General features: G+C 49.2%; 3 protein-coding genes across 6 annotated transcripts; 1 reads left to right on the forward strand and 2 right to left on the reverse strand.

Moving 5' to 3' along the window:
* Positions 1-418: 418 nt before the first annotated feature.
* Positions 419-7350, reverse strand: ISCU (iron-sulfur cluster assembly enzyme). The gene is made up of 5 exons (XM_008520952.2): positions 7022-7350; positions 5338-5451; positions 4343-4453; positions 2479-2557; positions 419-935 (listed from the first exon to the last, which is right to left on the reverse strand). The coding sequence occupies exons 1-5, from the start codon at positions 7133-7135 to the stop codon at positions 850-852; spliced, it is 504 nt and encodes a 167-aa protein (XP_008519174.2). The 5' UTR covers positions 7136-7350; the 3' UTR covers positions 419-849.
* On the forward strand, positions 7341-43462 carry SART3 (spliceosome associated factor 3, U4/U6 recycling protein). 2 transcript variants are annotated; one of them, XM_008520954.2, is made up of 19 exons: positions 7341-8935; positions 17948-18074; positions 19448-19552; positions 22590-22774; positions 23956-24007; positions 25296-25420; positions 29292-29447; positions 30415-30553; positions 31052-31159; positions 31839-31916; positions 32030-32088; positions 33036-33145; positions 36310-36422; positions 37361-37437; positions 38006-38174; positions 39604-40058; positions 40595-40747; positions 41562-41752; positions 42404-43462. In XM_008520954.2, exons 1-19 carry the CDS (start codon positions 8621-8623, stop codon positions 42573-42575), a joined length of 2889 nt encoding a protein of 962 aa, XP_008519176.2. In that variant the 5' UTR covers positions 7341-8620; the 3' UTR covers positions 42576-43462. The 2 variants fall into 2 exon arrangements, with proteins under 2 accessions (XP_008519176.2, XP_008519175.2); XM_008520953.2 differs by having other exon boundaries at positions 8295-8935; positions 23902-24007.
* A 1363-nt stretch (positions 43463-44825) lies between these two features.
* FICD (FIC domain protein adenylyltransferase) lies at positions 44826-50634 on the reverse strand. 3 transcript variants are annotated; one of them, XM_070627062.1, is made up of 4 exons: positions 50551-50634; positions 50122-50233; positions 48727-49085; positions 44826-47674 (listed from the first exon to the last, which is right to left on the reverse strand). In XM_070627062.1, the coding sequence occupies exons 3-4, from the start codon at positions 49025-49027 to the stop codon at positions 46599-46601; spliced, it is 1377 nt and encodes a 458-aa protein (XP_070483163.1). In that variant the 5' UTR covers positions 49028-49085; positions 50122-50233; positions 50551-50634; the 3' UTR covers positions 44826-46598. The 3 variants fall into 3 exon arrangements, with proteins under 3 accessions (XP_070483163.1, XP_070483164.1, XP_070483165.1); XM_070627063.1 differs by having other exon boundaries at positions 48727-49118; XM_070627064.1 differs by lacking the exon at positions 50122-50233 and having other exon boundaries at positions 50551-50627.
* Positions 50635-68965: the final 18331 nt, after the last annotated feature.

A 68965-nucleotide genomic window follows, 5' to 3' on the forward strand; every position in this document is an offset into this window, starting at 1 on the left:
CAGGGGCATTGGAATCAGCTGCCCGACCCAAAGCGGAGCCCGGGGTCTGGAAATCTCCTTTACACTCGTTCCCCAGGTGTGCTTTACATGGCCAGGCCACAGCTTCAGGGTACCGTCTGACCAGCCTTTCTCAGATTCCAGGGTTTCACAAACCAGTGAAATTACTTGTGAGCTGTCAATCTGTTATCTTGCAAAGAGCAACAAACAGTGATGGCTATCTGCTTCTCCTTCCCCTTGTTTCCTAAGACATCGCGGATGTTTGGCTTTGTAGAAGTCTCCAGACACGGTCTTTACCGCCCCGTTTGCTTGGGAAGGGGCGTACGCCATCATGGTCTGGCATCTGGGAAGCCCAAGGGGCTCTGGCAGCACGCTGGGGTGAGGGAGGGGTCCAAGAGACAAGGCTTACCAGAGAAAAACATTGTCTTGTATGCTTTTATTTACTGTATATATGCAGATCTGTCTTATGTACAATACTCTATTACTCTATCAAGTAATCATACCAAGGCATTCTCTTGATAATCTTCCCAAAATAGATTCAGGTAAAATAGGTATCTGTGCACTTCATGGACTAGCAAAACTTGAGACTTCATTGATTCCAGTTTGGAGGCCATATACACAATTCAAAATATACATACACTGGGTTAAGGCTGTAAGAGTGGGTTGAAAGAAACCACAGGATCCGGAACAGTTAAACTGTGTATTTCGCTTGCGTCAGAGCCACAACGCGAACGCAAATGCTGTGCGCATCTCACAGCTGTCTGCTGTAGTGCAGGGCCTTCTGAACAGACACGGAGGCTGCCCGGGCTGCGCAGACAGCCGACACGACTCGTCGGAGGCTGCGCCGAGGGCTCATTTCTTCTCCGCCTCGCCTTTCTTGGGTTCTTGTTTCAGCTTGTAATCAGCCAGGGCAGCCTTGATTGCATCTTCAGCCAGCACTGGAAGTAAGGGAAGAAAGAGAGCCTAAGTTCTAGAATCTAAAGTCTTTGGAACAGAATCTTTAAGAGCTGGAGCGCAGCAGCTGGGGAGGGCTTCACCGAGTCGCCGAGCCAGGATGGGGGCGTGAGGAGTAGGCCGGAAAGCCAGCCTGCTGGTCCTGAGCACGCCACTCCTGCCTGCTGCCTCTGGAGACAGGCTGGGGGTAGATCCCTGGGATTCTTGGTTCGTTCCTTAGCCTCCTGGAATCTACTTTCTCTTCTGTAAAACTGGGACAACGTGTGAGGACTTACAGAGTGGGTCTGACACACAGTAGGGCTACAACTGTTAGTTCTCATGTGCCCACATGGCAGTCTGGAATAAATCCAGGAGATGCTGGTTAAGATAGCCGGCACAATTTAGGTAGAAGGGATGGCGTCTGCCACATTGCTCTCTAGTGATCGTGAGTTTGAAAACTTTTATTTAGGAGTTGATATGAAAAGTGAGGCTCTGAGGGAAAATATAAATGGAGAGAGCTGGAATGCCAGGAGAAAGCAAGCAAACAGCAGAGAGCCTTAGCTACGGGCCTCAGTCCCCGAGGAGGCCCAAGGAGGAGGCTGGGGCTTTCCTGAAGCCGTGTGGAAATGTTTACAAACTGCAGCCTTTACTCAAGGGTCCTTGAAATTCCAGTCAAGGGGCAAGAACTCGGGGCTGAGCAGACTTCCTGAAGACTGCGGCAGCGTGTCTCCGCCCCGGCACTCAGCTCTCCTCCTGAGTCTTACCCCAGCAAGGGGCCTGGCTCTCGGCTCATTTTTAACTAATTTGGTCAGTAAACCTCCATCACTAAGTTAAGCCTGCTGTTTCTCATTTCTTCCCTTCCCAAGAAGGTTGAGAGAAGATGGAAAAACCTTTCGATTTAAGACAGAGCCGGAAGTGGAGAGCCAAGTGCCGGTCTTCCGGCATCTGAGCTCGCCCTTAGGACAGCGGAGGGGACACAGCACAACCCGGCTTAGTCATTCCACACGCGCAGATGCACTCCGACAGACCAGCATCTAGCCAGGAAGGGATGCAGTGCACACCGAATGGGATTACGGCCAAAGCTGTTTTCTCCTCTGCTGACCCTAACTTTACCACCGTGACGTGGGAACAGCACGGACTTTGGAATCAAAGATTGGGGCTTAGGTTCCGGCTCTCCCACTGAGGAGCCGTGTGACTGGGGTGCTTCCACCCGAGTCCCCGTCTCCTCGTGTGTGAGAGGGGGAGGTAATGACACCTTCTGTGGCCCGGAGGCATCTTGGAGGTTTACAAATGATGCTATGAAGTGCTCAGCAAGGCGCCTGGCACACACTGCCTCCTGGAAAACTGTCCTGGAGACGGCTGAGACCATGGGGCTCAACGCTCTGACAGTCACAAAGACGGACTCTGCAAGCTCTGACCCTGCAGGGTTATAAAGACGGGTGCCATGACATAAAAGGACCTGTCATCACTGTCAGAAGTCCAGCTTGATGCCATTACAAAAGGACTCCCAACTCTCCCAGCTCCTGGCATTCCGGGGGGCAGACTTACTGGAGCAGTGCAGTTTCACAGGAGGAAGGCAGAGTTCCTTGGCGATGTCCGTGTTTTTGATGGTCAAGGCTTCCTCCACCTGGGAGGCATACAGGAAAGACGAGTGGCTTTAGTGAGGCTCTATGCGGAGGGACAGACAGTAAGAAAGGAAGGCCAAGGAGGCCCCAGCACGGGGTTGGGGATGGTTTCCACTGAGTAAGCCCAAACAAAGGACCCGTGCCTGTACAGCAGGGCTGCAGCTGGGACTCTCAGGTGTGAAGACACACTGGCACCGCGTGGCTGGGGCGAGCAGGGCCAGCAAAGCCACCTCTGTAAGCCAGAGTGGACTGTGAGGATCTCTTAGGGCTCTGCTAGAGGCCAGCAACATGAGTCTTTTTTTTAAAAAAGGCAGTGATTTCCGTGCTGATTGTGTGACCCTCAGCTTCCCTGATGCCCTTGTACCAAACTTTTCTGAGATGAGCTGAGTGGTGTCGGGGATGGGAGAGGTGGCACCCCAGCACTGTGGCGGAGGCACAAGCAGGCCCTGGGAGGAGAGCTCAGGCTCCTGCTCCACCTGAAGGAGAATGTGTGTCCTCCAGACGGACTGAATGGGATGTCTGGGGTCGGGTCGAGAGCCCGAGGGCACAAGGTGAGGCAGGTGGTTCCCTGCTCAGGGGGAAGAGCCCCACTGCCATAAGGAAAGCCAGATGTCCCCGTCTGCCCCCCGTTTCCCGGTTCCGCTAACTCCACTGAATGATGCTTCAAATCCCGGAAACTCAGATGGGAGGATCTCACGGTCAAAAAAGGCCCTCTTCCCCACCTTCTGATCACAGCTCACAGTGCCCTAAGGGCCGGGTCCTGGGAGCACACGTGCCTTGTCCCCTCATCTCCCTTTCCCTGAGGATGGTTCTGGACAAATCCCTGCAGAGCCACCTCCTGCCAGAACAGGACAGGTCCGTGCTGCCTTGGCCCCGAGGAGCTCGCCAGGCAGAAGGTCCTGAGCCGCAGGCGGCAGGCGGCACGTGGCCTGGCACAGCACTCTGCTGCAGAGCTGCCCGGCCCCAAGCATGCCGCTCCGTGACTCAGCTTCCTACACTCGGTGCCGTGGGGCTACAGAGACGAGACTGTGCCATCCGGCTTTCCGGAGAGGTGTCAGTGACGACCAGCCTTTAGAAAGTCCAGCTCTTCACTGGCTTTGGGGCCTTCTACCTCTGCAGCGGCTGGGGAGGGGTTCTGGCAGAGAAAAGGATGGAAAGCATGTTCCAGCCTTTCTTATCTCCCCTCAGAGGCTGCCCACCAGCTGCGGCATCACTGCTCTGATTTATTTGCTCACTCCGCCCCTCCCACCCCTCACTGTGTTTTTCATTCTCCAACCCTGTTTAGCACAAGCTAGTTTGTTATTTCATGAATCCTTGTGAGCCACCTGCAATCCTTCTTGCAACAAGATGGGAGGAAATAAACAAGAAAACAAACCACTAAACCATACCCTCCCCGCTCTGACCTTCGGCTCCTAAACAATTCTAACATCAGGAACGTTGGAGAAAGCCAAAGATTTCTTTTCAGTTCTATTTTGTCAGAGGGAGAGCTGAGGATCTTTTTTTCTATCTAATTAAAAACAAAACACCACGCAGATCCCTGAACAAATAAAAATGACCACCACCAACAAAACCCCCCAAAACTAAAAAACACTTAACAAAATTATCCCTCATTCCCAATGTGGAGAAGAATTTAATCAAAATCCGGGCAGGAGAAATTAAAAAAAAATTCTTAGAACGCTATTTTGAAAAACTCATAGTTCCTTTTTTTCACTCACTAAACCCTTTAACTGCAAGCCAGGTGTGCGCAGAATGCGGTTTAATTCTGTCCAATTTGCAAGCGACCTTACCGTCTTCCCTTTGACCCACTCGGTGGCTAACGAGCTGGAGGCAATGGCAGAACCACAGCCAAACGTTTTAAACCGGGCGTCCACGATCTTCCCCTTTTCGTCCACTTGAATCTAGAAAGGAGACGGGAGTCAGGCAGTGATCCCGGTGCTGCCTTGCAGAGCCTGTCCCCACGGAGGGGCCCTGGGGCTCTCCCCAAGAGCTTTGGTCTTGCTTTCCACACCTTAAGTTTTGGCACTAATTACTGAGCTGGCTTAGTTTCAAAGAGCTCAGGGAGGAAAAGCTAAACATAGGAACAACTACACAGAATTATCCAGGCCTCGCTGGTAAAGATCAGCTGAAAAATATGCCCCCTCCCCAGTTTTGGTTTTCTTTGTAGCCTGCTTTCTGGCTACGCAGTTCTCTTCACAGTTGCTGGATAAACCCGCCTCTGTAAACGCTAGGAGAGCCTGCACTACAGGTCTCTGGTTGATGCTTTTTTCTTGGGCACCAAGTTGCATTTGCCTTGTTTCTGCTTTCCAAGACAGGCACGAAGACCTCTAGCAAGCTGCCCACCCACCATGATGAAGCAGATTGTGCATAAAGCTATGCTTTACCCAAGTGCCAGTCACTGCCTTCAGGGTGCCTCCAATTTGGGGGAGGTTTATTACATTTCTTATCTCACTGGGGACTGCTGGCTGAACGGTTGTGGTTTTCCTTTGATCAGTAAAATTCACAAAACCTTTTACTTTGCCGAAGTTGGAATTTAAGCTGACACAGGGACTAGAAAAGTGAGATCAGCTTCCTGTCTCAGAAAGGGTCAGCATAGGCTACTAGCGGGAGGACTAGCGTTCAGTCCCTGCTCTGACAGTTTACAACACTGACTCATCCCACCCCACAGGAATCAAGGTGCAGTACGCACGGAACGCTGCACGTGCACAGGCTTCGTAAACGATGAAGCAACCGTCTAAGCAGAGGGATTACTGTGATAACCATTAAAGACACAAACCAGTCCCACCTGTAGTTTCATCACATCGCCACATGCTGGAGCCCCCACCAATCCAGTTCCAACATTTTTAGACGTCTTGTCAAGGGACCCTACATTTCTAGGATTTTCATAATGATCAACAACCTGAAATGAGAGGAAAGGAATCATGACTCTTTTTGGCACTGATCTCCCCACTTGACTGGAGTGGAGGCAATAACTACATCCCAAATCCCCCTGGGTAGGAAGGCTCAAATTTCTGTCAATGAGGACCCTTTGGGACCCAAAGTCTTTCTGTATCTCCTCTCCAACCACCTTCAGAGAGTTAAGATACTGGAGAAAAATCAGCCAAATCATGTCTTAATTCCATAGAGTTTTAAACCACAGATAATTACTTAACCTTCACCCACCTAAGTCACCAGATTTGGGCTCAAACAAATTTTATTGATTTCCAAATAAAAGCCATTCTCAAAAGATAACGATTACTATTCAAAAATTCTAAAAATAAGTACGGTCTAGAGATTGAAGCCTTCCCCAGACCGTCAAGGAGACTGTTCCAGGAGGAACAATGCTACGGAACGTGTCCATTTGTGTATGATGATAAAATCAGTCCCCTTCCCATACTTCAGGGCCCTGAAACCACCCCGGCGCAGCAGCGCCCCCTGGTGGCTGAAAGGCTGCTGGCCCGAATTCATTCAGCGTGAAATGTCAACAAAACACTCCCAGGAGGGAAAGGGGCGAAGTCCTTGGCGAACGAGAAGTCCTTGGCGAACGAGAAGCCAGAACCGGCACACCGCGGGCTTTAATAACCTTGGGGTCCGTTTACCAGTTAGCCCGAAGTATCCCGATCTTCCAGTCTCCTTCCCTCCACCTATCCGACCACGGATTTTGACTCCAAGCCCCGGGACCTACAAGATCATATCCAATCTGGACTTTCTGCCCCATGCTGATTTCCAGCATTCTTTAGTTAGTTTCTGGAGTGAAAGAAATCTCACGTCTAGGGGACTTTACACCCCCATAAGGCCAGGGCTGTAAACTACGCACCTAGTCCTCTCCCCCTCCTCCCGCAAAAAACCCGAAACATAAATAAAAACATTATGACTGTCGGTTACGTGTCTGACTCCGCTCAGAGGCTCCTTCCTACAACGGTAACAGCAGCAGCACCGTAAATGGTCCTCACGTGGCAGGCATCAGGCCGAGGACTCCACGAGCATCATCTCGTGCAGGTCTAGGACTGCCAAGACCCCCCCCCCCCCAGTCCACAAACGGGGAACCAGGTTCGGCGAAGGGCAGTGTCTCGCCCAAGGTCACTTGGCCAGGGCCGCGCCGCTGTGCGTGTCTGTCCCTGCATCAGGCTGGCAGGGACAGGTGCCAACAGGCCCGCTGTCCCGCGCTGCTGGGAAGTGGAAAGGCTGGGACGCGCGACCTGGCAGCCGTCGGCGGGCCCTGGCCGTGGCTACCCCACGAGCGGTGGCCGTCACTTTCATTTCCGGCGGGGTCGGGCTCCCGCGCAGCGAGGGAGAGCGCGGAGGCACGGCGCGGCCCCTGCACCCCCAGCCGGGCGCCGCCCCTTCGCCGGGCCGCAGTGGGGCTCCCCGAGCCGCTCCTCCCTCGGCCCGGCCCCCGTCGGGCGCCGCTACGCCCGGGCCCCCTCGGCGGTCCTCGCACTCCCGCCCCCCGGCCGCTGCGGCCCCGCGCAAACCCCGCCGGCGCCTACCTTCTTGTGATAGAGCCGGGCCGGAGCTGACAGCTCCCGGGCTGGCAGGCGTGGGCTCCGCAGCAACAGGACCGACGCCGCCCGCCTCAGACGGCCCGCTCCAGCCGCCGCCATCTTGCGCGCTTGCGCCTGCGCAGGCGAGCGCGAGGCCGAGAGGCGTCGGCTCCTAGCTCGGAGCGCGCGCCCTCCTACGTCACCGCGACGTCGCGCCTGCGCCCTCTCGCTCCGTGCACGTGTCCGCGCGTTGGCCCCGCCTTGACCACGCCCCTCGGGGCGGGCGGGGCGCGGAGCTGGAAGGCGTTCAGTCCTGGGAGGGCGTGTCCTCGGTGCTGGGTTCTGGGTCTGCTGGGACCTCGGCCTCCTGGAGTGCTGGACCGAAGTTCACGTTCACAAAGGCCACCGCCGGAATGCGGCGCACAGGATCATCTAATCCACGTTTCTTAACTCTGTTTTGCAGCTTAGGAAGTTGAGGTTCAGAGCGGTTTGGTAACTGGTCTAAGGTTGCCCAGAGTTAGACTCAGTCGGGATTCAAACTCGAAAAATCCTGTTAGAATCCCGGTTCTGCTCCTTCCTGGCTGTGTGACCGTAGGCAAATGACGTCAGCTCTCTAAGCCTTGATTTTCTCTTTTGTACTAATTCAAGGACAGTTTTTTCAGTCATAGAGTCATGTGTTGAGTACCTATCATGTGTCAAGGCTCTATACTAGGCTTTGGGGTTCCAACGGAAAGAAAGACGCAGTTCCTGCCCCATTAAGCTTGCTAATGAAGGAGGAAAGCAATAAATAAACACACGAATACTTTCCTACCTCAAAAATGGGAAGCTTAATTAAGAAGGAAACAAACACTGTCATGATTTTTTTTTAAAGTGTATATATTTTTTAAAAAGTGTATATATTTGTCTATTTCAATATAAACCATCAAATTGTCACAATTTATATGACAATACCTGGCAAAGAAGAGTTTCTAAATAAATGGTTAGTCAAGTAACTTATTAATATTGGTCTGCAGAATATGATTTTATAAAACGAGAAATCTCACACGTATTTAACGCCTGCTAGTCACCAGGCATTACATAAAGGGGAGGAATCTCTTTGGGAAATGGGCTTTTCTCATAGATGGTGTAATCGATCCTTCCCCGAGTACTTGATGCTCAGTTGAAGCTTCCCCGCGTTTGAAGCTCAGTTGCTGGGGAGACTGAACCACGCGCCAGGTCACACTGGGTAGTAAGTTAGGCATTTATCCCAAGAATCATATTGACCTTCTCAAGATGGCGCCAAACCCTTGACCACAGTCATCACGCTCGCTCCATGACTTCCTCTAATGGCCTCCACTTCCTGTCCAAAGACCCAACGTCTGTCTGAAGTTGTGGCGGAACATATGCCATGTTGGCGGGTTTTTTCCTCTGACGAGAACCTTTACAAGTATGTAAGAATAATATGAACGGCGTGCGTCTCGAGGTTTTTCCGTCATCCGAGACTCACAGTTTCCCTCTGGGTGGCAAGAGCGCGGCGTTTTTGATCAGGCGCGCGCCGCGGGCAGCTTCTACTTCCGCGGGTCTTCGGCGGCCGTGTGAGGACCCGAGAGTCACTGGAAGCGCAAGATGGCGACGGCGGCTGCAACCTCGGCTTCGGAACCGGAGGCTGAGCCCAAGGCCGGGCCCAAGGCCGAGGGAGAGGAGGAGGAGGTGAAGGCGGCTAGGACGAGGAGGAAGGTGTTATCGCGGGCTGTGGCCGCTGCGACGTGCAAGACCATGGGGCCAGGGTGGGACCAGCAGGAGGAGGGCATGAGCGAGAGCGATGGAGACGAGGAGTACGCCATGGCTTCGTCGGCGGAGAGCTCCCCCGGGGAGTACGAGTGGGAGTACGACGAGGAGGAGGAGAAGAACCAGCTGGAGATCGAGCGGCTGGAGGAACAGGTGCGCCCAGGGGTGGGCGGCGGGCTCTTTCCCTGGGGCCGCCGGGCGCGGCCCGCCTCCCCGGTCCTGAGCGGGAAGAAAGCCGCGGAACCGCTCTTCCCGCAGCTGCCGGCATCGGAGCGCTTCCCGCCGGCCCCGTGCTGGGCAAGCCATATGCCATTGAATCCTCGCAACGACCCCGCCGAGGAAGGGGCGCATCCCCCGTTTTACGGGAGGAAACAGGCTCCTCGTGGAAGTAATTCTCTAGCTCGAGATGACGCTTCCTGCAAGTGGCGAGTCGGGTCTTGAACTTTAAACCGATTCCAGCGCTCCCACTCTTAACCACACCGTTAAACTCTGTCCAGCAGTGGAAATGTAATTCTGTCCTTAAGAGAAGGGTGTCTTCCTGAAGGAATGATGATAATAATGAAATAGGGCGTGATAGGAAAAATATTGATCGTGACGGCCATCATGGGGATAGAAAGGTAGAGATTTCGGCGTCTGGAGGCGAAGGCCCCAGTTCTAGCTCTTCCACACCTTTGTGTGCTTGGGCGCCTTTCCTCTTTGAGTCTCGGCTTCCTCATCTGTAAATTGGGAGCAGCAATTCTTGCATCATGTAATTGTCATAACGGTGATTATAGTTCATTGCGCGGCGCTTAGTAGTCATGTGACTTCTAGTCTCTAACCTTATGAGATATAGGTGGTGGATCGCCTGTGTAATCCAGGATCCTAGCAGGAGATAGGTGGTGCATTCAAATTAGGATAATTTGAGAAAAAGCCAATAAAGGGACTGCTGTGTTTAGAAAGGTGTGGCAGGGACATCAGGAGTGAAGATTTAGTATCTCAGGGCTAGTAGTAACAGCAGGACCTTGTGTTCACTTTTAGGGCTGAAGGGGTGAGGGGAGTGACCGATTTTCTGAATAGTTGTGTGAAGAGGGCACCTAAGAGAATCTAAGACTTTAGGGCAAAGGGTGCGGCCCCAGTTTCCCGTCAGAGATTGGGGTGAGGGAAGAAATACCCTAGCCTCCCTCTCCTCCTCTGTCCACACATCTGCTGGTGCCTCATTCCTGGCACACCCTGCTGGGAGCAAAAGAGCCATGAAGCCAGTTGATGTGGTCCACAGAGGGGGGCACAGGACAGGGAGGAGGGAGTGGAGTGGATTTGGAGGGGCAGATGGAAGAGATCAAGCACATTCTCAATTTACAGGTGAGGAAACAGGCTCAGAACAAATGATGAAATGATTTGTTTAAAGTCACTCATAAGGGGATTTGAACTTTTCGGGGTTGTCTGTGGACCAGATGCCCCCCCTGTATGTGAAATCACTTAGTGATGTGAAGATTACTTGCTTAACCTTGCTGGATGTGAGATTCCTTATAATGTCTTCTCTGGGAGTGATGTTTTTGTTAAGTTATGAAATAGTGATATCATCCATTGGTATAGCTTGTCCCACTTGTCATCACATTTGACTGTCAAAGGAACCACTTGGAGTAGGCAGGTGGTTACCATTTCTGCTTTTTATGAGTAACTATGCTGATGTTCATTCAGTCTTTTTACTCATTCAGCAAATACAATGTGATACAGAGTGCCTGACTGGCTGTGTCCCTGTCCTTATGGGCGTCTCTTCTTCACGCTTCTAGTCTTGGGCCTTTCAATGAGCCATAAGCTCACTTGGATCTTACTATTCTATGAGGTAGAGGAAATAGGATCATCTGTTTTAGTGGAAGGGGAGGCTTGGAAGCAGAGAGGTGAAGTCTTTGATGAGGGTGTCCAGCTTACTAGTCTAGGGGAGGAAGACAATTCCTCTACACTCCAGGTCCTTCTGGTTGGTCTAAGAATTAAATTGACATGAGGCAGAATAACAGGAGAAAAGCAAACAAAGCTTTATAACATATATACATGGGAGAGACCCAGGACAACTGGGTAACTCGCCAGAATGGCCAAAGCTGCTACCTTAAATACCATCTTCAGCTCAAGGCAAAGGAGGATGTTGAGGGTAGTGGTTTGGGTCTTCAAAGGGGAGGAAGGCAATTTACATGGAGGTGGAAAAACAAATGGGGCAGCTACAGACAATGTGACCTGAGAGACACGTTTTATGTTACTTACATTACATTACATTACAGTTAGCTTATGGTGGTAGCTCCTTCCTGGAACAGGCCTTCTATCTTAAATTCTTTTAGGCAGTTAGGGGGAAGGTCAAAGTCTCTTTCAGAGTCTTTTGTTCTTAAAAATAATCAAGCCAAAGAGATGCATTTTGGGGTGGCCAATTCTGATCCCCCACCCTAGGGAGGAGGAGGGGTCGGAGCTGAGGTCTCTTGACCTCTGGTGCTCTGCAGTGGCCTGCATTGCGTACTTCACCGAGGCTGGGATGGAGCCCAAGGTGACCACGCGGGAGGGGCCCTGGCCAGTGATGGTGAATTGAAGAGCCTCTGGCCGCCTTCTCTTTGTCCTGGGCCTAGAAATTGACTTTTCCAATTTTTCCAAGCCTCCTTTCGACCTCATCGTAACCTCACAGCCTCTGGTTCCTGCCGTAACTGCTCTTAGGTGCAGCATGATGATGAATAACTTCCAGATAGGTCTGGGAAGTGTTCAGCCTTGCCATGCCTGTGAATTTCAGTTCTCATCCCTAGGTGTGTTTTGTGAAAGCTGGAAAATAGTGGGCTGGCTGGCTGTGTAACAAAAGCCAGGATTTTCCAGCACTTGTGTTTGGTCCTGAAATGAAGAGTGGCACCTCAGGCAGGTTCGTCAGTGCGCCCTGGTGCGGTGCCGAGATGGCTTTGCGGCCGTGTGAGAGCTCAGGGCCACTGCTTGCTGGTGGAAAGACCTTGTACACGTTCTTTCAGCTCTCTGGGCCTGTGGGGTCCCAGCTGGGGAAGGAGGGTTGTAACAGTGCCTCCCTCATGGGGCTGTTGTGGAGCTTAAGAGATGCAATGCGTGTTACACTCTTGGCACAGTTTGGCACGTCGTGGGTGCTGTGCCAGGGCCTGTTTGACAGACCTGCGCCGTTCTGTCCCTGCCTTTCCCTGATTGCAGCAGCGGTGGCCCTTCCATCAGCCTCTCTGTTACCTCTCCACCCCATCCCAGGTCGTGCCCTCAGGGAGTTAGGAACTCAGCTGGTCCCTCTGCGTTGGCCAAGCCGCCTCTTCTCTGTGAAGCGCCCTTCGTCTTTAATGATGTTGTGAGGCCAGAATAGGGCAGCGTCTGCACTCATCTGTCAGTGCCCAGGGAACTCCGTGGAGGTCTCTCTCCTTGCATCGCAGTGTGCATTTAATATGCACACTTTCAGAGCATCTCTCCGTATACAGCATCTTCATTGTTGGGCCTGAAAGTCAGAAATTTAGACGAGAAGCCACCTTAGAGGCAGTTCCTCTACTTCACTGACTTTTCTGCCTTTTTCTTTGGACCCGCACATGCTCTTCACGCGAGGGGCACTTGCACAGACATTGCTCACACTAAGTAGCAAGGACTCTCCTGCCCGCCTTCGCGCTGACAAACACGTTCAGACCGAGGTGGTTGAGAGTGGTGGGGTGGACAGCGAGAGCCTTGAATGCTCTTTAATGCCCAAAGTACATCTTTCCCCAGCTTCTCTTCTTCTCCTTTTTTTTTTTTTAAAAAGTTTGGCACCTGAGCTAACATCTGTTGCCAATCTTCTTCTTTTTTTTTTCTGCTTTTTCTCCCCAAATCCCCCCAGTACATAGTCGTATATTCCAGTTGTGGGTCCTTCTAGTTGTGGCATGTGGGACGCCACCTCAGCATGACCTGATGAGCGGTGCCATGTCCGTGCCCAGGATCCGAACTGGGGAAACCCTGGGCCGCCGAAGTGGATCGTGTGAACTTAACCACTTGGCCACAGGGCTGGCCCGCACTTCTCTTTTTTAACTTTTGTTACTTGTGTGACACACTTGCTGGTCCATCTTGAAACATCAGTGTGTCATGAGAGCCCACTTGAGGAGCAGAGCTTTACTCCAGCTCTTTCATGGTTCAAATGGGGACACTGAGGACCAGTGTGTCCTGACCTAGTCCAGTCCTTTTTCCACCCGTCATGTAATCATGGGATGGGTTCAGCTTGTCAAATTTTATAAATTATGAGCAGAACATTGCTAAAAGTCTTAAGATTTAAAAAAAGTTACAGGTCCTGCTCCTATCTGTTACTGATTCTTCTTTGTTAGCTTTTTGCATGTAATTTGATCCATACCAAGCAGTTCACATCTGGAAGTTAGAAGGTGTGGTGATCCAATGAGCACCGCTTCCCCCAGCGGGCGCTCTAAGATAACGTCCTTGGTCGTGTCGTGTGTACCTGTGACTTCTCTCCTGTCACCCTCCTCCCTTATCCTCTCCTAAAACCCAGGTGACTACTTCCTTTTCTTTTTGGTGCGGTAACTACTTTCTGGAATCTTATGTACTTCCTTTTCAAACATGTTTAGTCTTATCACCTCAGCGTGCATCCCTAAACAATATATTGTCCACTTTTGTTCGTTTTTGAGCTTTTTCAAAAGTGTATCCTGCTATTGTAGTCTGGGACTGGTTTTCAGTCAGCAGTGTGTTGCTAAGATTTATTTTTGTCACGTGCAGCTGCAGTTCATTCGTTTTGACTAGCCTGTACGGTCATGTGTTGCCTAGTGACGGGGGCGTGTTCTGAGAAATGCTGGGCGATTTCGTCATTGTGTGACCATCCTAGAGTGCACTTACACAAACCTAAATGGTCTAGCCTACTACACACCTAGGCTGTATGGTACTAATCTCATGGGACCACCGTCGTATCTGTGGGCTGTCGTTGGCCAAAACGTTATGTGGCACACGACTGTATTTAGCATATCAGTGTGTGAGTGTCCCACAGTTTATCAGTTCTTCTGGCATTTGGCTTGCTTACACTTTGTTTTTCCTATTACAGACAGGCTACAAGGAACATTGTTACTGGTGAACTATGCTGCTACTGAACGTGTATAAGCATTTTTCTAAGTCAAATTGGGGTCATGGTCATGGGTCATGAATTCACGTTAGTAGGTACAACCGGTGCCACCTGTGTCATATATTTTCCTTCCGTGTGGGTCTGTTTCCGGGCGTTCTCGTTGGTTCTCTTGGTCTCTCTATTCCTGTCTCAGTTCTGCAGTCTAACTCATTGCTGAGACGTGCTGTCTGGGGAGGCCAGTCCTGCGGTGCGTGTTGGAGTGCAGCAGCTCGCATCGACATGGTGGAGAGCACGTTGTCAGTGGGCACAGTGGTAGTTGTGTGAAGTACAGGTGGCCTGCCGTCTCTGGAGAGGGAACCATTTATTGCTGAAACGTTGTGGCTGATGTTGGAAAAGTAGATGCTGGTCTAGTCTCCGTGTATAGACGTACGGTATCCCCATATCTCAACTCGTATGAAAGCCTTTTTAAAAAATTAAGCCTTTCCTTTTGAGATAATGGTAGGTTTTGCTGAAGTTGTAAGAAATAATACAAATAGATCCTTTGTACCCTTTACCCAGTTTCCCCCAATAGTAACCTTTCGTAAAACTATGGTGTAATATCACGACCCCGATATTGACAGTGATACAGTCAAGACACAGATCGGTCTGTCACTACAAGGATCCCGCCTGTTGCCCTTTTACAGGCACAGTTCCTGACCTCTGGCCACCGCTGATGTGTCCTCCATTCTAATTTAGTCATTTCAAGAATGTTACGTAAGTGGAGTCACAGTTATGTAACCTTCTGAGATTAGCTCTTCACTCAGCGTAACTCCCTGGGGATTCCTCTGAGTTGTGTGTATGTGAGTTGGTTCCTTTTTGTGGCTGAGTAGTATTCCACGGGTGGCTGTACCGTGGTTAGTTTAACCGTTCATCTGGGTTGTTTCCAGTTTTGGCTGTGAGGAATAAAGCTGTTATGAACATTCCTGTACAGGTGTCTGTGTGAACATAGGTTTTATTTCTCCTGAAAAATGCCCAGGGGTGCACTTGGCGGGTGATATGGTAATGTTGTGTGTTGAATTTTGTAAGAAACTGCCAAGCTGTTTTCCAGAGTTGCTGTACCCGTTTTACACTCCCATCAGCAACATATGAGTGGTCTGGGTTTTTTACATCTTCTCCAGCATTGGTGGTGTCACTTTTTTTTATTTTGGCCGTTCTGTTAGGTGTGTAATGGTATCTCATTGTGGTTTTAATTTGTATTTCCCTGAGAGCTGATGCTGTGCCCTTATTTGCCATCTCTGTGTCCTATTTGGATATATGTGGTGGTTCATGTCTTTGCCCATGTTTTAATTGGATTGTTTGTTTTTTACTGTAGCGTTTGGAGTTACATCTTTTAGATATTAGTCCTTTGTCAGATGTGTGGTTTGTAAATATTTTTCCCAGTGTTTAATTTGTCTTTGCATCCTCTTAACAGAATCTTTTACAGAGCAAAAGGTTTTCATTTTGGTGAGGTCCTAACTTGCTGAGAATTTTTATTATGAGTGGTTGTTGGGTTTTCTCAGACGTGTTTTCTGTTACAGTTGATACTGTGCTTTTTGGTCTTTAGCCTGTTGATGTAGTGGATTACAGTGCTTGCTTTTCAAAGGTTGACTAGCCTTGCGTACCTGGAATAAATCCCACGTAGGCATGGGGCCTGCTCTTTTTGTACGTTGAATTTAGTTCTCTGAGTCCTCCACACTGTGCCAGCTGTATCCCACTTGTTTTGATTTGCTCTATTTTCATTCAGTTCTGTGTATTTTTAAATTTTCTTTGAGACTTCCTCTTTGACCCATAGATTAGTTAGAAGCGTATTGCTTAATTTCCAAGTGTTTAGAGATTTTCCTACTTTTACTGACTTCTGGTTTGATTCTATTGTGATGAGAAAACGTACTCTCTGTGACTTCATTTCTTTTAAGTTTGCTGAAGTTTGTTTTATGGCGTAGGATAAGGTCTCAGTGGATGCTCCATGGACACTTAAGAAAAAGATGTGTGTTCTGTTGTTGTTGGGCGGAGTGTCCTATGTGTGTCAGTTAGATCGTGTTGGCTGATGGTATTGAGTTCTTCGAGATCCTGGCTGAGTATCTGCCTAGTAGTCCTTTTAGTCGCTGAAATGGGGGATGTTGAACTTCCCAGTAGAGTTGTGGATCTGTGTCTTCCTTCTTGCAGCTCTGTCAGGTTTTGCTTCATCTATTTTGAGACTCTGTTGTTTGGTGTGTACACGTCTTCCTGATGGGATGATCATTTTATCGTTAGGTAATGTCCATTTTTATCTCTGATAATTTCCTTTGCTCTGAAGTCTACTTTATGTGATACTAATGTAGCCACTTATGCTGCTTTTTTTTGTTGTTGTTGCTGAGGAAGATTCGTCCTGAGCTAACATCTGTTGCCGATCTTCCTCTTTTTGCTGAGGAAGATCCATCCTGAGCTAACATCTGTGCCAGTCTTCCTGTATTTTGTATGTGGGTCGCTGCCACAGCATGGCTGCTGAGGAGTGGTGTAGGTCTGTGACCGTGAGCTGAACCCGGGCCGCCGAAGTGGAGTGCACCGGACTTAGCCACCAGGCCCCGGGGCCGGCCCGTGCTTCTTTTTGATCACTGTTTGCATGATGTGTCTCTGCCCATTCTTTTACTTTCAGCCCACCCGTGTCCTTGAATTTGAAGTGACTTTCTCGTACTCAGCACATAGTTGGGTCGTGTTTTTGTCCATTCTGCTGTTCCCTGCTTTCTAATGTGCACTTAGACCATACACATTTAGGGTAATTATTGGTATATTAGTGCTAAAGGCTGACATTTTATTGTTTTCTGTTTGTTTCCTCTGTTCCTTGTTTTTCTTTCTCTTTTTTCTTGCCTTCTTGTGGGTTACTTAAACTTTTCTTAGCATTCCATCTTGATTTGTTTATAGTGATTTTTAGGGGAATGCTTTGTGTAGTGTCTTAGTGGTTGCTTTGAGTATTACAGTCTGTTTGACTTAGATGGTCTCTGTGTTTTACCACTGAGTGAAGTGTGGAAATCTTCCTTCCATTTAGGTCCCTTTACCTTTCCTACTTTGAAATCCTGTTATTGTGGATATCAGGCTTAAATTTTTGTTTGTGATTACATACAATTTAGAAAACAGGAGAAGGATCATCTGTTGTGCGTAACCCATATTTTTGCTCTTTCTCTTATTCTTTCTTCCTTCCTGATGCTCCAGGATTCCTTTTATCATTTCCTTTCTGTTTGAAGAACTTCCTTTCGCTCTTTTTTAGGAGTAAGTCTGCTAGTGACAATTTTTTTTTAGTGTTCCTTTGTCTCAGACATGTGATAGCTTTTAAGCAATTAATTTATTATTTTAACTTTTGGTGTGAAAAGTTTCAAATATAAAAATAAACCTTTATGTACCTATCACTTAGTTTTGCCAGATACCAATGTGTTGCCATGCTTGTTTCTCCCAGTAGGGGTTTTTTTGTTTGTTGTTTAGTAAAGGACAAGCGCTTACCTCTGTACCTGGCTCGTGCTAAAGCAGGTTACTAAATTATCTTGAAATCCTCACAAGAAGCATGTGAGCTAGAACCTACGGGTATCCTCCCTTTTTTTCTTTTTTTTGCTGATGAAGATTAGCCCTGAGCTAAGATCTGTGCCAGTCTTCCTCCACTTTTTATATGTGGGTCACTGCCACAGCATGGCTGATGAGTGGTGTAGGTCCGCGCTCGGGATCCAAAGCTGCGAACCTGGGCTGCTGAAGTGGAGTGTGCTGGACTTAGCCATTAAGCCACAGAACTGGCCCCAGTATCCCCATTTTATAGATGAGGAATTGGAGGCTTAGAAAAGTTAATAACTTGCCTAAGGTCACACTTTGTGTTTGTTTTGTTAGAATGTTTTCTGTATTTTGGAGAGAACCCAAGTGTATTCTGGCCGGGGTTGTAACAAATTTGAGGGAGCTTCATGTTTATCATAAAAAGCCTCTTTTTTTCGTCTTCCTGTGGGTCAGTGTTGCGTTACTGTTTCAGTGGCTGTCCCAGATGGCACATTTATCTTCTTTGTGGCAGCCATGTGCGTTGTCACCAGTGGTGAAAATAGCTAAGTTACTTTGATGATGGCATTTTAAATGTCGACTTCTGTTCCTCTTCCTTTCAGCTGTCTATCAACGTCTATGACTACAACTGCCACGTGGACCTGATCCGGCTGCTCCGGCTGGAAGGGGAGCTTACCAAAGTGAGGATGGCCCGCCAGAAGATGAGCGAGATCTTCCCTCTGACTGAAGGTAGCGCTTGTGCAGTCAGCCTGCGTTATGAGCACAGAATTGAAGGGGGCGTGGTTTTCTCAATGCTGAAAGTGGGTCAGGCTCCTTCTAGAAAATTTGGAACGTATCGTGCAAAGAAGAGAATCCATCATCCAAAGTCAGCGATTTTCAGTTTATCGTTTTGTAGTTTTTTGCAAAATGTAGGTGTGATCGTATAATACTGATTCACATTTTGAATCCTGATTGTTTTATCCTAACATTATGATAAAAATTTTCTATGTTGCTAAACTTTTCCCTTAGTCCCTATTTCCTATTCCATTAATTAGGTATTTAATTAATTCTCTCAGAAGTAGATAATTGTAAATGTATTACAGTTAAACATATTCATTTTTGGTGAAGAAGATTGGCCCTGGGCTAACATCTTTGGCAATCTTCCTCTATTTTTTCTTTTGAGGAAGATTAGCCCTGAGCTAACATCTGTGCCCATCCTCCTCCATTTTATACGTGGGTCACCTGCCACAGCATGGCTTGGTAAGTGGTGTGTAGGTTTGTGCCTGAGATCTGGACTGGTGAACCCCAGGCCTCCAAAGCAGAGTGTGTGAACTCAACCACCACACCACTGGGCTGGCCCTACAATGAAACTTGTACAATGATTTTTAATGTAACTGTTTCATACCTTGTTTGTTCCATGATAGTTAGGCATTTAGGTCATTTCTACTTGTTTGCTAATTTGAATCATAATTACGCTGAGCATCTTTGTAGTTAGGCCTACCTGAATATTCACAGTTGATCTTCTGGAGAGCAGTTGGAAAACACTGGTCCTGCATCCAGCTCTGCCCCCCTCCCATAGAGTAGCTGCTGTGTATAGACGCTGAAGTCAGATGGCCCACGCTCGTTCCTGATTAAACGTCTTACCAGCTGTGGGACCTTAAACAAATTATGGAAACGTGCTAAGACTCCGTTTTCCTAGCATAAGATGGGGTCACAGTAGTTTCTGCCTCATAGTACACGGATGGATGAGGCCTTCTGTGTGCAGCACTTACCACGTGCCTGGCATGTCATCACTGCTTGGGTAGATGCAACTGTTGCTAGTTACTAGCACCTTCCTCACAGGACTTTGGCAAAGTTTGGGTGAGAAAATATATACGCCAGTACTTTGCAAACTATGACATGCCCAGTAGGCGTAGGGTACTGTGGTTTTCATGATTTGATCTGTAGGAAGCATAAATGTTCTGTCTGCACGGTGCAGGTTTAGGAACGGACTTCTGTGACCTGTGCGGGTTGTGTAGGGCGTGTGAAGCATTTGCATCCTGATGACGCGCAGCAAGGTCCCTGCTTCCAGCCCGCCCTTTGGTGAGGGAGGTGGTAATGCAGGATGTGCTCTTGTCTTGTAGAGCTCTGGCTGGAGTGGCTGCATGACGAGATCAGCATGGCCCTGGACGGCCTGGACAGAGAGCACGTGTACGACCTCTTTGAGAAAGCTGTGAAGGATTACATTTGTAAGTTCCCGGTGGGCTTCTGGGAGGCTGTCTGGCCGTGTCATCCAGCATCAGTCTCTGCTGTTGTGGATTGTATTGAGAGATGTTACTACCCAGAAAAGAGAGTATTAGTCTAGCAATTAGAAAGATTCGACTTCAGGTTTTTCTTTCTTTCTTTCTTTTTTTCTTTCTTTCTTTCTTTCTTTTTTGCTGAGGAAGATTAGCCCTGAGCTAACATATGTTGCCAATCTTCCTCTTTTTTTTTTTTTTGGCTTGAGGAAGATTTGCCCTGAGCTAATATCTGTGCCATTCTGCCTCAACTTTATATGTGGGTCACTGCCACAGCATGGCTGACAAGTGGCCTAGGTCCACGTGAACCCGGGCCACTGAAGCAGAGTGCACTGAACTGAACCACTCTGCCAGGGGGCTGGCCCCATTGACTTCAGTTATTCTTATCGTCATGTCTGGTCTTCACTTGAGGATGTTTGGTTTTAAAATACAAGGAAAAAATTATTTGTAGTAAGGGAATAAATATACTCACATCCAGCGTTTATCTGTCAGGGAGCTCTTAGATTATTTCCAGATGACGAAAGGTTACCTTCTACATGTTGAATGTGTTTTTAGAAGTTTCGGACAGGATGCTGCTTTTTCTAAATATTAAAAAATGTAAAATGTTTTCATTTTGAAATAATTACAGATGTACAGGGAATTGCAAAAATAGTACAGAGAAGTTCTGTGTGCTTACTCCTTGCAGTTTCCCCAGATATCTTATAGCCGTCTTGCAAAATCAAAGCTGGGAACTTGACCTTGGTGCAGTGTGTGTATAGTTCTATGACATTTTGTCCCGTGAGTAGATTCGGGTAACCACCCCTGCAGTCGAGTTAGAGAGCGCCTGTCATCACAGAACTCTCCTGGGGTAGGCCTTGTACAGTGCGGCCAGGTGGGGGCGCCTTACCTCCTTTAAGTCCTTTTCCCTCCCCTGTTGATGGCTTAACTCTCTGAACATCTCTGCGTACATCGAGGGCCATGTGGGACAACGCTATGGACTAAATGTTTCTAGTGCCCCCTTTGCGTAAGCACCCTTCTTCCCTGTCTGACTTTCCTCTCCCCACTGTGGGCATCTCCCATTGTGGACAGCGCCAACTTAGAAGATAAACTGCCCCAGGGGAGAGAAGTCTTCCGCCACCTTTTCCAGCCAATAAGAATTTCTCATTTGTTTACTTTTTATAATCTGAATAATGAAAACAATAGGTGTTATGTGAATATAAAATTACACTAAATGTATTTTTGAAAGCTGTACTTGGGTCTCTGCTCTGGTGCCGCCACGTGGCCTCGGAGAATCTCTGACAGAGTTCCAAATGCATGATGTTCCCATGTCTCCTGATGATCCTGTTCCCCTTTCATGGTGCCCCAAAGTCACCAGTGACAGCACCAATCCTCTTTCTCCAAGGGTCTTTCGTCCTTCCGTAGACTGATGGTTTTCGGTCCCCTCTGGTTTTGCGGTTGTCTCTGCCGTCAGGCCTGCGCTGTCACTTGGTGCTGATGTCAGCGTGCCTTCCCTTCCCCCAGCTACCTCAGGGCTGCTGTGGGTAGGAAGTCAGATCACCATGCTTCTTAGATGAGGGCTCATCAGTAGTTTTGAATGCGGCCCGAGGGCTTGCTCTGTTATTTTCTAGAGCTTTAGTGTGTGGAACTTGTGTCATTTGTTTTAAATGTTCGAAAACTCCTTTTGCCTGCTTCTTACTTTTTAACTACGTTTTGCACGTTTGAGGATGTCAGGCGTAGACCTCCTTTATTTCTCATCACGTACTCAGTGATGATTCTGGGCTGTCTGGGAGGTTGCCAGTGTGCCATTAATAGCTATGGCTCTGGCCCTTTGGCTCTAAAGATTGTGAGAATCAGGTTCCTCGGTCCTTGGGAGAGCCTCGTGCCTGTTTTGGACCTGGGATCTAGTGACGCGTTCCTTTGTTTACTCCTCATAGTCACTGTGGACTCTGCACCCTTGGGTTTGCCGAGTTTAAGATGCTCTTCATAATATTTGCCCGTCTCTAGATTATTTAAATATTGGGAGGAGCCATGATGTAATCTATTGAGAACTACCTTCTCTTTAGAGGAGCTGTTTCATAGACTATCTGTAAACGTGACTTACCCTCACGAAGGGCGTCAGCTCCAGGAGCTAGCTCATTTCCATTTTTATTTTGCAGCCCATATGGCAGCTCTGTATTGGTGAGTGAAAACAGAGAAGCTAACAGACTGTGGCTAAGTTCTTTGAAATAAACCTATTTCAGTGAAAAAGCAAGCCTTAGGAAAAGATACAATAATTCGGAAATTGGTTTATCTTTTTAGTATTTTTATTTTACAAGGTTAGTGAATAGGCCTCTGATATTACTTCAGGTTTCTGAAAAGTGACTCGATAGGCAAACCGTGTAGAGCTAGAATTGATGCATTCATGAAGAGTTCGTTCATTAGTCTAGTCTTAAAGCCACGTGAGTGAGTGTATAAAAAGTTTAAAAAGAAAGTGAAAGAAACGAGGCAATCAGGTCTTTTTGGTTGTTAAAACGTCATTAAAAATAGGGATTTAAAATATAGATTTCCAGTAACAGAATTGGTGCTTTTAATTTTGTTTTTTTCCACTTTGACCAGAAGGCTTAACAATTAGTCAAGATTCAAAAGTTGAGAAATTCTAGGCTTTGAAATCTCTTTGAAGATTGATTGAGATTTGCAACTCTTTTCATTGCAGTCTGTTGCTGGCTTCTTTCAGTTTCAGTAAATAAGCATTGCAGTCCCAGTCATATTACATATTACCACCTGGCATCTCCCGTGGATGCAGTTAAATCTCAACGACGATACCCAGCGGGGACGTTGTTTATAACATGCTTTCTTCTCCGGCTGCAGAATTAGCGTAGTCAAATCGGGGTGCTGGTTGATGATGCTCTGACCTTTTTGCATGAATGAGTGCTCTTTTGGTGGGCACATTTCTTTTGTTCTGCATCAAAACAAAAATTTTGACATTGGAGTATTTCATCTCGTGAACTAATAGAACACTTGTCATTTTCAGGTCCTAACATCTGGCTAGAGTATGGCCAGTACTCAGTCGGTGGGATTGGTCAGAAAGGCGGCCTTGAGAAAGTCCGCTCTGTGTTTGAGAGGGCTCTCTCCTCCGTCGGGTTACACATGACCAAAGGACTCGCCATCTGGGAGGCCTACCGGGAGTTTGAAAGTGCGATTGTGGAAGCCGCCCGGGTGAGTGCCCTGGCTCCGGGACCGGTGCCTGCCTTTGACTGGTCGGGGCTCTTCCGTAAGTGGTCTTGGGAAGGACACAGTTAGCAAAATGGTCTTCGCCACTCCCTTATTGGGTGGGCAGTAAAAGAAATAAAATCAGCAGTCTTTGTGGAATAGCAGGAATGCTTGCTTTGACTAAAAAGCAGATGACTCTACGATTTTTTCCTGATGTTTAAAAATATTACTGTCTTAGTTATTGTTTCCAGATGAATGCACAAGAACAACTATGTCATGCCGAAAAAAAATATATGTATATCTCTATAACATATATATAAACATATATATGTATATCTCATGTCCATTGGTGGCTGTGAGAGGATGAGCCCGTCATAATTGCATATTTTAGACTATGATTTATAGAATTTTCCAATGCCCTCCCTAGTGTCCCCTCTCCACTACGTTTGTGTGTGTGCACAGTTATTGCGGGCACGTAGTGGAGCCCTCTCGTCGTTAGACCCTTGTCCTTAGACTAGCCCAGCCCCTTCTGGATGGTGTCCCTGTTAGAAGTCTGCAGTGGTGCCTTCCCTTCACCTGCTGGAGGTGTCAGGGCTAGCTCCTTCAGCTGGCATTTGTGGCTCTCTAGAATCAGACGTAACTCTGCGTGGACTCTGCTCCCACGCTCCCCTCAACGTTCTCTCACTGTCTGGCCACGGTACTTTTATGGACACTGTTCCTTCAACTGAGAGATTTCTTTCTCTCGTTAGCTCTAGAGAGCCTACAGACTCATCCCAAATGCCAGCTTCTCCAGGAGTCTTTCCTGATTTCTTCTCTTCATAACAACAAAACTCAGCCCTAGAAACCGGCTTAAAGCAAGCCACAGTGCTTTGATACTGGTGACACTTTGCTTTTCTGATACGTACATTCTGCCTCATCATAGTCGTTTGGATACGTTTCTGATGATCCTTCTTGTTTTCTCCCCATCGTACATGCTTAGTAGCAGAGATAATACTTATTTTTGCAGTATTTGGCACAATACCTCATGTATAAGAGCTCATATAGATGTTTTTAGTTTGAACTAAAAGTGTATTGAAATTTTTTGAAGGAGGAAGAACCAAAGTTTGTCATTTACTACGAATTTGCTTCTTTAGCCCATAGCTGGCTTCCTTTCCCCTTTTGACCGGGAACAAACCTTTGATTCACAGCTTGAGAAAGTCCACAGTCTCTTCCGGCGACAGTTGGCGATCCCGCTCTATGGTAAGAGAAACTGACATGTCAATAGCCAGCCCTTCGTGGTTTCTGAAACGCTTTGGGGTATGTCATGCAGTTAGGCCTTCCCCAGCATCCCGTGGGGCAAGTGTAGCTGGTGTTCTTACTCTCATTGGACAGTGTCACTGTGGACGAGGCCCTTGGTCACAACTTGCCTTGAATTGTATTAGTAATGCTCAGGAGGGTTATGAGGGCCAGAGCAGGACTGGAAGCTGCATGTCCGGACACCCAGTTGCAATCTCTCTCCTCCTGTTAGACGTTGTTGGAGAGGCAGAGACAGGGTCTCTGAAGGGACAGGGAAACCGACCCCCTGTGTTTTCTGGGGAAACTTTGTTGCATTGAGGTTCCATTGTAAGCATTCGCTCTTCAGGACTAACCTCTTCCCTGCTAGAGTGGGGATTTCCGTGGGTTTATCTCATCTCCTATGAGGCGATGTGGCTCAGAAGCACCATCGACTGGAAGTATTCGTATCTGAATTTCTTGGGGTTTGGTAAGGCTTCCCCTTTTTGGGTGGATATACTCTGGCGAGCCAAGCCTTCGAGGCTCTGGAGCTGGGAGCCGAGCAGCACAGGGGGTTTCCTGAGTGTGGGGAGTTTGGGGCTGCATCTTGTTTCCTCCCTAGGCATGGTTGGGCATCGTGGCCCTCAGGACCTCCGGGCACCTTGAGCCCAGGCAGCGCTGCTCTTTTTACTTCATGGCGTATTTGGATCTGATTTAACAAATCATAAAAGTGACTCTCCTTGAGTCAAATCCTTGAGTGACATGCAGAAAAGGCTAGAACTGAGCTGGCTTGTAGATTTCCTCTCCCCTACCAGGCTGAGGCAGCGTAGCGTAGCGAGGAGAGCATGGTCGCGAGCCGGCCTGCCTGGGCTCAGCCGCACTGTGCTGTTGACTGCAGACAAGTGAGGGAGTTCCTGCTTCAGTTTCCTCAACTGCGAAACCGGGGCCTGATAGAACCGCCTCGCAGAGTGTGGGGCCTGAGAGCGTTCACGGGGGCGGAGGGCTGGGACATAGGAAGCCCCAGGCGAGTGTTGCGGAAGGATTGCTGCTGGCTTCCCTGACTGACTGGTTCGTTGGAGGGCTGTCTGGGACCGTACTTTGAGGCGGTCTCAGGCCCAGCCTGGGCTCGGCAGGAGAGCGCAGGATTCCGTCACTAAGAGCTCCTGTGGCACAGGTGAGGGAGGGGCTGATGCGTCTGAGTCGCATGGTTTAATCTCTGTCTGGGTTGATAAAACCCAATGGCACGACCCACGGGGCTGAATCCATCTTTCAATAGATATGGAGGCAACATTTGCAGAGTATGAAGAATGGTCAGAAGACCCAATACCAGAGTCGGTAATCCAGAGCTATAACAAAGCGCTCCAGCAGCTGGAGAAATACAAACCCTATGAAGAGGCGCTGGTAAGTGCTGGCTCCTTTTACAGGCAGCTTCTCTCTGCAGACTTTTCCCTGATCAATAGTTGCAAGTAAAACAGTATCTTTAAAATTCGTTTTATTGTGAAATGTATAGAGTGTATAAATGTATACATACAGTTTATGTACTAATAATAAAGTGAACATCCGTGTACCCACCACCCAGGTTAAGAAATAGAGCATTGCCAGTTCCTTACAAGTCTCCTATGTGCCCCTGTCCGATTGCCTCCTCTTCCCTCTCCCGAGAGGTAATCACTTTCCTGACTTTTGTGATAACCATTCCCTTGCTTTTCTTTATAGTTTTACAACCTGTGAACGTATCCTTAATTAATATATTGTTTAATTTCGCTTAGTTTTGAATTTGTATATAATGCAATCATGCTATTTTCTTTCATTCAATATGTTTTTGGGTTTTACTCATGTTGATAAGTATAGTTACAGTCCATTTGTTTTCACTGCTATAAAGTTGTCTGTATACTGTGGTATATTTATCTGTGTTCTTAGTTTGTTTCTAGTTTTTTGCCCCCCGGAATAGCTTGCTCTGGCCATTCTTGTATGTATCTCTTAGTTCACAGGAAAAAGAGTTTCTCCAAGTACATACCTAGGAATGGAATTGCTGGATCATAGGGTAATGATGAATTGTTTTCCAGGTTATCAGTTTACTCTCCTACCAGCAGTATCTGAGAGTTCTCATTGCTCTTGCCCACCTTGGATATTACTGAATTTCCAAGTAATTACATACTTATTTCCAAATAATTTCCAAGTGATTACTTGTTAGGTAATTACATACTTAAGTTTTAGCCAATCTGCTGAGTCTGAAATGGTAGTTTTAATTTGCATTTCTCTCATTATTAATGAAGTTCAGCTTCTTTTCTCATCTATGTGCCATTCAGAGGTCCTCTTTTGTGAAGTGCGTGTTAAAGTCTTTGACTCATTTTTCTTTTGATTTGCTTTTTTTCTAATTGATTCGTGTGAGTCCTGAATCTTAATCCTTACTTTTAGTTGTGTGTGTTGCAAATTTTTTCCCCAAGTTTGCAGTTTTTTCACTTTTTTCAATGACATGTTTTGATGACCATTTCTTTTAATCTAATCGGGTATCTTTTGCTTATGGTTTGTGCTTTTGTTATGCTTAAGAAGTCTCTCTGTCCTCCAGAGTCGTGATTGTGCTTAGCTCTGTTTTCTTCTGAAGTGCATCATTTTGTGTTTCATGTTCAGGTCTTCATCTGAAATTGATTTTTGTGTGTGGCATGAGGTGGGGTCCAGTTTCATTTTTCCATACGGAGAACCAGTTGTTGCAGCCCTGATTTTGATAATTCCCTCCTCCCCTCTCTGTGCCGCCCCACATCTGTCGTAGGTTAGCTGTCCATTTATGTGTAGGTCTGTTCTGGGCTCTTGGTTTTGCCCCACGGGTTTATATGACACTGTTGTAATGATGAGAGTTTTACACTGAGCTTCTTAGGTAGCATGAATCCCGTCCACCTTGTTTCTCTTCAAGAAAGTCTTGGCTTTTTTAAACTCTTAATATTTCCATTGAATTTAGAATCAGCTTTTCAAGTTTTATTAAAAAAAAGTTGATTTTTTTTTTTATTGGAATTGCATTGAATCATAGGTCAATTTGGGGAAGAATTTACATTTTGTAAACATTGAGTCTTCCAATCTATGAGCATGGTATATGCCCCTGCTATTTAGGCCTTGTCTTTCTGTCAAGTTTTATAAATTTATAAATTCATCTGGTGTCTTGAACATATTTTTTAGATGTATTCTAAGTGGTTTTTGATGCTATTGAAAATATGTTTTAAAGATTTTCTTTTCTAGTTGTTTTTTCCTGGTATATAAAATGTAATTTGTTTTTCATATTACTTTGTTATCTGTGAAACTTGCTAAATTCTTATTAATTTATAGATTGTTTTAGATTTTCTCTCTTGGCAATAATGCTTGTGTTTTTTCCGACAATATTATTATTTGTAAGTGGCATTTTTTTCCCTTTCTTGATCCTGGAATGCTTCCAACTTCTTTTCCCATGCCTCAGACTTGTGCTTTTGTCTTGTATTTCTTGTCTTTTTGTTTGATCCGCAGACATCATTGTTAATTTTGCATGATACAGTCCATTTGTTTACATTTACTGCATGCATTTCCGGAATCACTTTTCTTTTGTTTGAAGTCCACCCTTTAGAGTCTCCTGCACTAGACGTTTGCTAGTAACAGATTTTCTCAGTTTTTGTTTGTTTGAAAAGGTCTTTACTTTATTCTTCTTGAAAGTTAATTTCTTAGGATATAGAATTCTAGACTGACAGTTATGTTCTCTCAGCAATTAAATAAGTCATGTATCGCTTAATGACGGGTGTGTTCTGAGAAATGCGTCACTAGACTATTTTGTCCTTGTGCAAACATCATGGAGTGTACTCACGTGAACCTAAATGGTGTAGCCTGCTACACTCCTAGGCTATGAGGTACTGATCTTATGGGCCCACCATTGTGGTCTGTCGTTGAGGGGAACGTTGTTATGTGGCACACGTGACTGTGTATCTTTCTGGCTTCTGTGGTTGCTGTTGGGAAGTCAGCTGTCTGTCTCACTCTTGCTTCTTTGCAGGTAATCCTTGTTTTTTCTCTGGCCGATTTTAAGATCTCATTGGTTTGGTTTGATGTCCTGCGTTTCATTGTAGTAGGTCCCAGTGTGGATATCTTTGTATTTATCCTGCCTCAGCTTTGTTGGGCTTCTTGGCTCTGTGTTTGGTATCTTCCATGGCACAGTGAGTAAGAGCACAGAGTTCGAGAGCCAGGCTGCCCCTAGTTTGAGTTTGAGCCCTGCCCTTTGCTAGTTCTCTGACTTTGGGCTGCTACTGGCCTCCCTGCGTCTCAGTTGTCTCGAATGTAGCATGGGGATGGTAATGATACCTGCCCCATAGGATTGTTATGAAGGTCCAAGGTGAATACACCTGAAGCCAGCAAAAGCTTCCCCTTCGCTTAGCATAACTGCCTTCACTAGATTTCCTCCTTAGTATTTCTTGTTTCTTTGCCAGTTTGTTGATGATTTTCAAGAAGATGTTTTTTATATTTAATCCAGCAGTTTTAGTTGTTTTCAATGGCGCAGTGTGTCTGGTAACTAATTTGTCATTATTGCTAGAAGCTGAGGCTCTGAAGCCTCATCTTTCTATGTTCAGAGCACGTGTGTTCTCTGGCCGGCCTGCATGCACTCCCTCTCCCTTTTGCACACGTGAGTGGCCTGTATGCAGTTGTATTTCACAAAGCCTCAGTAGTGAAATCCTCAGCCAGTTCAGTTTTGTCACGGCCATCAGCAGAGTGTGGCTGAAGAGAAAACCAGTTGAACAAGAGCATTTTGTCTCAGGAGAATTTTGACTGTGTGTCTTTGGGTCAGGAAACATTCGGCGCAGCCTCTTGCATCTTGTGCGTGTATCTGTGCTCTGGCAGGAGCTGATACTTGTGATGAGAAACCTGAAATAGCACAAGGTGCTGAAGTACTCCAGGCTGGGTGCATTCACTGCACTCAGTAAGCCGAGAAAGTGACTTCTGCTTTGGAAGGATGGCTAGTGGTGGTCGTTGGAAAAGATCTTTCTCCCTCCTTCAGTTCCTGATTGAGGGAAGACTTGATTCCCTGAGTCTGGGGATGGGTTTAGAACAAGAGTTTATGGGACCTTTGTAACTATTACTGGGAGTAAGCGCTTTGGACCCCCGTTGTGCCCATCAGATCGTAGCCCCCGATGTGCAGAGGTTGTGAGAGTGGGGATTGGTGATTCTCGGTGTGAGCAGTCTTGCCAGAATTTAATATGAAGACGTATTGTGCTTCCTGACAGTATCAGGTAGCTCATGTCAACTTCACTGCCTTTCTGCTTTGACCCAGTTGCAAGCAGAGGCCCCCAGGCTGGCCGAATATCAAGCGTACATCGATTTTGAGGTGAAAATCGGCGATCCTGCTCGCATTCAGTTGATCTTTGAGCGTGCCCTGGTGGAGAACTGCCTCGTTCCAGACTTATGGATCCGCTACAGTCAGTACCTAGTAAGATCGCTTACCTGTTCTAATTTCATTTTACTTTTACCAGTTTACGATCTGTTTAGAGAAAACCAGTAAGAGTGCCAGGAGTTAGTTGCATGCTGCTCCTCTCTGCTCTTTCTTTTTTTCCTTCCTCCTCCTATTCCTCTTTTTGCCAGCTCACTTATGAAGTTCTCTTAGTGTTTTTTTTAACTTTTTTGCTGAGGAAGATTCTCCCTGATCCAGCATCCACTGCCAATCTTCCTCTTTTTGTATGTGAGCCAGCCCACAGCATGGCCACTGAGACACGAGTGGTGCAGGTCCATGCCCAGGAACCGAACCCAGGCTGCCGAAGCAGAGTGCGCTGAACTTAACCACTCGGCCACCAGGGCTGGCCCCTCTCTCCTGGTGTTTTAAGTGATTTTAAACTGATCACTAAGTGTATAAAAAAAATTCGCATAGTCTTACGATTGAGGACTTTATAAGAGGTTAATTTTTTCTTTTAACTTTTTATTATGGAAAAATGTGAACACGTAAATATAGACAGATTAGTAAAATGAAACCTCGTGTACTCATCACCCAGCTTCAACAGTTAACTAATGGCACTGGTCTAGTTTCGTCTCCATCCTTCCTTACTTCCCCCCTTCCATGTTATTTTGAAGCTAATTGTTTTTGAAGAAATCACACGTACAAAAATATTTTGTAAATATTTCAGTATGTATTTATGAAAGACTTGAATCAGGATCCAAACAAGGTCCATGCGTTAGGATTGGCTGAGGTCTCTTCAGGCGCTGTTAGTCTATAGGTCCTACTCTCTATCTTTTTTCTTCTCCTCTCCCACTCCCCCTTGCGATGTCTTTGTTAAAGAAACCAGTCACGAGAGATGTTTTCGAGGAAGTTTCTTTTGTCAGTTGATTGTGCTGGAGGAAATGTCTCACGCGTGGTGAACTCTTAATAAAATTTTATCTTCTCACCCTGGAATTCTTTATCACAGGATCGGCACCTGAAAGTGAAGGATTTGGTGTTATCTGTGCATAACCGTGCTGTTCGAAACTGCCCCTGGACAGTTGCCCTGTGGACTCGGTACCTCTTGGCCATGGAAAGACACGGAGTTGATCACCGAGTGATTTCTGGTGTGAATGTTTTTGTGGGAAGACGTCATAGCCCTTTGTTCCAAGTCAGAAACATAGCGCTGTGACAGAGTCATTAAACGAGCCTTCCCCAGGGTGTTACTTTGGGTATCGGGTATTAGTGATGAAAAGGACTCTAAGTGGGAGATGAACTGGTTATATTTTTGACTTCTTAGAGCTTTTTAACATGCTCATATTCATCGTGATTTTCCAGGAAGTCACGGTCTTTTCTCCAAACTTACTTGGCCTGGAACCCTTTTGTTGCAGAGTATCTTGTGGAACGTGCCCTTTCTAGAGCACAGTTTATGCAACGCTCTAGTAGCTTTTCTTTTGGACATGTCTCTCTAGCTCATTTCACTTTGTTCCATCTTATTACTATTATTACTAATTTAAGCCATATAGTATTTTATGGTCAGTGGAGGTTTTTATAATAATCTTGATAACTTTGAAGTAGCTTCTTTTTGAATTGGCAACAAATCCTGGCTTTTTCTTCAACTCCAGTGACCTTCGAGAAAGCTTTGAGTGCTGGCTTCATTCAGGCCACTGATTATGTGGAGATTTGGCAGGCCTACCTTGATTACCTGAGGAGAAGGGTTGATTTCAAACAAGGTATTTAAATTCACATGTTTCCCTTCAGAACTGAACTTTTTCTTAACCTATCTTTCGGTGACATGTCCCAGTTGCCCAGATACATTGCGATTGGGCAAATGCTGTAGGCCAGCCACTGGTAATTTTCCCCTGAGACATGTTAGCTGTTTAAGTCTTTATCAGGCCATGCTGTGGATTGTAAAGGAAGCGAGTAATGGTCTTTACATTTTATGCTGGCTCCTGCATCCTCTGTAGTCTCATCTCTCTTTTCTCCCTTCTCTGTCTCCTAAATAGTTCTTTAAATAAGACTGCTGTGTTTCTGTTAAAACTTGGAACCTCTGCAGGGTCCCCTGCCCTTCTCCCCTCCTCCCTCAAAATAATAGCAGCCAGAACCCCCATGTCTCACTTGTCCTTGCACACTCATGCAGGTGGCCTTCAGCCATTCTACTAGCTAGGGGAGACGCCCTCTCCTGAGGTCCCACACACAGCACCCCGTGCTCACCTTTGTGGCGTATTGTCCGAAATGTGCTCTGTTCCGGTGTCTTTCTCCCCCACTGTGTGCTGAGGGCAGGGACTGGCAATTTTCTGGGTTCCCAGCATGATACCAGATGCAGAACAGCCTGGGGTTTCAGTGTAGGGTTAAAAAAAAGACATGGTGTGTGGTTTTGTAATGCCAAACCTCTTTTGCACTTCCTGGCAGACTCCAGTAAAGAGCTGGAAGAGTTGAGGGCTGCGTTCACGCGCGCGTTGGAGTACCTGAAACAGGAGGTGGAAGAGCGTAAGTGGGGCCCCAGCTTGTCCGCTTGTCTCCCGTTCTCGGTGGCTGTGCCTTTCAGTCAAGTGCTCTTTGTCTCTGAGTTACTTTCTAATTTTGACTCATTCTTCTGAAAGGTTTCAATGAGAGCGGCGATCCAAGCTGCATGATCATGCAGAACTGGGCTCGGATGGAGGTAAGTGTTCCTGGGTTCCCTCCACCTTTGAAGGACCTCTGTCTAAGTGTGGCTGAAGTTGAGTCAGAAGCCAGATGGTCTGGGCTCTGTCTCGCTTGATGCGTGTCCGTTTGTCTTAGTGAAAACGTCAGCTCCCAGGTAGAAGCTGTGCAGGAGCTGCCCGCCAGGCACATGCTCATGTGCTCCCCACCCCCGCCTCATTCGTGAGTGCACACCACGCGTGCGCTGTTTGCCAGGCACCTTCCTCGGCACCGGGGAAATGAGGTGGAAACAGTCCCTGCGCTAGTGAGGCTTAATCTAGTGTGGAGGACAGACGATTTGACGAGTAATTAGAGGGTATGATGAGTTGAATGTTATCTCTGGACCCAGGGCCCCAAGGTGAGTAAGATGTGGAACCTGCCCGTGCTCAGCTTACGGAATTGTAAAATCCTAGTGTTTGATTCTCTGAGGGGGAGTCAGGGCAAAGACAGGGAGTTTCTGGATGGGATGTCTGTGCTGTAGCATTTTAAAGCTGAGGTGCCTGAGGCTCAGAGAGGTCAAGGAACGTGCCCAGGTCACTTTGTAAGTGGCAGAGCCAGCGTTTGCTCCTAAATCAGTCTGCCTTTGTTACACATTGCTTCTCAAATGAAATATTTGTAGTTAAGCTTGATAAAACTAAAAACCAGCTGAGCAGCCGTTCTGCCATACGTGCCTGTGGGCTCCTGTCCCGTGCGCTCCTGCCCCGTGTGCTCTGGCGGCTCAGGCAGCTGCCTGGAGGCTTGGCACTGCAGAGAGGCTGGGCTGGTGGGCTGGGCCTGGTCCCCTGGAGGCGGCCCGAGAATGCCGGGAGGTCTGTAACCCTGTGGGTTAGGGCAGCTTTGTAGGCGTGTCTGTGTGGAGTATTTGGAATGGGTGTCCACATTGTAAGGTTGAGTCCTTTCCTCACTGAGCCTTCTGATGCATTTCAGGCTCGACTGTGCAATAATATGCAGAAAGCTCGGGAACTCTGGGATAGCATCATGACCAAAGGAAATGCCAAGTATGCCAACATGTGGCTGGAGTATTACAACCTGGAAAGGTAATGGACCTGCGGCCGGGGAGGCGGCGCTTGTCAGGCGTGAGGCGGCTTCAGGCCTGGCTGCCTCCTGCCAGCGTGGGCTTCCTCCTTCCAGTAGGCTCAGTCCTTTATCACCGTCCCTCTCCCTCTCTGGACTGGCTTTGTGTTTCTTGGGCGGGGCTAGAGAGTCACGTAGTCTTGTGCCTGGGCTGCTCTTAGAGCCATGCACTTCCTTCAGTTTGATACTTTGGTTGGTTTATTTTGATTTTTGGACATGAATAATTTCTTTGACTTTTTGGGGAGCTTTTTATTTTTTATACTTGTTTTGTATATAAAAGTAGAAAATACTGCAAAAAAAGCAAAGAGGAGAAAAACCTAAATTGCCTGCAATGATAAACCCAGACATAACCACCTTTAGTTAAAGGTTTGAGTATGTTCTTTGAGATTTTTCTATGCTTAAATTTTTTAAAAATGAAAATGCAGTTATAGTGTACATGTTACGAACCTCTAAAATTATTTTAAATATGTAAGATACGCTGAATAGTATTTATAACATGAGGAAGATACAAAGAATGTGACCAGTTTTTTAACTCAGTATCTCTTGAACGTTGCACATCAATAAATATATTTCTGTGTTACCTTTTTTCTGTTTTGAATATTTTGGTTTTTTCCCCCCCAACTTACAAAATAATGGGTACTCAAAATAGAACATTTACAAAAATGTGCTAGGAAGTGAAAGTTTCTTATTTTCCCATCCCCACGGATGACCACTATTGAAGCTCCTCGAATGCTCCTCCACATGAGCAGTTCCCAAACTTTTTGGTCTCAGGACCTCTTTACAACTCTTAAAATTTGAGGACCCCCCCCCAAAAGCTTGTTTATGTGAGGTATATCTATTAATATTTACGTGTTAGAAAATAAAACTGAGAAATTTAAAAAACCTTTTTATTCACTTAAAAATAAATTTATTACATTTAACATAAATAATGTATTTTTTAATGAAAAATAACCCTTTTCCAACCCCCAAAATGATTTAGTGAGGAAAGTGACTTGGTGGTATAATTTTTTGCAAACATCTTTAGTTTGGCGTAGAAGACGACACTGGGTTCTCATGTCTGTTTCTGCATTCACTGCTGTGATGTTTTCATTGACGAATATGAAGAAAATTTGGCCTCACACAGATGGGAGGTTAGAAAAGAGAGGGGCATATTGTAATAGTCTTTTGACATAATTGTGGATATTCTTTCATAGTGCAGCAAAGTTCAACAAGTTGTGGTTTCCTAAAAGTCAGTTGCAGTGTGGCATGTGACTTTTTCAGACTCTGTTACATTTTGTCCAGTGGTCCGTTGTGCACCTCGGGTGGGCCTTTTGCCCACGCGTGGCTCTGTGGCGTGCCTTGTCCGTTGGAAGATGCTGACTCACTGTCATGCAGCTCTCCCAAATAGTGACTCATTATACAGTATAAAAAGTCACACTGGTTCATCTCACTGGCACACAGTGGCAGACACAAGTTTTCCAAAATTCTGATTTTCACTCGAAAGCTTGAATTTTACCACTGGCAACAAATACTGTCAGTGGTTTTCCTTCAGTGACAGACTCACTTCGTTGGTTTTTAAAAATGTCTGCCAGATACCCAGGTCTGAATAACCATAGTTTTTGTCACTCAGCTGTTCTCCCAAGTAAAAATGACGTTCCATGTAAAGAGTAACTAGTTGGGCTTGCGACCCAAACAGTAACATATTATTTTCTTTGTGACAGCCATTGTACTTGGGTATGCATAAAGAAGTGCTGATGTGTGCATCCCCTTGTACACACAGAATATTAAGATGTGTACTGCCTTGACTGGTGCCAAGAACCACCGCAGCTTTTGCTCCCTCAGTGCAAATGTCAACACAGTGAAACAGCTGAACAATGGTTTGGTATTATGCAGCTGCTTTTGACTTTGCAGACCCTCAGTGGCCCATGGATCACACATCAAGAACCCCTGCTCTGAAGTTTTTCTTAGCGTCCTAATACGTGTTACAGTTTTTATAAATATTTTTTTGTGAGGAAGATTGGCCCTGAGCTAACATTTGTTGCCAATCCTCCTCTTTTTGCTTGAGGAAGAGTGTTGCTAAGCTAACGTCTGTGCCAGTCTTCCTCTATTTTGTGTGTAGGGCCCTGCCACCAGCATGGCATGATGAGCAGTGTATAGGTCTATGCCTGGGCCCTGAACCTGCGAACCCCAGGCTGTCGAAGCAGAGTGCACGAACTTGACCACTATGCCATGGGGCCAGCCCCATGCAATCTTTATAAATTTTTTTTTTTATTAAATATCTTATTTGCGTATCTAGTTCTTTTTTATTTATTTATTTATTTATTTATTTTTTAAGATTGGCACCTGGGCTAACAACTGTTGCCCATCTTTTTTTTTTCCCCCCTGCTTTATCTCCCCAACCCCCCCCCCCGTACACTGTTGTATGTCTTAGTTGCAGGTCCTTCTAGTTGTGGGATGTGGGACGCTGCCTCAGCGTGGCCTGACGAGCAGTGCCATGTCTGCGCCCAGTGTCTGAACCCTGGGCCGCTGCAGTGGAGTGCGCGAACTTGACCACTTGGCCACGGAGCCGGCCCCATATAAAATTTTTTAAAACAGAAATGAGAACATGGTGTCTCATAACTGTTGTAACTACCAGAATATCGTTTTGTAACTTTAGTGATTAGCAGGATATCTTTCCATGCCAGTGCAGAAAGATCTGGCTATCGGCATGAAATTTGACGGTCGCCTGGATGAGTCATTTCTTCCCTGGGGTAGGACTGCCTCATAGAATTTCTCTAGAGACTTTGTCAAGTTACGTAGCGTTCTTAGACCCCCTCAGTGAGTGGCACAGGTGAACACTGTAAAGACAGAACAGCTGGTTGCAGCCCGCTGTCCCCGATGCATTTTCTAGCGGCACCTCCTTGCTAAGCAAAATAGTGGTTTAGAAGAAAGCCTCGGGTTTTGACTAGAGGGACTCTTGTGGAAAAGGGAGAAGACGTTAAAATTAGCAGTAGTATGAATAGCTGTGGACATTTCTGGAAGTTAGAGTCGCAGAAGCTAGAGTTGTCACAGCTCTGGTGCTGTGGGACTGCTGTGAGAACACCGCCCCTCCCTTTGTGTGCCTTCCGCTTTGTGTCCTGTGGCAGCAGCTGTGTGTTTTCTGCCCTAGGGCGCACGGCGACACCCAGCACTGCAGGAAGGCCCTGCACCGGGCCGTCCAGTGCACCAGCGACTACCCAGAGCACGTCTGTGAGGTACTGCTCACCATGGAGAGGACAGAAGGTGGGGACCCGTGGCTTTCTGCGTCTGGCTTGGAGTCTGTCTCATTTCCCGTTTGGTCTCCAGACCGTGGGCTGTCAGGATAGACTGCTCACGGCTGCAGCCCCTGCAGTGGGCCTCTGTGATGAGACTGCCATGGGGCGCTCACAGTGAGAGCCGGTCCTCAGATTCTCCACAGACAAGGCCTCTGCGATGGAGCCCTAGCACGGGTGCTCGCAGCTCTTTGTGGGGGGCTGTCCTGGGCGTTGGAGGGCCTTTAGCAGAGCGCTGGCCTCCCCACCAGGCGCCCATGGCACTCCTCCCCGCCCCAGTCATATCAACTCAAGTGTCTCCGGACGTTGCTCAATGGTCCCTGGGGTCAGGAACCTCTACTCCAGCACGATGTCACGCACGCTGAGGGAGTGCAGAGGCAGACGCTGAATGTGTCCTCTGGTCACGTGTGCAGCGCTTGTCCAGTTTCAGAGGCTCAGTACGAAGTTTCCAGCAGGAAAAGAGTGAATTTATCTGTGCGCATCGGTCTCGATTTAGGGTGTGAACCCCTCAGAACTCGAAATTAAAAGCCCCAAACGACAACAACAAATTACAGACCGCCTCAACATTTATCTTTGAGGAGCTTCGAGAGTTCATGTGAATGTCTGGTACCTTTTGGATTAGAATGTGTGCACAGTCTTTGCCATGGAGAGCCCATAACAGATCACTTTCTGGTTTTCAAGTCTCTTTTCTAAAAGAGAAGGGACGTTTTAAGTGCAACTTGGGGGACTCTCTGAATTCTAAAACTCCCAGCCCATATAATGAAACCATCTTAAACTGGGGAGCTCACTCTCCAGTTCTCACTGTCTGATGGGAGAGGGCTCTTCCCGAGGCATGGGGAAATGCTGAGAATTTCATATGATGTCCTTCAAAATCTTAGAAAGTGAAAGTTTGCTTCTCTTTCTCTCAAGGTACTTTAGAAGATTGGGATGTAGCTGTTCAGAAAACGGAAACTCGATTAGCTCGTGTTAATGAGCAGAGAATTAAGGTAACGATGCTGTTTGTTTAAAGTCTCTGGAACCCCAGTAGCTGTTTTGACTGTGTTTGGTGTGAACATTTCTTGTCAAAATCTTTGAGGTCCTCTTAGGAAGTGTCATGTGCTCAGTGTATTAATTATAAAATATTTGAATCAATATTTAAGCCTGTCTTGTATCACTTTTTTAGATTAGCTTAAAACGTTAGCCCCAACAATACTTTTTATACGTGGGGGCATTTTGGCCCTGAAGTTTACTGGAATAGATGAAAAAGATAAAAAAGGAGCCAGCTCAGTGACTGGAACATGAACATCCCAGATTAATTGGGGCCCCAGTTTTAGGGATTTTTCCCCCTTTCTTTTGGTGAGTAATTACTGGGGCTATCGTGAAACATGCCGTAGACTGGAGAGACAGCGTCCTAGGCAGCCCGAGTAGGCCGTGGCAGTGGGACATTGTGAGCACGTCCTCCTCGTCTTTTTCACGACCTCATCCTCTCACTGGGGGAAAGACCACTGGGTCACGAGCCAGGAGCGTCCCTGTAATTGCTGCCACCAGCGATGTGTCGCATTCCTGATTTTCCAGGCTGCGGAGAAGGAAGCAGCCCTCACCCAGCAAGAGGAAGAAAAGGCCGAACAACGCAAGAGGGCCCGGGCCGAGAAGAAAGCTCTGAAGAAGAAGAAAAAGACCAGGGGTGGAGACAAGCGCAAAGCAGATGAGGGCGAAGAGAAGGAGTGGGGCGATGACGAGGAAGGTAAAGCTTGTCAGAAATGTTCACAGCATCGCAGACTTGCAGAGAACTGAAACAACACAAAGAAGCTTTTTCTTGAGTCATTAGAGAACAAGGTGCTTGCATGGTGCCCCAGCACCCTTCCTGCCCCTGCCCTCCCAGAGGGTGCCCACCTCCCCTGCTCGGGCTGCGTGCCCTGTGCCAGGCGCCACCCTGCACACACACCCTCCCTGCAGTGCGCCGTAGCCACCGCCGCCCTCCTGTGTGCACCCGCCTCCCCCTGCTCAGGTTCCCATACGCCATGCCGTCCCTCTCTCTGCCCCACTTGTGGATGTGCCCTTTATCCGCTGCAGACCCCAGCACACACACCTGCCTTGCTTGGCCCCACCTCATGGTTTTGACTTGGTAGAATTTTCCACTGAGCGTCTCTGTCACCCCTCTAACTTCAGGGATGGGCGAGTATGGGTCAGATTTATTTCAGCACAGTCAGTCAAGGTAAAGAATTGTCTCCAGACGTGAAAGGACTGTACATTTTCCTCGTACCAGCTTGTTGGCCAGGGGACAGTGGTAATGGAGTCTTCACTTAGTTGCTGTTTCTCACGCACCTTTCTAGGGCCTTCAGAAATTACTGTGGGTAGCTCACTGCCCTTCGGAGCTCCTGGTTTAGCAGAGTCAGGCAAATGTGCCATGGGACCACGGTGGCATGTAATTGGGACCGTGGGAGGTGTAGGTGCGGATGCGGTGAAGGCCCGAGAAGGCGCTGGTGGGGTGGCTCCCCGCAAGGAAGAGCTCTTGGGGAAGCGGTGCGTGCGCTGTGGCGGCTGGGGGTTGGGGTGAGCAACCGTCCAGCGGGAGGACAGGAAGGGAGGAGAGCCAGCGTCAGCAAAGCGCGAGGCATGGACCAGCCTGGCATTTTCTGTGAGCTGCAAATGGCTGTGCTTCGGCTGTCTCTGGAAGGACATAAGACAACTTTGGGAGTTGTTAGGAACCACAGTGCTTTGTAGAACTTTCCGGAGTGTGGCCTGTGGAGCACACGCCAGTCACTTGAGGCACTTGTTGAACGCGGGTCCCCAGGCCCCATCGCACCATGGCTGCCCTGGTCTTCTAGGGGAGGGGCTCTGGGACACCGTCGGGACTGGGAGACCCCACCCCTTGTAGAATTCAGAGTGGATGATGAGGACTTATGTCATCACTTCCACTTGATTTAGTCCACCTACCTGAATGCATCGGGGCCCAGAAAGGGGTGGGACAGGGCAGGTGGGTCAGGACAGCCGTGACAGAGGGCGTGGTCCGTGCAGCGCAGCGTCTGGAGAGCAAGGAGTGTTTGCGCGCAGCGTTGCACGTCAGCCACTTGTCGTGGGAAGAGTCTTCCACTCACACCTGTGCTGAACAGCTCGCCGAAGAGAGGAAACGATTCAGTAATCGTTGCTGCTTCTCTCCTGTCACCTTGCAGAGCAGCCTTCCAAACGCAGGAGGCTTGGGAACAGCGTTCCTCCAGCTGGAGACGCACAAGGCCTGGAAGCGCAAATGGGACTCTTTGGGAAAAGTGCACCCGGAGATGTCGACTCCCCCTCAAAGCAGAAGGAGAGGGCGGCCGCCCTGAAGAGGGACATGCCCAAGGTGCTCCATGACAGCAGCAAGGACAGCATCACCGTCTTCGTCAGCAACCTGCCCTACAGCATGGGGGAGCCGGCCGCGCAGCTCCGGCCGCTCTTCGAGGCCTGTGGGGAGGTGGTCGACGTCCGCCCCATCTTCAGCAGCCGGGGCGACTTCCGGGGCTACTGCTACGTGGAGTTTAAAGAGGAGCGGTCGGCCCAGCAGGCCCTGGAGCTGGACCGGAAGGACGTGGAGGGGAGGCCCATGTTTGTCTCCCCCTGTGTGGATAAGAGCAAGAATCCCGATTTCAAGGTACGCTTGTGGAAGAATGCCTTTCATGTAGGGTTGCTGTAGACAGACTGTAGGTACTTTTCCCGCAGGAAGTAATATTTAGAATATGTGTGGAATTTCTATACCCTGTTAAGAGCTAAACTTCCATGTTAACCGACATCTGTCCTGAGCTGGTTAACTGAGGTCCTAGTCACGCCTCGCTCACTTGGAGCTTGCAGTAGTTGATAAATGATGATAAAATTAGGAGTTGTAATAACGGCTACTTTCCATTGAATAGTTAGGAATGACAAGGGACCGCGCTCAGTGTTTCGTATATGACCTCATGGGATGCTCCCCCAGCATCCAGACTCTGAGAATGTGACTTTTGTTCTTGCCATTTTATGGAAGAGGCTTTGAGAGGTTAAGTGACTTGCCCAGAGTGACCCTGTTGACAATTTACGTCCCCCAGAGTCGGATCTGGTCTCTGGCTGGGGCGAGGCCTGTGGAGGGGCGGTAGGCTGGAGCGTGGCCTGCTGGCCTGGGTCTCGGTGATTTTCTTGCCCTCCTTCTTCCTGTAGGTGTTCAGGTACAGCACTGCCCTGGAGAAACACAAGCTGTTTGTCTCGGGTCTGCCTTTTTCCTGCACTAAAGAGGAACTAGAAGAGATCTGTAAGGCTCATGGCACTGTGAAGGACATCAGGCTGGTGACCAACCGGGCTGGCAAACCAAAGGTCAGTGTCCGAGCAGACAGCGTGAAGCTCCTGAGGCTCGGGCGAACCTCCTGCATCTGTTCAGAGATGGTTTGGTTCGAGAGCGCGTTCCCATTTGTCTGCTGAGAGACAAGTGATAAGCGATAAGTAACAGAAGGGGAGGCACGCTGGGCTCTCCTGACATTTGGAATCATTTAGTACTAAAGCTTTTCACAAACAACTACCAGGAATTAGCAGGGGCCACAGTGCGTACCCCAGGCTGTGGGGCGTCAGCGTGGGGTGGCCTCCTCCCTCTTGCCCACACTCCTCTTTCCCACTAGGCCTCCAGCCACCGCAAGTCCCTCCGCCAGCGTCCCCTTATCACGTCCTCTCCTCTAGTCCTCAGCCTCTTGTTAAATCCTTTGCACCACATTTTGAGTAGTGTTGGTTAAGCATGAGTTTGGATTACCTCTTTAACTGCCCCCCGTCCAGGTTAATCGAGAGTTGGAGAGTGTGAAATAAGGGAGGGGTCGAGGGCCTCTGGGCTGCTCACCCCGTGTCCAGGCCACCTCATGTGTTTGCTTGCTGGATGTGTACCGGTTTGTGTGTCTGGTTCTTTCTTGTGCTGGAGTAAGCAGAAGATTTACTGAACTTAGAAAGGTTCCCTAAGTTACAGTCAGTGGCAGAAATCGGGAGGAAGAGCAGGGCAGGGAAATAAACCTGCAGGCAGAAGCTGGGGGCCGTGGGGCAGGCAGCCCACGGTGGGGCGCCTGTCCTGGGCCGGCCTCCTGACCTGAGGACGAAGTTGCGTCCTGCTTCCGCAGCCCGACCCCGCTCTGGGTTCTGCCTCTTCCAGGGCCTGGCCTACGTGGAGTACGAAAACGAGTCTCAAGCGTCTCAGGCTGTGTTGAAGATGGACGGCATGACTATCAAAGAGAACGTCATCAAAGTGGCCATCAGCAATCCTCCTCAGAGGAAAGTTCCGGAGAAGCCAGAGGCAAGGAGAGCACCAGGCGGCCCCATGGTGCCGCGGCAGATGTATGGAGCGTAAGTGTTGGCATGCTAGCCCAGTGCAGGCTGTCCTGGCCGGTGCCACGGTGAATTCGTTTCCCGTCAGGACAGGGAGGCAGGACGGAAAGCCAGGGCCTGCTGTCCCCTGTAGTTCCCCGGAGCAGGTCCACGCAGAGTGCAAGCCCAGAAGTGGACCTCCTCCTGGCGTTTGCCAGTTTACGCCTGTCATTTATTTAAGGTCAGATTCTTTTCAGGCAGTGATTATTTTAAAGTCTTCTTTGCCGGTTGAATCCATACGTTTAGAACAAAAGCTCACGGCCACATGCCTGCCAGGGCAATCTACAGCTCCAGCTGTAATCGTGAAGGCTGTGTTTTCACCTGGTAGGGATGAGACAGCAAAATCGCCAGGTTGTTTGATGAGGTCTAGAAGATGACAGCCGTTTTTATCCATCCTGCGGGTGACTGTGTGGCACAGTGTTGGCCCTTGCCAAAACTGAAAAAGGCAGTTACTTAAAGTGATCTTTACTTGATAGCCAGAATTAAGGAGACAGGATCGTCTTGTCCTTGTTTTTCATCCGTCACCTTTTAACTCTGAGTGATTGAACCTGTCCTGGCTTATTTCTGCGAACAGACCAGGGGCCACGACTTGTTGCTTTGAAAGGCTACATGCAGTGTTTGCTCTTTCAGGCGGGGGAAGGGGAGGACCCAGCTGTCTCTGCTGCCTCGCGCCCTGCAACGCACGAGCGCGCCAGCGGCTCAGGCCGAGAACGGCCCTGCCCCGCAGCCAGCAGCCACCGCGGCCACCGAGGCGCCCAAGATGTCCAATGCCGATTTTGCCAAGTTGCTTCTGAGAAAGTGAACGAGACTCTCAGAGAAGGGAAATGCCTTACTTCATGCTGGCCAGGACGACCACCGGGGAGCCAGCTGTACCCTGGGTATGGAAGGGCCGGGGACAGTGCCCGCGCCCGCGTATCTGCCTCTGGCTTAGACAGAAAGGGAAAGGGGGTCCAAGGAGAGGCGTCCAGTGCTCCCTCATATTGAGGGCAATCGGAGGAAAACGATCACTCCACAGGTCGGGCACAGAGTGTAGTTTCTAAGATATTTTTGTGTCTTAAAGAGTGAGAAACAGAAGTGAAACTCAGACGCACCGTTTTGAGACCCACTTGTCCAAATGTTTTTGGCCACCTCTGGCCCCTTTTTATAGGACACTTCTCTTACACCCTGCACAGCACAGGTGCCCGTCACTCTTTTAATTTTTAAAAGACAAAATGGCAGATGCTAGTAATTCACCAGAATGGCCTATTTTAGTAACGGGGTGGGGATAGGGGAAGTCACATACAAAACATTGGATGGATTTTTGTTCAAGGGGGCTGTGTGTTTTTATATTATGTATTTGTAAATGACACGTCAACCCGTTGTTTTATGTTTCCTAAAAGCAAAATATTTGTGACACTTGTTTTATAGCAATTCTGTGTGCCACCTGCTGTGGACCATTTTCTTTGCCTAGTGACGAGTGAACTTGTTCTTTGTCTAAATATTGAGTTTCAGCCCTTTGGTTTTGTTTAAATACCATGTCAAGTGCAAACTTAAATTGTCCCCATTTAGCTTTGTTTATTAAACTGAAGTTCTCTTCAAAAATTCTTGCCGAATGGTACTCAGATGTGCATTCAAATATGGATGTATTTTGAAATGGGTGTACCTTGCTTTCTCTAATAGATGTGTAAATAGAATTTTTTGTAAATCAAATCCTGTTGTCTCTTGGATTTACATAATTTCAGCTATGATGTGTCTTCAGTTTCAAACTTCATCTTACACAGTTTGACACTTTTTTACCCCTTCTCTTTGATCAAATATTTATTGCTTTGAAAGCAACACAGCCAGTCAGTAGGAAAGCTGACTTTATGAAGGCACCCTGGGGAAGACAATCAGGGAATTCTTTCATACGTGAAATCAACTCATTTGTTGTTTAAGTTCAAGTTTTTGTGCCTCAGTTAGGCCTTACCTCATTTTTTAACGGAAAATTTTAAATGTTATAAAAATGTAGACAGAAAAGTAAAACTCTGTATGTTCCTGTCATTGCATCAGCACCTCCCCCTCATAGCCCACCTTCCTTCATCTCCACCCGGGCCGCCTTCCCCTCTTCCGGGTCAGATTGAGGGCCATCCCAGACATCACAGCACACGCCCCATAACACTGCAGCACTGGTCTCCGAGAGCTAAGGACTCGCAGGCCACAGTTTTATCATTATTCCTAGAAACATTAGCAATAATACCTTAATCTCATCAGCTGTCCAGCAAATTTCCAATTCCCTATTGTGTCATAAATGTCAGTTTCCCCCTGTAAGTTACGATCGGTTGATAAACCTCTTCAGTCTTAGTCTGTAGGTTCCCTGCTACCCTGTCTTTCTCTTTTGCACAAAACGTTTTTCGTTAGGCGTTCCTTCTGAATTAAATTCACAGCAGCGGCTCTTGGAGGCGTGAGGAACCTGTGCCGTAACACTGGCTCATCCTGTGTCGTCGTGTGGAATGGCTGCTTCCCTCCCTGCGGAAGCCTGTTGGGTGGCCGAGAGGATTTGGGACGGACAGAGATGACACTGAAGGGCCAAGAATATTTCCTTGTCAGTCCAGGTTGCTGTGGCTCACTCTTTGCTGCTTCACATTTACTGTTTGATTCTCTTGCTGCTGGCCAGTCCTCTGACCTCGCTTCCTCCTTTCCGATGTCAGCATAGGCTCGTTACAGAGTTGCACCTTCTTACACTTGAGCAGGACCCAGTTTAGGTTCAGGGTGTCGACTGTTCTAGAAATGGATTTTCAGGAACATAGGAGTGGGTTTGTGTGTTTTCTCCAGAAAACCAAGAACTGATGGTAAATAGAAACATGGAAAAACCATTTCAGTTACTTGAGTCTTGGTGAAACCTCAGCCATTCATCCCCGTCAACCTCGCCAGGCAGCTTATCCAGCTGGTTCTGTCTCGTTCTCCTGTTAACTCGCCATCTTGGATCTGTTCTGCCAGAGCAACATAAAGCCGAGGGCTGAAGTTCTCAGAGAACCCCTCCTCCATCCTAAGACACATGGGAACATCTCTGGAATAAGACAGCAGTCTCAGGCACTTATGTAATAAAATACTTTATTAACTGGCTAAAATAAGCTTCACATACAGCTAAAGTGCAGTTTCTCTCTACATACAGAGCAGGCATTTCTCTCAGGCTTCCTTGGTGTGCTTATAAGCCAAGAGGGTAGAAGGGTTAAGGTTTAAGAAACACCTTATGGCAGCATACAAGTATGAAAATATTTTTCATAAAGGTCTGAATAGCTAGCCCTTGGGGCCATTTCATACATCTTTTCACTTATTTTTCTTAATCTTTCACAAAACTCCTCTGTGCTGATTATACAATTAAATAACCACAGACACTTGCTACACTAGAATAGTGATCTCATTACTGTCAGGATCGGAATTCTCAAATCAGAGACAACACTTTTATGCATTCGCCGTCATTCAGACACGGACGAAGCGCAGGACAGTGTCAGGCGTCACGGGCTCCGTCACTGGAAGAGGAGCCCAGTGACTTGCGACCGTTCTGACTCAAAGTAGCAGCAGTTGTGTTGGCACCTGCGCCGTGTGAGAGAGAGAAGCTTCTTTCCACTTCCCTAGAGTGACAGCTTGGAAACTGGCCTGTCTGACACACAGCGCTTTCCAAGTTACTGGGAAAGCAAGGCCACCCCAAGGCAATCTATTCTGCTTCCCCGAAGGGACGCTGGACAGTACAATGGCTGTGGGAGGTGGGGGGTCAGGCCAGCCGGGATAAAACTGCATAACGAAAGGGACACATCCTGGCCGTGGTCAGAGGTTTTTACTTGGTTCAGTAGAAACTGGCACCCTGATTCATTATCAAAAATGCTTATTTGGTGTTGACATGGCATCTGTTTTCCCAGATGTGTTCTTTAACACATACCTAAAAGGGATGTTAGACTCAGTGGGGCTGAGGGCAGACTGCCCACTTGCACAGGACCTGATTTGCAGCATGATTTACTTGTTGGGTGACAAACCCAGAGGACTTTTAGATTAAAACCTCTGGTCTGAGTTGCTGCAAATGAAGTGCGAGAAACATCACAATATAAAAGAAAACCAGGCTGGCCTCTCCCCTAGTCTTAACTAGAAAAATATTCTTGATATGGAAAAATAACAGCCTCTGGTCCTAGAGTGTACAACTAACTATGGCTCAACGAATCTTCCTTGAAAGAAGCAAGGTATGTAGTAAGAAAGGTGGTCAACATTCATTCCCTATCTCGAAAGTTTGCTCCACCAGCAAGAATTAGTCACCACACTCATCTCTCGGGAGGGCAGCAGAAACCTCTAGAAAGCAGGCTTTCAGTCACTTCTCAAAGCTGGGACTGGGTTCTCCCCAGGAGTGCTGAGCTCCCGGGTGACGTCAGAGCTGCTCAGCCAGTTTCACAAAAAGGCTGCGAGGAGTTAGTCCTGCGGCTCCAGACGTCGTCACACAGCCCCTGGCCTCTCCCCCACCCGAGTGCAAATTCTGCTCCAGAACCTGTGTTCCCGTCACACGAGGGGCACTAAAGCCCCCAAGCCTGCTGGGACCACCACAAGAATAGGGGCCACCGGCACCGACAGTGGACACCACACATTTACAAGCTCAAAAGAAGAAAATAAATAACTTGGCTGAATCATAAGTTATCTTAGAGACAAGGCTTAATAATTTAGTTTTTTTTTTTTTAACTAAAAAAACATTTGGAGGTAAAGAATGTTTACGTTCCTTATCCATCTCCTTTTGCTTTGGGAGACGACAGGGTTTCTAGAAATGCTAAGTTTCTTTGATTTTTTTTCCCCCTGGGACATCCCTTGTCACCAAGGGAGGACTTAAGAGTTAGGGCTTCACAGGCAGCGTCTCCTTGAAGCCAGAGTGGTTGGGTCTGGCCTCCGGCAGTGCCACCGGGTACTCCGTCGTGGCAAAGAGCAGGGTGTCCAGGGTGGTCTCCGTGCACTTGGCGATGAAGCGAATGAACGGCCTCACGTCGCCCTCATTGGCGACCTCCAGCACGTGGTAGTACTCGGATCTCTGCTCCTTGCGGATGGTGATGGGCGGGTAGCCCGCCTGCATCAGGATGAGGTTCATGAGCAGGCGTGAGGTCCTTCCGTTGCCGTCGATGAAAGGGTGTATGTAAACGAGTTTATAATGGGCCAAGGCTGCAAACTCCACCGGGTGCAGGTTCATGGCGTCCTCGGAGTTGAGCCACTGGATGAACTCCTGCATCTGCTTCTCCACATCCCGAGGATGCGGAGGGACGTGGTGGCCCACGAGGACCTGTGTTGTCCGAAACCTGCCGGCTTCCACCGGATCCACGTAGCCCAGCACCCGCCTGTGGATCTCCAGCACGTCGCTGAGGGTGACGGACCCGATGCGGGAGACCAGCGTCGTGTTGATGTACTTCATGGCTGCGTGCAGGCCGATGACCTCGTTCTGCTCCTCCAGGCTCTTCCCCGGCACGGCGTAGCGGGTCTCGAGGATGTGCCTGATTTCCGAGAGGGTCAGGGTGTTGCCCTCGATCGCGACCGTGTGGTAGATGTGATGGTAGTACGTTTCCTCCATGACCCTGCGCAGCGCGGAGTTGCCCTTGGGGATGGACATGACCTTCTTCACTTTGCTGTCGATGATGCTGAAGTACCTCTGGTCGATCTCCTCCACCAGCGGCAGCGTCCGGTCCCGGTTGACCAGCGCCTTCTCGTGGTAGGGCGAGATGGTCAGTGCTCTAGTGTATAAGTAATCCGCCTGGATGATGTCCTTGTCTTCTTCTGAGAAGATGCCAAACTCATTGAGCGCGTCTACGAAGTCCGGGTCCATCTTGAGGGCGTGCAAAAAGAGCTTGTGGGCTTTCTCCCGCTTGCCCTGGCGTTTCATTTCCAGGGCTTGGTTCAAAGCCGCTTTGGCTTCCAACTTTCCAGCTAGAAAAGAGGCAAGGAGGTGCTGTCAGGGAGGGCGGGGAGCGGCAGAGGACATTCAGGGGAGCTGTCACCTGTGCCTCGGGGGCTCGTGGCGCACATGCTCTCAGCATGCCCGGTGCCACTCTATATATATGGCCGCATTTATTCCCTCAGCCCCATGGGGCGGTATCCCGCTCGTTGTCCATTTGTCCCCAGAGCTGCTCTGTACCCTGGGAGGCATCCCCTGGCTCCTCAGCCCCCTGCCTTCCCACCATGAGTGGCTGTGTGCCTCTGCGGCCAGGGCCCCGTCCGGCAGCCATCCCTACCTCTTCTCCAGCTCCGAGCCAGTCCTGGTGATGCTGGTCCCTCCCCCGACCCGTGCCCCTTCAGGCCCAGGCTGTGAAGGCTCCTCACTTGTGCTAGGCCCTGGGGGCTTCCCTGTTCCTGGGCCGTCTTTAATTCTTTTAACCTAGTAGTTCTCAACCAGGGGCTGTTTTGCCCCCCAGGGAACATCTGGCAATGTCTGGGGACATGTCGGGTTGTCACAGTTGCGGTGGGATGCTACTGGCATCTAGTGCGTAGAGACCAGGGGTGCTGCTCAGCATCCTACGGCGGACAAGACGGCCCCACAGCAGAGAAGAGGGCCAAGGTGGAGAGGCCCTGCTCTACATCGAGCCCACCTTCCCCCGCCCCCACTGTGTGGCAGCCACACAGACTGGCTGCTTTTAGTTCCTCAAGGGCATCTTACCCTCAGGTCTCTCTGTCCGGAGCACTTTCCCCTCAGGCCTTTTCCCTTGGCCCCTCCTACTTACATTCAGCTCAGGCATCCCCTCCTCCAGGGAGCCTTCCTGGTGTGCTCCTACAGTCCCTACGCTCCAGCCCGGCCGTCCTCCCCTGCCCCCCCCCCCCCCCCCCCCCCCCGGCCTTGGTGATGCTGTAGCTCAGTCAGCCACTGGGGGCTCAGGGCTGACTCGTTCACTGTCATACCCCTGTGCTCTGCACACAGGACAAAAGGCAGCCTACATATTTATGGAATTAGCAAGCATTGAGGGGAGATGGCCAGTCGGTCTTACCCGGAGAGGCCTTGGTCTTGACCACCAGCAGTGCCGAGTCCCTGGAGGTGATACTGAGCTCCGTGGACGGGCTGGTGCACTTGGTGACGGCATGCTGTACCCTGTCCAGCTTGCTCCGGAGCAGGTAGAAGGCTTTGAGCACGGCCACGCACTGCTCCTCCACGGCCCCCAGCGGCAGCAGCAGGGCCAGCAGGGACCCCAGTGCCACGCTCAGCAGCAGCATCCACAGGAAGCGGCCCCACACGGAGACCCATTTGGGTTCAGTCACCGCCATCACGGAAGCCATCGGCATGAGTGTCATCTGGACTCAGGGGTGGGCCCCTGGCACATATCCACAGTCGCCTGAGAGAGAGCGGGGTCTGCGACCAACCAAGAGTTGTAGGAGGTGAGGCCTACATGGGACCGACACATCCAGGGTGTACTCGACTTCAGCTGGGGCTTGGAGGACCCCCTCCCATCCCACCCCCCTCTCCTTTAACTCCACTGACCAAGTGGTGGGGGCAAGCCAAGGAGTGGCTACAACTGGGAGGAGTCTGGAAGGACGGTGCCACCTCCAGGGCAGTGTGACTGTGTGACCAGCAATGCCAATGCCACCCAACACTTATTAAGCACTTCCTGTACTCAGCACCTCCTGCATACTCTCTTGCCATCTTCAACAGGAGCCGATGCTGTCGTCACCCCACTCTCCAGAGGAGGAAACAGGCTCACAGAGGTGAAGTCCCCTGTCCAGAGTCACCCCGTGAGCAAGGCACAGCCTTAGCCATGGCTTTGAAGTCTCCCCCCGTCCCCACAAATCTCTGTGGCCTCTGACCCCAATGCTAGGTGTCCGGGACACAGAACAAATGCGCACATAGCCAGATCAGCTAAGGCAGTTCTGACCCTGACTCATGGATACGCACAACAGTTCGGTGGCTTGGTTTATGGCCACATGGGTGGCCACCTCTCCCTGACAGCAGCCACACTGCCCAGCCCCTCTCTGGCCTTCCTTTCCTGGCCTGTGCGGCACGGATCTTGCATTGAGGTCAGCCAAACCGGCATCTCGAAAGGAACTTGGGCTGTGGGCCACACTGGGTGCCTGCCCTCTGTGACCACGGGCTTGGGGCTGGCCTGGGGAGTGGGGGTCAGGTATGCAAGCACCACTATGCTAACAATAAGCATTTATTGGGCAACGAGGGTGTGCTGAGGGCTAGCCGTGCAGTATGTCACTTAATCCTCACCACGCCCGGAAGGAAAGCTACCCCCAGCTCCATCTTACAGACAGGGAAACTAAGGCACAGAGAGGGTAAGTCAACTCCCAGAAAGCCCGCAGGTAATAAACGAAACTCTTGGGCGTCTGAGTCCAGAGTGCCCGCGTCTTAACCTCTACCTTCTGATTCGTAATCAGAACCCGCGCACCTGCTCCGCGACGCTTCTCCAAGACCCAGAAATGCCTGAGGAGGTCTGTGGTCACTGGGCCGGGGCTCTAAGTGGCTCGTTGATACAGAACATCCGAAACGGCCTGGAAGCGCTGTGATGGGGGTGCAGAAGAGGGCGCGGGTCCCCGCTTGCCTCAGGGGGCCCGGGCGGGCTCCCCGAGGGACAGGCTCCTCACGGGGCTCGAGTCCGCCAGGGACGCGGGTCCGCGCGGGGGAGGAAGCAGCGCGCGCCGGGAGGCGCGAATCTCTGACCTTTCACTTTGGGGGGAAACTGAGGCCCAGAGAAGCGAGGGGACTGGACAAATGTCCCTCTGAGGTCGGCCCTTTCCGAGCCCCGCCCAGGGATCGCCGCCCCGCCGCGCCTCCCTGCTCACTCCTTCCAAGCCCCTCGGGCTCGCCCCCCACTCACCGCGCGCCGCCGCCCCCTGCCCAGCGCTCAGCCGGCTCCCGGGACCTCCTCCGCCGCCGGCCTCCTGGCCCCGCCCCCGGCGACTCGCTATTGGTTGGCCCGCCATCCTCGTCGCTGCGGATTGGCTTCCCTCACTTGTCCGCCCCTCGCATTTCCGGGTTCCCGCGTCGGCCTCTGCTTCCCCGGGAAAGACGCGCCGTGGGCCACTCCCATTGGCTGGTTCCTGTTTGGTCTCGTGCCCGCACCAGCCAATAAGCAATGGGAGGGGCGGGGCCTGGGCGACAAGGCGGGAGCAGCGGGTGCGGGAAACCCTCGGTGGCTGCGGTTTTGGGGCGCGCTAGGTGCCTGGAGATTCGCACTTCTGCCCGCTGCAACGGCTGCCCTCCCCTCTGTCTCCTCGTCCCGGGGCCGCTCTCGCGCGCCTCAGTTGCCTTAGGTGTGAAATGAGGATGCTGACGGTTTACGCCTCTCCATCCTGTTGGTCTGACTTCACAGCCCTGCTCGTAGCCCCCACCCTGCGCCGCCAGGACTGCGATCTTTCCCCTTTCTCTTACCTTCTCTCTCTCTCTTTCTCCCTGACTTTTTAATTTGCATCCTCTCGAGAAGGGCCTGGCTGGTTCTTTTGGCTTCCCAGAGAGAGAGAAGATTTTCCTTGAAGCAGAGATCGGAAGCTTTCATCTTAATCCATAAATATTGAAATTTAACATCCAGAGACGTGCCCAGAAATGGCAAGCATTAAGAAGTTAGCAGTACAGACTCTGGCGGTACAGAGACACCCAGGCTCAAATTCACACTCTGTCACCTAAGCTCTATGTGACCTTGGACAAGTAACTCTGAGCCTCAGTTTCCCCATCTGTAAAATGGGGACAAACAGCCTACCTCACTTTTGTCCTCAAGTTCAGGGTTTGCAGAAGGCCTGACGCCTCAAGATCTGACCTCCTCCATGACACACATGCCCCTTGGGGGCCAGTACCAGGCAGTGGCTGTGGGTGTCACCGCCGGAGCCACACCACCCTGGGTTCAAATCCTAGCTCTGCCACTTGCAGACTGAGTTACATTCAACAAGTGACTTGACTCGCTGATCCCCTTTTTGCTTTTCTGTGAGATGGGGGTAATGTGATGACAGTTCCTCCTCATAGGGTTTTGTGTGAGGGCAAGCGAAATCCCACACGTCTGGCACAGAGCAAACACCAGGTCAGTGTCAGCTGTCGCAATGATTCCTAGGAAAGACACCAAGTCATTGCTGCTTTATCTGTTACCTGCAGAAGCAACTGTCAGAGCTGCAGGCTGCTCCAACCGCTGGGGAGAGACCCAACGCCCTCTCATAGGTCTCAGTCTAATTCCAGTCTAGGGAGGCCAACGACACACAGCACAAAGTGAAGTGTCCAGGTCCAGGTCGAGGGGTGCTGTCATGAAGGACACCATGGGGGGACCTTGCAAGGGGAGGGGTCAAACAACTTTGGTCCTTGCCCGTTGGGCTCCCTGTTTATACTTGTAACTGGCCCCCGTTCCTCCAACTCCCAGCCGTTGGCGTGGAGCGTGGCTCTTAGGGCATGGTTGAGAAATTTTGTTGACTTGGAATGAATAAGAAATATTCGAAGCAGGACAAACCATGGAGTTTTTAAGAAAGAAGATCAGGATGCTGGTTATTTCTGGGGGACGTTGTTCTCTTGGGGTCCCTTGAACTTCACTTCTGATGGCCACAGCAGTGACGTTGTAAAATCCTGCTCCAGAGGAAGCCCTGCTATGCAGCCAGCTAATTACGGGGCATGGTTGGTAGAGTGGAAAGCAGTGGGGCTTTGGGGTCAGACGACATGTGTTCAAATGCAGGGCCCATCACTTGCTGGCTGGGTGACCTTGAGCTAGTCACCTCCCCTCACTGAACTGTCATGGGACTTGTGGACCTCTGTGCCTTCCCAGGCGTAAGGCGATGTAATCATATGCTTTCAAAGACACCATCCTCCTTCCACTCCTTGAGATGCCAGTGGCATCTCTTTAATGAGCGTAGGTCACCAGCAAATCCAGAAGCTACACAAGAAGCATTAGTGAGTAAAACTGCCTGAGTGTGAGACAGTAGGGAGAGGTGGGGAGTGTGGAGAATGTGAGATCCCCTGCCTTGTCCACAGTGGGCAGCGGCTTCTCAGCTAGAGCCTACATTTGTGATGCTGGGGTGCAGGCCAAAAGTTGACAGATTTTCCAATTTTTCCATAGAAATGTCAGGTCTAGATTTTTAAGCAAAATCTCCAGATTTTTAAACAATTGGTATGTCTGCCCGCTGGCTACAGAGGGCTGCCAGATTGTAATCTCTGTTTTAGGCTTTTAAAATGGGTGGGAGATGGTGGCCGGCAACCTAGGAAGAAATACTACAAATGCCTCTGCAAATGATCACACCACTGTCTGTGGACACCAGGGGGCAGTAATTCACCTGGCATCTCTTCCTCCCATTCAGATCCCTTGGCCGAGATTAAACTCAATCTTCTTGCTTGACGGGGTCTACATTCAGCTGTGTTGGATGCAAAAAAATATGTCCCCAAAGCGATATTGAAAACTTGGCTTTCTCTGCCTTAAACATTCTGTTTTGGGTGAAAATTGCCTCCCCGTGGGCCCCAGAGGAATTTTCTAAAAGCTTACCTTGACACTTGACAAAGAACCTGGAAAGTGGCTGCCTGGGAAATGTGTCCGTTATGCAAAACAAAACAAAACAAACCTTGTGCATCTTTAAGAAAGAGCAGTCAAGTGCTTCTTGCTGGCAGAGTTGGATCCTACTGCTTAGGAACACAAAAATCCCCAACTTGAGGCTATGGTGCGTTGAGATGACTCCAGAATGACTGGACTTTGTTTAAAAGGAAATAGACCACGTTTCTCGCCCCGCCGCCCAGTTCCCCTCATTTCCCAGGCTGCTTGGAGTTTTTTTCTCCTTCTGACTTAACTGCTGATGAATCCTCCTTATTATGTGTACCCAGTGGGATCAGGCCCAGTTTCTGAGGCATCCCCAAGGGACAGAGTTTTGGGGACCCCGTGTGGGTGTCCCTGGGCTGATGGCTCATGCTCTGGACTCACGATGTTCCTCATGTCACACGGCGTGGAATTGATTTTCACCAATCTATTGGATCTCAGACATGCAAATAAGTGTTGTTTTCAGAGGAAGTCCTTTGGGGAAGCCGTATTTCTTACTTTCAAAAAATTTAAGAGAACTGCTTTTTAAAAATGAAATAATCAACTACTTTATTTCTTAAAGGCAAAATGGATCATTATAGATATGATAGAAGGCACAAATAAGCAAGAAAAAAAATACCTGTGCACAATTGTACTAGATATTTTTTTATGCACATCTATTTTTAAATTGTGAAATATTTCAGACATCCAGAAGGCGTGGATAATACAATGGGTACCTGTGTGCCTGCCACCCAGTTTAAGAAATGCCGTATCACCAATGCACGGAAGGCCCATGGCATTCTCTTCCCCCATCACATTCCCTTCCCCCTCCCAGAGGGCGCCACCATCTTGAATTTGACGTTCATCGTACCCATGAATGGCTTCTTGTTTTATGCATCTGTTCCTAAATAATATATAGTGATGTTCTGTGTGTTTCTCCATGTTCCATTTACTCTGCGTATCCTTCTGCATTTTTTTTGTTTTGGTTCAGCACTGTATTTTACTGATTTATATTCATCTTGATACGTGGAGTTCTGGTTCCTTAATTTTACACTGCTGCGTACTATTCCATTTACAGTTTATTTACCATTTATCTGTGGATGGGCATTGGGCTTGTTTCCAGTCATCCCCTGCTATAAACAGCGCTGCAGTGAAATTCTTGCAGGGTTTTTTGGCACCTGTGTGGAATTTCCTCCAGGGCAGTTTCTCAAACAATCATCTGGGGAGCTTTTAAAAAAATACACACACCTGAGCCAGCTCCAGACCAGTAAAATCCTCCGGCCTCTCTGTAGCTTAGCTGTAGGTGGAAAAAATTGCATTTGCCATGCTATCTTGTTATTGGTAGTGGTAAAGACCGTTTATTAAGCACTTCCTGTGTACTAAGTAGTTTATATCTATTATTTCGTTGGATTTTGGTAACAATGCCGTGTAGTAGATATTACCAAACCCACTTCATGGAAGGTGAAACTGAGGCTCAGAGAAGTTAAGTAACTAGCCCAAGGTCATGCAGCAAGCAACTGGCAGAGCCAGGGTTCAGAACCAGTCTTCCTGACTCAAAACTTATGGTTTTAACCAGTATGAGGCCCTATGACTTCAGAGCAGACAGGTTACACTTTAACTCTTTAATTTTACAGATGGGGAAACTGAGGCTGTTAGAGGGAAGGACACACCCCGGACACAGATCCATGTCTCTAGACTCCCTGTCCATCAACACAGCACTTCCTTATCTAAAAATAGTTTGGGGAAAGGAGCACGGAGGGAAAAATCTTAATAAAGCTATCTTTTCCTCTCAAGACAATTCTGGCTGTCCTGGGGGCATCTGGATGCACTCTGCATCAGTTATCCATTGCTTTGTAACAAATAACTCCAAAATGTGGCAGCTTAACACGACAATAAGCATTTATTATCTTACACAGTTTGCGCGTGTCAAGAATCCGGGAGCAGCTTAGCTGGGTGGTTCTGACTCCAGGTCTCTTGAGGTTGCAGCCGTGATGCCGGCCGGGGCTGTGGTCATCCGAAGGCTTGACTGCACTGAGGATCCGTTTCCGAGGCGGCTCACTCACGTGCTGGTGAGCTGGCGCCGGCTGGAGGCCAGGGCCTGCCGTCCCCCTCCATGTGGGTCTCTCCATGGGGCTGCTTGAGCTTCCCCCAGCGTGACTGCTCCAAGAGCATGATTGTCTTATGTCCTAGCTTTGGAAGTCACACGCTGTCACCTCTGCTGGACCGTATGGGTCACAACACAGGCCAACCTTGGTACAAGGTGGGAGGGGACTACCTAAGTTTCACCAGGAGGTGAAGATCTTTGGGGGCCCTCAGGAAGGCTGCATACCCTACACCCCCTGCACCTGCCCCTCCTCTGTCTCAGTGGTTCTGCCCAACAGCATGGACTTTAGGCCCCTTTTGACTTCATGTGGCCGAGTCTTTGGGGAAAGACAGGAAGCTTCTGCAGGTGTGACTCACCTGGGAGAACAAGGGGCTCCCAGTTACCCACTGCCTTTCCCCCAGCTGTTTAATGAGAGCTTTCCGGCCTGGTGGTGTCACTCTCATCGGCCCGAGAAGCCGCCTACTGCTGCCTAAAAATATGGTCGTGTTGACATGGAGACTGGTTCAGGAGCTCGAGATGCCGTTTTAGATCCCAGCCCATAAAAGATGCGACTAACACCCTCTGCTCTCCCTGCATGGTGATGGCGACTCAGGGTGGCCACTAGGCAGGTGTGGGGTGTGGACCCAGAGGAGCTGTTGTCTGCATCCTCCTGCTTCTCGGATTTCCAGCTTCATCTAATTCCAGGCTGCCCCTCCGTGCACTGACCGTCAGCATCAGCGAGGCAGCTGGGGTCTGGGGGCTGCTGGGCAGAGGGGCAGCAGACCAGCCTGGGTCCAAATTGCAGTCCCTTTGGACGCACCCCAAAGCTCTCAGTGGAAGCTTCCTGTTGCCATAGTAACGTGGAGACAAGGAAATTAACACGGGTCCCTGGCTAGCCAAGAAAGCCAAGCGTTTAACACGCGTCCCCCTCTTTTAAATAGAGAGTTCCTAGGAGACCCGTCGATGGACATCAAAGGGTCTTTTTCAAGTGTTCAGGAAATGCTCTTTAAAAAAACTGTGGTGAAATGAGCGCAGCCCTAATCAGAGACTTTGGAGTTCTTAGAGGAGCTGGAGAAATAAGTTCAGAGCCAAAGCGACTAAAAAAAACCAAAACAAACCCAGCTGTATTGAGATATAATTTGCATACCATACAATCCATCCATTTACAGTTACAATTCGATGGTTTTTAGTATATTCAGAGTTGTGAAATCATCGCTGCAATCAATTTTACATTTTCATCACCCCCCAAAGAAACCCCACACCCTGTGGCAGTTACTCCCCATTTCTTCCCCACGGCCCTCCCTCAGCCCCTGGCAATCTGTTCTTTGTCTGTATAGCTTTTTCTATTTTGGCCATTTCCTATAAATGGAATCATACACTGTGTGGTCTTTGTGACGAGCTTCTTTCAGTGTTTGTATGCTTCGCCTCCTTGAGGTTCTTCGTAGTTTTTCCGACAAAGGTGTCTCCGTTCTCTTTGAGAAGAATTCCTTGGCTGGGGATGCAAGAGCCAAATTAGCCCACAGGGTCATGATGGATGGGAGGGAACGGATTCCTCTGGGGCCGCCAACCCTGGCTCTTCTGGTTCCGTCTTGAGATTTCCCGGCAACTCGGAGACTGCAGTGGGGACAGCGGCCCCTTCGGAGCCCTGCTGGACAGCGTCCTGCCAGCACGAGCTCCGTGCTTCCTGTGACTCCTTCTCTCAGAGGCTGGTGTGGGAGGATTGCAATCACAACCAGCAAGTGTTTACCTGCCAGGCACCAGGCACCGTACTCGAGCATCACACGTGTTGAGACTAGCTCAGGGACCGGCCTGTGGCTGAGTGGTTAAGTTCGCCGGTTCAGATCCTGGGTGCGGACCTATGCACTGCTCATCAAGCCATGCTGTGGCAGCATCCCACATAGAACTACAATGACTTACAACTAGGATGTACAACTATGTTCTGGGTTTTGGGGAGAAAAAGAAGAAGAAGAGGAAGATTGGCAACAGATGTTAGCTCAGGGCCAATCTTCCTCACCAAAAAAAAAAAAAAAAAAAAGAGGACTAGTTCATTGTTACAGACCTTTCTTTTTCTTTTCTTTTTATGGGATTTACTTAAAAGCCACCTGTTTTACTTCATGCAAATGTTTTGCTGCAGCTATAATCTGGGTCAGTTTTCCATTTTTTTTAGCCATAAACAAAGCACATAGAAATAATCTAACTTTTCACTCTCTGCTGTTCAAGATATTTGAATTGTTTATTTATTTATCTGTTATATTATTATTATTTTTATAATGTGATAGAATGCACATAACATAAAATTTACCATGTTAACCATTTTTAAGAGGACAGTTTGGTGGCATTAAGTCCATTCACACTGTTGTGCAGCCATCACCGCTGTCCATTCCCAGAACGCTTGCCATCTTGGAAAACTGAAACTCTGCACCCACTGAGCACTAACGCCCCATTCTCCCCTCCCCCAGCCTGGAGACCACCCTTCCACTTTCCGTCTCTACGAATTTGGCCCCTCTAAGTACCTCATATAAGAGGAATCATCCAGTATTTGTCTCTGTGTGACTGGCTTATTTCACAGCATAACGTCCTCAGGGGTCATCCGTGTGGTAGCAGGTGTCAGAATTTCCTTCCTTTTCAAGGTTGAATGACGTTCTTAGTGCTCATTTTTAACACGTCTTTGTGTAGAGCCAAGAGACCAGCCCGATATAATTTCTTTTTAATTTTAAAGATTTTATGTTTTTACTGCAGTTTTAGGGTCACAGCAGAATTGAGGGGAAGGTACAGAGATATCGCCTGCACCCCCTGCCCCCGTTATCACCCTCCCCACCAGGGCGGGACGTTGGTTACTCCTGATGAGCCTCCACTGATGCATCCTGATGGCCCAGAGTCCTGGTTGACGGTAGGGTTCGCTCCTGGGGTGGCGCATTCTGTGGGTTTGGACAAATGGACAGCGACACGGATCCGCCATTGCAGCATCACACAGAGCAGTGTCACTGCCCTAAACATCCCCTTGCTCCCCTGTTCATCCCTCTCTCCCCTAACCCCTGGTGCCCACTGACCTTTCACTGTCTGCGTAGTGTTCCCTTTGCCAGGACGTCACAGAGGTGAATCATACAGTGCGCACCCTCTGCAGACTGGCTTCTGTCGCTTAGTGATATACATTAGAGGTTCCTCCACGTCTGTTCACAGCTTGATCGCTCATTTCTTCTCAGTGCTGAATAGTATTCGCTGTCTGGATGGCCCACAGTTTGTCTATCCTCTCACCTGCAGAAGGACATCTTGTTGCTTCCAGGTTTGGGCCGTTATGAATAAAGCTGCCATAAACATCTATGTGCAGGTTTTTGTGTGGACATGTTTTCAACTCCTTTGGGTAAATAGCAAGGAGTGTGATTTCTGGATCCCATGGTAAGAATATGTTTAGGCGCTGGCCCGGTGGCCCAGTGGTTACGTGCGCACATTCCGCTTCAGCAGCCCGGGGTTCGCTGGTTCGGATCCCGGATGTTGACCTAGCACCACTTGGCACGCCATGCTGTGGTAGGCGTCCCACATATAAAGTACAGGAAGATGGGCATGGATGTTACCTCAGGGCCAGTCTTCCTCAGCAAAAAGAGGAGGATTGGCAGATGTTAGCTCAGGGCTGATCTTATCCCCAAAAGAAAATGTTTAGTTTTATAAGACACCACCAAACTGTTTCTCAAAGTGGCTGTGCCATTTTGCACACCCACCAGCAATGAATGAGAGTCCCTGTTGCTTCACAGCCCCACCAGCCTTTGCTTACTAGATTTTGGCCATTCTAATAGGTGTATAGTGGTATCTCAGTCTTGTTTTAATTTGCGTTTCCCTGATGCCATATAATGTGGAGCCTGATATCATTGTCCCATTGACTGGCGTCTGGCGGGTTAGCAGAAAAAGTTGGTTAGAGGAGAGAAACAGAAAACTCTAGATCCTAGAATATGTCATCTTATCTGTAACTTAAACATACCAATATTCTGCATATTAATTTTTATGCTGCATATTAATCTTCCAACATTAATATTGGGTCAATTAACCTAATTAATTAATATTGAGTTAAGTAATTCATAATGGGTTAATGGACTGAAGTCTCATATCTTTCCTGCACAAATCGGATGACTGTCTCTTTTGGCTTATTTTAAATGTCATGAGAATTTAAAGACACTTGCAAAGCAGAATACAGCACCCTTCCAGATTTTCCTAATTCCCCTATCTTTTATAGTTGTCCACCCCTACAACTTCATCAATATCTGTTTAAGAACTTGATTTTCCTAGGTTTTTCCTGAAACACTTAGTTTTCATAGAAACAGCTTTCTTTTCCCCTCATCTTTTACCCTGCTGTATACTATTTAACTGAAATATGTAGTAACAAGTACAACTGGCATAAACAGCTTTGGGAACAAATAACTAATTTGGTGAGCATACAGCTCAACTGGTGGCCACCGGTGGCTTCCTGGCCCTTGGTGTTGGGTGTGCAATGGCTCAGTCTGATCACAAGAAGACGTCAGACAAATCCAAATTGGATGAAATTCTGCAAACTCTCGGGCCAGAACTTGCCAAAAGTGTCCGGATCACGTGAGACGAGGGAAGACTGAGAACTGTTGCATATCGGATGACGCCGAGGAAATATGACGACTAAATGTGTGGCTGCTTCTGAATTGTACCCTTTTACTATAAAGGACTAGATTTCGACAGTTGGTGACACCCAAATGGGGCCTGAAGATTCAGTGGATTAACACGGCAGGGCCCCCTTGCTGGATCTGATGGTTGTATCACAGGCCTGTAGGAGAATGACGTGCCATGTGGGATCCCAGATCGGATCCTGGACCTGAAAAAGGACATTAGTGGAAACACCGGGGAAATCCAAGTGTCTATAGACGAGTTAATCATGTCGTATCATGTTAGCATCCTGGTTGGAACAGCTGTCCGTGGTGTAAGATACTGCCATTGGGAGAAGGTGGGGAAAAGGCATAGGGAAACTCTATGTATTGACTTTGTAATTTTTAAGCCTAAATTATTTCAAAATAAAGTTTTTAAAAACACAGATGCCTGGGGGGCTGGCCCCGTGGCCGAGTGGTTAAGTCCGTGCGCTCCGCTGCAGGCGGCCCAGTGTTTCGTTGGTTCGAATCCTGGGCACGGACATGGCACTGCTCATCAAACCACGCTGAGGCAGCGTCCCACATGCTACAACTAGATGGACCCACAACGAAGAATATACACCTATGTACTGGGGGGCTTTGGGGAGAAAAAGGAAAAAATAAAATCTTTAAAAACAAAACAAAACAAAACACAGATGCCTGGGCCTCAACCCCCAGAGGTGCTGTCCGTGGTCCTGGGGGGCCTGGGGCTCTGCATTTCTAGCGATCTCCCAAGTGGTGCTGACGGTCCACAGAGCACACGTTGGGAAGCCCCCGTCCCAGTTGATTTTAATTATTCATTTTGGGGGATGTGAAACGCCTCCACAGCTCCGGGAGTCAGAGGTGTACAAAAGCGTGAACTGAGGTCAGCGTCTCTCCCTCCGCGCCTCTTCTGCCCTCAAGCAAGCTGGCGTTTGAATGCCCTCCGGGGCTCCCCACGGGCTGCAAAAGAGAAGCACTGGTTTGGAGAAACTTCAAGAAGCCCCTGGGCTTCACTTGGGGCAAAGCAGCCCGCGGACGCCTCCCCGAAGGTTCTCCACATCCCAGAGCGAAGACCTCAGAGCCCACCGCCCTTCCGCTCGCCTCTGACCCCGCGGGAGGGGGAGGGGCGGGCCCGCCAGACAGCCCTGTCGGGGAGTGGGTGAGAAGCAGAGGGGGTGGCCTTGCAGGGAGAGCTCAGACTCGGGGTTCCGGAATTCTAGATCATACCTGGCACACCCGGGTCTGGGATGAAGACGGGGTGTCTCCCTGGTGAGAAGTACAGAAACCGAGCGGCATCCATTTGGCGTTCTGATGGTAGGACTGTTTAGCGGTTTTCCCTGTGGCCGGAGAAAAAGTTGGGACCATCTCTCTCAGTGGTGGCCTTGGGGCTGCATCCTCCTAAATGCGTGTAACAGGCCCTTTGGCCTCACGGGCTGCCATCATGGTAACTTGACTGGACTGTCTCCTGCTTGTCCCTCCTTGTCCCACCTCTTCCTCCTTATTCCTTTTTCTGTTCTAGTTTTGGCTTCCTTCTTGGATTCCCAGAAACCTTTGCCAAAACTTGACCAACTGTATACTCCTGTTGCACCTTGCGCTCCCTTTAGAGAGAGCATTTGTGGTGGTGAAGGGAACTCAGTGGGGTTCATTCATTCAGCCAACAATCATTTAGACCCTACTGTGTGCCCAGCACTGTCCCAGGCCTTGGAAACAGCAGTGAACAAGACAGACTCAATTCGTGCCCTCGTGGAACTTACTTTCTAGTGGAGAAGAGAGACGACAAACAAAGTACGTAAGTTATATGGGGTATTACATGTTGATAAGTGCTATGGCAAAAACAGAGCATGGAAGGGGGTGGGGAGGGGTTTGCAACTTTAGGTGGCAAATTGGATGTCTGGAGGGAATTGTGTTAAAGGCAGGAGGAAGAGCACATGCAAAGGTCCTGAGGTGGGAGCTCATTGGAGTATTTATGGATCAGCAAGGAGGTCAAGATGGCTGGAGAGGGTGAGTGCGGGCGAGCAGGTGGGAGATGTGGTCAGACAGAGTCAGCCAGGAGGGGGCAGATCTGGGGCCTCTAGACCCGTTGTAAGTGTCTGCCTTTCACCAGAGTCAGATGGGGAGGTGTTGGAGGAGTGATAAGATCCAACCTAAGGATGTGATGAGGGAACTCCTTTGAAACCTCCTGGTCCTGTGGCCTTGCACAAGAGTTGTGACCTCTCTGTGCCTTGTTTTTTTCTTCTCTTAAATGGAAACAATGACAAGACCTGCCTCATGGTCTTGTTATGAGGATTAACGATCTGTGCAAATGAAGCACTTCGCACGTGCTCACTCTCGGCAGTTGTCTATGCAGTTTGTTATCCAGAGTGATATTTTCAGGCCCTCCTCCCTTGCTCAGAGTCTCTCCCTGAAGAGCCAGTCCAGGGGAGCAAAAGGCAAGGGGCTGGATCATTCATTTCTCCCCAAGAAGTATCTCTTGAGCACCCACGATGTGCAGGATGACGTCGAGTAGCAATAAAACCTGTGAGAGAGTTCGGGGACCGCATGCACATCAATGGCCATCCAGGTTCCCCTCCACCAAAGGACTACTGTACGGTCTGTTCTGGAACCTTCTTTCCCACATCCCTGCTTCACATAGCAAAGTCCTGCTCACCTCTGAGCTCCTCCCTTGGGGAGCTCATCCAAACCCTAGCTCAGGGCACCCCCCCTAGGATCAGGACCCCTGTCCCCTCCCTGAGCATCCATCCCTCTTGTGTCGAATTATTCGCCTAACGTCTCTCTCCCCCCAGCAGACTGTGGGTTCGTGAGGGTGGCCCTTGTGTGCAGACCCCGTGCAGTGCCTGCCCACAGCATGACCCACAGATCCTTCCAGCACAAGTGGAACATTCTCGCCGTATGAGGAGCTCACCCCGTTTCAGGGCTGACCTGACTGCTCTGGAACCTTCCAGCCTCCACCTGTAAGGCCTTCCCTGTGGCTGCCCTCGCTGTCCTGAGCATGTTCCTCGGGGGGCTGACCTCCCCTCGCCCCAGAGTCCTTCCCACTGAAAATGGAGCATCAACAGAGAGAACCGTCCAGGCGGGAACAGGGACGGCTTACAGGTGGAGTCGCTCACGTGGCTGCCACCACCTCGGGGTGCTGTGAAGGTGCCTTGTTCAACCTTTCAGCTTCCATGGCCGGGTTTAATTACTCGGGGAACAGAATGTTGAATCCCACGTGACGGCTCTCAGCTGGGAGGAGTGGAGAGGCTCCATCGGGACCCCACTGGAGGGACAGAGGCCACCTCGGAAATCGCAGAGAGAGCCTCTTAACAATGATGTCCAACATTTCCTGTGGCTCCTGGAGCAGTATCTGGGAGCCCCAAGAATAGTAATAATGACAATAATAGCGTTTGTACGGGACGGTCTTATAAATCCCTTGCGTATGCGTTATCTCACAGGACGGTCATAATAACCCTGGAGAAACAGAGCCTGAAGGCTACAAGATCTCCTCAGGGTCCCAGGGCTTCACCTCCTGACTCCAAGACCAATGTATTTGTCGTCCATTCGCTTTTCCTATGGTACAACCCCCAGTGGGTAACTCGGGGTGCATACTGTAGAAATGACAAGAGGCAGTGCGGTGCAGTGGTTTAAAGTGGGGGCTGGCAAACTATGGCTTGTGGGTTGAATCCGGCCCCCCACCTGTTTTTATAAATAAAGTTTTATTGGCACACAGCCATGCCCGTTAGTCTACATATTGTCTGTGGCCGCTGTAGTCTACAGTGGCAGAGTTGAGCAGTTGCAGTGGCCCTGAAATGTTTACTCTCAGGCCCTTAGAACGAGTTTGCCAACCTTGGGCTCTGGAGCCAGACCGTCTGGGGTGGGAAAGCCAGCTCTGTCACTGAGCAGCTGTGTGACCTCTGGCAAGTTACTTAGCTCTCCCTGCCTCAGTTTCTCGTCTGTGAAAGGGGAACAATCATGGTGGTTACCACACGGGTTAATGGCGGAGTGAGGGAGCGCTTGGCATGCGATGCGTGGGAGATGTTCTCACCCCTCTGGGCAGCTGGCTGGCCTGGGGTTGGAAATGAAAATGCCCTAAGTTGCATTCCTGGCTGCAGTGCTGGCAGGCTTGAGTGCTGCTTGCAGACACAGCCACAAATGCTGCGCAGCCCTGTCGGGGCTGAGGAAGGAGCTGGAGGTTCCCAGGGTAATCCCTGGAGTGGGAAACGGGCTGCTCCCACCAGCCCCTGAGTCAGGCTGTGGAGTGAATGGGTCCCCTGGGGGGTCTGGCCCCAAACTTAAGGAAGGATATGAAATAGGCCCCCCAGAGTCCTCCTCGACCTAAAACAGGAGCGAGGGGAGCCTGCGTGACCTCCTGGCGGGATTTCTGTAGAGGGGATACAAGCCACGTGCAAGTCATCTTTGGTTGCTGGCGGCAGGGAACTGACAATTAGATGGAACAGGGCACCCGATGTATGACCTTGGCTCAGCCTGGTGGGTAAAACCCTGGCTCTGAAGACTGACCTGGGTTCAAATCCAGCCTCCACCATGTCCCAGCTGTGTGTGACCTCAGACAAAGGACTCCACCTCCCCGAGCCTCAGTTTCCCTAGCTGTATAATGGGACCAACTATAATATCTACATCAGGGCTGTGTGGGAGAAGAAGCCCCATCATGCTTTCAGCCCATCTGTGAATCACCTGTTTTATTATTTACTTAACCTTTTCCTTTAAATCATCTTTTCAACATAGAACTTCATCCCAAGGCCATAATGTTGGTGACATCGTACATGCTGAGTGTTTTTTCTTAACACATGTCATAACTGTATTTAAAAAATGTTTGTACCACTGGAAATTAAGCTTTACAAGGCCAGGGTATTTTGTGTATTTTGTTTGCTGTTCTATCCCTGGCACAGAGCCTGGCACATAATAGCTGCTTAATGAATGTTTGTTGAATGAATAAATGACCTGAAACTATCCCCCCATGCTTTGGGAAACACAGAGATAATGTACAGAAGGCAGTGTGCTTGGCTCCTGGCCCAACGTAAGGATTTGATAAATGTTTGCTATTATGATTATTAGCTTGGGCAGTCAGAGGAAAGTGGGGTTCTCAGGTTGGAAGCCTGCCCCCTCTTGCCCTTGCCAGCAGCTGTCTTTCCACCCTTTGGTTCCAAGTGGGCCCCCAAACCCGGTGAGCCTGTATCTTTTGGCTCCTTCTGAGCTCTCAGTCGAGACGGCTGGTCCAAGCTGAACCTTGACAGTTGGAGAGAAGCTGCGGGGTCTCGAGAGGGATGTTGATGGTGCACAGGGCTCAGGGTACGCCCCGGCCAGATCAGTCCTTGGCCATTGTTTATTATCGCTACAGACATTTCTGTGAAGGAGGTGGTGGCGTTTAGGCCCATCGCAGCTTCCAAATTCCACCAGAAACGCTCTGCGCTTCCTGAGTTCCCAGGAACAGAAAGCCGGCTGTCAACGGACCTGCCCAGAGCCTGCGTTTGCTGCGTTTTTGTTCTTGTTTAGTTATTCCATCGAGTCTCCTGTGATTACAGCCGACAGCTGGTAAGGATTTGCATATGGCATGAAATTCGGTTAGTTCATGTTAATGTCTAAACTGAGCAGGGCGTGGATTTTTCTGGTGAAAACTCTGTCTCCCTCATCTTTGTTAGCCCATCTGCTTCCAGCACTGGCCTCTGATGTCTTCAAGCTTGATTTCTTCCCACTTCCCCCAGGCAGGACACGGATTGGCTCCCCTCTCTAGAGTTCCAGAAGGGATTTCCCACTTGGGGCTTGCAAGGTTTTAAGGGGAATTGAGACTCAAGGGCCACTGTGAGGAGTCTGGCATTCTAGTCCCCAGCTTCGTGTCTTTTTGGCTGAGTTGCCTTGGGCAAGTCGCTTTCCCTCTCTGGGCCTCAATTCCCTCATTTGTCAAATGAGAGATTGGAAGTAGATAAGCATCTATGGGGGTGCTTTTGGCACTTGGGGTGGGAGTTTCACCCTGTGGGACTGGTGAGGTATTGTACAGAGTTTAGCATCCCTGGTCCTCGGGCATCACATGCTAACATCTCCTCTATTCACTGCCAACCAAAAACACCTCCTCACGCTTCCTAATTCCTCTGTAGCAATCACAGCAGTGTCCTGCTCCCCTCCCTGGACCCCCTTCCTGTTTTCACACACAGCGTCTCCCAGGGCGCGCCCTCCCCACCAGCCAGCACGTGTGTCTCCTGGTTGGAGCACTGCCCTCCGACCACCAGGATCCATTCGGCTGGGAATTTCTGTTCACGACCCCCTGGGCGGCTCTTAACCAACGACTGAAGGTGGGGAGTGGGGTGAATGCCTCAGCTTCCTCGCCTCTGATCTGGTCAACCCTAGACGAAACCTGCACTGTCCCCAGAGCTCCCCTGGGAGACTGAGCCAAGGCTACTCTCGTGTGACTTTGCCTACCAGTTTGTCGTGGGGACATTCCCTAATAATCACTTTCACACAAATTCTTGTCTTAGAACCTGCTTCTAAAGAACCCAACCCAAGGCAGCCTCCAGGGGGCCGTAGAACCCGCCATTTTGATAACCTCTGAACTAGATAATCTCTCTCTGATTTCTTTATTCATTCAACAAATCTTTGGTGTCTGATAGGTGCCAGGTCCAGGGCTGGGTACACAACTGTGAACACAGCCTAGATCTTCCCCAGCTGACGGACACTAATAAGTGAATTAATAATAAGGACTCTAATAAGTACTCTAATAATTAATAATAAGGACTCACTAATAAGTACCCTGAGGATGTCCTGTGATGATAAAAAACCAGAGTGCTGTGAGAGAGAATAAAAGTGGTGATGGGCTTTATGGTGGATGAATGGGGGAGGGGTGGGATTTTAGGAAGAGGGGACATTTGTGCTGGTACATAAAGGAGGAAAAGGAGTGAGTGAGCCAAGTAGATAGCAGGGAATGGAGCTTGTCAGGTGAAGGAAGAGCATGTGCAAAGGCCCTGAGGCAGAGGAGGGCTTCGAGAGTTTGAGACCTGAATGAAGGCCAGAGTGAGGGGGATAGAGGCGTGTGCTGAGGTAGAGAGCTAGGCAGGGGGCAGATCTTGAAGGACCTTGTAGATGGTGATGAGAAATTTGGATTTTATTCTAAGGGTGATGGAAGTCATTGGAGCGTTTTAAGCCGGTGTGACGTGATTTAATTTACATTTTAAAAACATAACTCCGGCTGTTGGGTAGAAAATGGATGGCAGGAAAGAATGTACCAGTTGGGGTCTGGTCTAGGTGTTTCAAACAGAGGGTAGTAAAGGCAGGGAATTGGTTCCACGAGAGTTAGAAAAGCTTAGAAGTCCAATGAGGGGACCCAGAAACGATCAACAGCAGGAAACGTCTTTGCACTGATGGCCCAAGGGACAATGGGAAGAGGTGGTGGGACATCTGAGCCTGGGAGCTGGAGCCATCTGGCAGGAAGGGGAACCTGGGTTGGGGTCCCTGCTGGGGCTGGGGCCATGGAGGTGGAAACTTTGAGGGGGTGCCATGCTGCCCAGGGATACCGCCAGAAGCGGGCAGAGGGTCAGGAACTCCCCAGTTTCTCCCTTCATCCCTCCCTCTATTCTCCCATTGCTGGAATTTACCCAGACTCCAGAGAGCAAAGGAGCCTGGGAAATGTAGTTCCTGTGATGCAGAGAGGGCAGAGAGAGAGATGGGATTTGAATGCCAACAGGCAAAGGACCAGCACAGGGGGCAGAGCGGACGCTCCTGCGGGAGCGGAGGTGGCAGAGGCTGGCAGCCCGGCTCATAGTGGTGGATGTGTGGAGTCGTAGATAGACGGTGGTCCACCTTGGAGCAAGGACCACCAGCAGAAGGAGAGGAGAGACCAAGGGCAGTTCAGATTTTCGCCTGGTGCAGCTGGCAGGGCGCACGGTTTTCAGGTCAAATCCAGATGTAGGTCTTGAGGGTCAGCCCACCAAGGTTCTCTCAGAAGCTGGCCCTGCCCGGTAACCCGACCACGGCGAAACACCAGAGGGCCCCAGAGGCTTTCTTTGGTGAGAATCTCACTGCGGGGTGACCTCTTGTTGACATGATTCTCTCTAACGTCCTCTTGGGTCGGGAGTCGCTCTCCTGGATGACCAGAGTTCTTCTGCTAAATTTCTCAGCGCAGATTCTGGGTTCAGGGCGTCCCTTCTGAGTGAACACAGGGAAGCCGAGTGACTTCTCCCCTTTCCCAACGGTGGATTACAAAGAGCACATGCTCCCAGCCCTACAAACCCACATTTAAATCCCGCTCCGGCTTCGGGGGGGGGGGGGGTGGGGGTCTTGGGAAATTTACATAACTTCCGTGAGCTTCAGTTTCTCCTTTTGGAAAACGGGAATTGCATTCATTAGGATTCTTTCATCCTAAGTGATGGGAACCCGACTGGATTAAACAGCAACATTAACGGGTAATTTATTGGGAGGAGATGAAAGTCCAGCTGGGGGAAGAGGAAGGACACAGCCAGATGCCCCAAGTGGAGCTGGGACTGGAGCCCCATGGGGCCGCTCTGGCCACTGCTCATCACCGCTTCTCTCTGTGCCTCCAATGCGTTCTCTCCTTTCTCTGCTTTTCTTTATGTGTTGATTTTAGTCTTCCAGATTTCTTTTGAGCAGCAGGAACATGGGGCTGGCAAACCGAAATTTTCATCCCTCCAGCACTGTGGCCCCAGAGACACAGTGTGGCTCTAGTGGGAGTTTCCCAGGACGAATTCTGATGCTCCTGCTTGAGTAGTCGCGTGCCTATCCCTGAGCCAGCCTGGCCTGGGGGCAGGGCTCTCTAATAGACCACACCTGTTGCTATGGATGCTGTGATTGACAGCTCCCCTAGAAGCTTGTGGAACAGAGGGCAGTTCTCAGGGAGAGAGCACACCGTGTAGACCGAGGCTGCAGTGTCCACTGCAGTCCCTCCCAGGGCTATCAGCAAGCACAAAGGCCTTGCGAAGGCTCAGAGGGCTTTTGCGCTTGTAGGGCGAGCAGAAGCGAGAAACCTAAGACTGCAGCTCACTCTGCAGTAGTGCAACGAAACGGGAAGAGATGGGGTGGAAGAGGCGATGGCATCAGACAAAAAGGCCTACTGAGG

This window comes from Equus przewalskii, chromosome 7, assembly GCF_037783145.1.
Source record: "Equus przewalskii isolate Varuska chromosome 7, EquPr2, whole genome shotgun sequence".
NCBI lineage: Eukaryota > Metazoa > Chordata > Mammalia > Perissodactyla > Equidae > Equus > Equus przewalskii.

Excerpts from the sequence above, each read along its gene's own strand:
- SART3 (XM_008520953.2), top strand. The coding sequence starts at position 8,621 with ATGGCGACGGCGGCTGCAACCTCGGCTTCGGAACCGGAGGCTGAGCCC. Across the intron at positions 18,075-19,447 it reads GATCTTCCCTCTGACTGAAG|AGCTCTGGCTGGAGTGGCTG; the intron begins GTAGCGCTTGTG and ends CTTGTCTTGTAG. Across the intron at positions 31,160-31,838 it reads AAGGGTTGATTTCAAACAAG|ACTCCAGTAAAGAGCTGGAA; the intron begins GTATTTAAATTC and ends ACTTCCTGGCAG.
- FICD (XM_070627062.1), bottom strand. The coding sequence starts at position 49,027 with ATGACACTCATGCCGATGGCTTCCGTGATGGCGGTGACTGAACCCAAA. Across the intron at positions 47,675-48,726 it reads CAAGACCAAGGCCTCTCCGG|CTGGAAAGTTGGAAGCCAAA; the intron begins GTAAGACCGACT and ends CCTCTTTTCTAG.
- ISCU (XM_008520952.2), bottom strand. The coding sequence starts at position 7,135 with ATGGCGGCGGCTGGAGCGGGCCGTCTGAGGCGGGCGGCGTCGGTCCTG. Across the intron at positions 5,452-7,021 it reads CCCGGCTCTATCACAAGAAG|GTTGTTGATCATTATGAAAA; the intron begins GTAGGCGCCGGC and ends CTCTCATTTCAG. Across the intron at positions 936-2,478 it reads TGTGAAACTGCACTGCTCCA|TGCTGGCTGAAGATGCAATC; the intron begins GTAAGTCTGCCC and ends CCTTACTTCCAG.